Genomic DNA, 72089 nt, shown 5'->3' on the forward strand with positions numbered 1-72089 from the left:
TATTTCCTTGCCCTCCCGACACTGGCCCGGGACACCCCCCGCCACCAGCCCCGCCAGAGATCCGCGGAGGGAGTGGGAACGGAGGCCGGTCCACAGGCTCCGGAAAGCCCGGCGCCAGGCCAAGCAAGTGGGAGGGCTCAGTGATGGCCGATCAGGGCGGAGCTGCCCGCACCTGGGAAAATGGAGGCAGCACCGAGTGGTGAGTGGCCTGGTAGTGCAGGCGGGAGCCGCGTGGGCATCCACCCCCCGAACAGAGCTGTGCCAGGGATCACTCACAGTGCTGTGCCAGGTCGGGTGCTCGCTCTGTCTCTGGTTTGCTGCGTTTCCCAGTTCTCCGCCGCTGCCGCCTCGGGCTGTTCAGTCGCGGCGCGGCTCGGGCGCTCCCAGGAATCTTCTTTAATGCCGGCCTGAAACCTCGAATCCTGAATAGGGCAGCTGGCCGCCTTCAGTGCGGCCCCAGCCTCCGGGATCCTGGCTGCATCCACAGCAGCCCTGGCGCCGTGTTCGCTGTTTCAAGACTCGCTTTTGCAGCTAAGAATCAGTTCTTTTCCTGCTCCACACTTCAAAGCTGTTGCCTGTAAGTGAGGCAGCCTCTCCTGCCGGGGGCAAAGTGGCGGTCACCCCCCACGACCGGTCAGCAGCAGCGGTCCTCCCTTAGGAGATGGCGAGAGGAAGGTCCACAGGTTTTCCGGCTGCCTGAGGCCCAGTGGCCACCTTTTCCACCTCAGCTACTCCGCGCCAGCCACCGCAGCCGCCGCCATCTTTAAACTCCCTCATCTCATTCTCTACTGGCCTGTAGGGTTTCTCCTGGGAAGTCTGCTGTTAGACTACTCAGAATTCCCTTATAAGTTACTTGACGTTTTTCTCGATATTTTTTTAGAAGTCTGTCTTGTTCTTTAACTTTGGATAGTTTGATTACAATTTATCTTGGGGAGGACATACTTGAGTTGAATCTATTTGGGGACCTTTGAGCTTCCTGGATTTGGATTTTTGTGTCTTTCCCAAGACTAGGGAATTTTTCAGCTATTATTTTATTGAATAGTTTTTTGGTATGTTTTTTGTTTTCTTCTCCTTCTGGAATGCTCATTCTTTTTTGTCTTCCTGTGTTATTTGAAAACTGCTATCGTCAAGATCAGAAATTATTTCTTCTGCCTGATCTAGTCTGTTGTTGAGACTCTCAGGTATATTTTTCATTTCATTCAATAAATTTTTTAATTCCAATATTTCTGTTTGATTTTTTATTAATATCTCTGTTGAATTTCTCATTCAGATTGTGAATTGTTATTCTGATTTCATTGAATTGTTTGTCTATATACACTTGTTTCTCAGTGAATTTCCTTAAGATAGTTATTTGAATTTATTTTTCAGTAAGTTGGCAATTTCAGGTTCTTTGTGATCAGTTACAAGGCCATTATTATTATTATTATTTTGAGGGTGTCATGTTACCTTGATTTTTCATGTATCTTCTTTCACTGCATTGATATATATGCATCTGGTGGAACAGTCATCTCTTTGAGTTTTGTAGAGTAGCATGCATGGGAAAAGACTTTCACTTGCAAATATGTCCTTGGGTGTCGATTGGTTAGGATGGCTGCAGTAGTGTAGACTCTGTGTAGTTTCTACAGCTTTAATCCACTTTCCCTATTTCTGCAAGTGACTCAGCGACATTTTGCTTGGTAGTTTTGTGTCAGCTTTAGCACAGCTTTTCTGGGTGAGGGATCACTGGGTTGGTTCGTAGGCCAAGGGTGTGCATATGCACTCTGTGGGTCAGTCATCTTGGGAGTTGGCACACTGGGGATATGGTTGCTGGATTGATTCTCAGGCTAGGGGTATGTGATGTGACAGGGTCTCTGAGACTGGTTTGACAGTGGCAGCATCACCATGCTGCTTCTCTGATCAGGGGTGGGCCCAACATGGACTTGTCAGCCAAGCTGTTTCTAACTTGGATGCATGGGCATTTAATGGCTCAAATACTAAGAGGCAGGTCTTCCAGGGGCATGACAGCTGAGCTGTTCCTGTGAGCCAGGGGCTTGGATGCAATTTGGCTTGGCTCATTGAGTGTAGGTCTGCCCATGGCCCTTCCACTGTACCATTTCTTGGAGCCAGATGTGAAGTCATGCTTCCCTTGGCAGTTCAGGAGCTTGTTGGCCAAGGGCAGAGTTGCTGAGCTGCTTCTCAGGAAGACGGCAAAGCTCCTAGACAGGCTTGCAGTGAGGGGGTCTGTCCAGCTGTTTGTTGGGTGGTGGGTGGGGTCGCAAGGCAGGCCTGTAGCAAGGGGGTTTGGCCACTTCTCAGACTGTTGGCAAGTCCACCAGGCAGGGCTACAGGGAGGGGACCTGTCTAGTTGCTTCCTGGACAGTGGGCAGGGCCACTAGGAAGGCTTGCACTGAGGGGATTTGTCCAGCTGCTTCTGGGTGGTGGGTGGGTCTGTTAGGCAGGCCTCCCAGGGAGGGAGCCTGTCCAGGAACTTCTGGGACTGTTGGCAAGTCCACTGGGTGAGATGGTTCCATATAGACTGCCTGGCCACTTTTCTGAGAGGGCGAGGATGCACTTTATTTCCACTGGCCCAAGGGTATACATGTTAGGGTAGAGACTTGTGAGCTACTTTTTCTGAGTTTGAGGGCTCAGGCACACACAACTCAATCAGCTGGCAGGGTTGGGAGATGGGGGTGGAATGGGGTGACAGTCCCCAAGGTGGGTCTGCCTGTCTGAATCTGTTTGGGGATATGGTTTTTTTTTTCTCTCAATTCAGCAGTTCTAGGGCTGGCTTCCCAGAATGCATAACTGGAGTAAGAGCTACTGTGAGCCCAGGCTTCAGGCTGCCAGAATCAGGGAACTGTAGCCTCTCATGTGAGTGTGCTGGGACAAGGGCAGAGCCTTAAGGTTGGGGAAGTGCATTGGCAGTGTGTGTTCCCAATTAAGGCTCTGGTTTCAAGATAGTGCTGTCCGGCATCAGCTTGGGTAATGAGGGTGGGGGATGGGGTGTGGAGAGTGCACAGTTTGTGCTCCTGTTCTAGAGTGATGCATTGTGTATATTCTAGGCATCTCCCCATACTTGGCTCCAGGTTTGTCTTCAAAAGGATCTGCAGGCCTCTGTGGTAAGGACGGGTGTTGGTGTGAGTCCTCTGCCTACCTTTTCACCTCAAGGAGAAGTTCCTCCTGTGCCTATACTGGTGTCATAGATGTTGTGGCTGAGGCCATGTGCCTCTCTCTCTGTATCCTGCCATCCTGGGCTTTTATGCTCCACAGGGATCTCAATAGTTTCCTGCTGCACTCCTATGCTCTCCTGTAGATACTTCTGTCAATATTCAGCTGTCTGCTATTTGGGTCCTTTTCTGTGGGTGGAACCTGGGCATCTCTATTCTGTCATTTTGCCTCATTTTATAGTAATATTTTTAATGGACTGTCATAAACTGAATCCAACAATCATTTGGAAGAGATGAGCAAAGAAAGTTTTGGTAAAGAACAATGGGATACTTCCCCTAAGAGATTTCAAAAACACACTATTGAGCTGTAATAATAAAGATAGTCATTGCATACACACAAACATTGAGTTTATGATAAATGTTCATTTCAAACAGTAAGTAAAAATGAAAGGTCTTTTTAAAAATGTTGTCATAAGTTATGGCTGTCCATTGGAAAGCATAAAGTTAGGTTGCTGACTTTACAGCACTCCCAGCAAAATTCTGGAAGGGCAGATTCCCAGTACTATACCTACTAGAGAGAAGTCTTGGTGATAACTGAGACTTGTCTCTGGTAACTTACCTTTACAGGAAGGTGGCCGGGAGGTGACACTAGAACTGTCTGGTAAATTGAAGGAATCAACATTTCTAGATCACAGCAGGAAAAACTCTCACTCCACCTTCAAATGTGTTCTTCACACTGATGTGTTTTTGCTCCTTATATCCAAGGAAACTGGAACTCAGAATGCATGTACCTCACAGAACATTTGGGAACACTCTTGATAAGGGCAGTATGTAGTTTTCTGTGGGCTGCTGTGTTTGTGACTAAACACTATGAATACAATTCCCAAAAGGAGACAGTCTGATGTATATACAACTTCAAGTAACACAAATTGATTCCTGAATTTTTAATTAACAGCATTACTGGCACTTTAAATAAGGTGTTTTCAGAGGGAAGAAAAAGGCTTTAATCAAATCTCAATAATTTTAAAGGAAAGATATTGTATTAGTCTGTTTCTGTTGCTTATAACAGAACACCTATAACTGGGCAATTTATAAAGTGATTATTTCTTACAGTTTCAGAGGCTGGGAAGTCCAATGTCCAGGGAACACATTTGGTGAGGGCCTTCTTTTGGGTGGTGACTCTCTCCAGCAATGCAGGATATCATATGGTGAATAGCCTGAGTAAGAGTTAACCTTCTCACTGGCTTTCCTTATGAAGCCGTCAGAACCACACCCTTTACTGCATGAATGGATCAGTTCACAAGGACACAGTCCTCACAATCTAATCACCTCTTAAAGTCCCACCTTTCAAATACCATAATAGGATTTGCCACCCTCTTAACACTGTTATAATAGAGGTCAAGCCCAATACATGAGCTTTTTGGGGACACATTTGACCCCTAGCAGATATGAACACTCAAATTGAATTATGAGCAGAAAAAAGTGAAAACATGCCTTAGTAAGTTAAATAGGCATAAGTGGCTTAAAATGAATGTTAAATTAAAAAAGTGAAAATAACTTAGAAAGCACAGTTTTGAAAATAGGTAAAACAGATGTAAGGTTTTCTTGGGCTGGGGTGTCTGTAAAATTAATCAATTAAATAAACTCAGTTGAATGTAGTATTTTTTAAAAATTTGCTCTAAGTATTGCTTTCTTTGAGGAACAAAAATCCAGATATCCTGAAAATTTCACTTCAAAAAAGAACAAGAGCAGGAGTCCTGGCAATGACAGATTTTTTTTTCTTTTGGCAGCTGGCCAGAATAGGGATCCAAAGCCATGATCCTGGTGTTACAAGGCTGCACTCTAACCACCTGAGCTAACCAGCCAGCCTCAGAGTCTTGAGAATGAGGCTCAAGATGAAGCAACAGAAGATTTGAATATTTTGTAAATAGCTAAATGTACAAGAAGTTGCTAATTGTCTCAGACTTCCAGAAAGTGATAAAGGGGGGGAAATAGCAGAATCTTAATTCAGAAAAGGAAAAAATAAGAAGAGGGAAGGAGGGAGAAAAGAAGGAAGGAAGGAAGGGAAAAACAGAGAGAGAAAACTGCATGTTGAAGGTGGGTACAATAAAACCTGCTGTACTGTTGTCCTGGGCTGCTGATCTTGAGGGTGCGAGGGGAGGCTCAGCCTGGCCATCAGCTCTGCTTCTCACTGGGTTTCCAACTCTGGAGAGGTCACACAATTCATAGAGGGGACAGTTAATTGCTGAGTTTGGGAAGACAGGCCACAAGTCTAGGATTTAGAGGGTTCTGGAAAGAGAGACCTTGGGAAAGGGAAGGGTCTGATTACCTGCTGTGATTTAGAGATCCAGGTGGGACATAGGTGAGGAAGGTGAGGATTAGGGACCTCCCTCTGTTCCACAAGGGCAGGAAGGGAGGCCACCTTTGGCAGGGGTAAGGGGTGAGACTACTGAGTCTAGGCTGCAGCCCTATCCCCTGCCTCACCCACACAACCTGGGAGACCAGCCCTCAGCCCCTCACACTCCACAGAGAAAGGCTTAGAGAGGCCTGCTGGAAAGTCATCAACTTCTAAGCTCCAGGGTCCAGGAGAATTTACAGGCACTCTCAAGCTAACACCTGCTCCCCAAGCAGAAACCCAAGATTCTGAACTCCCAACAGACCTCCCCAAGACCCCTAACATCCTGTCCAAGGACTCACAGGTCCCTCTGAGTTAGACAGTTCTCTACGATGTCACACTAGTCCCAGAGGAGGCTCACCTGGCAGGTGAGGTTGGCACTGTGCTCTGCAGGCTCTGGGGTGAGGATGAGCATTGAGCTCCAGGGAGTCATGGGGCCCAGGAGAAGATAGGGGCTGAGTCCCCCTCACAGGCCCTGTAAACTTGAAGATAACCATCCCTGGGTGTCCAGATCCTGGGGTCTCTGGAGTATGGAAATTCAGCTGCTGGCTCCGAGCTGGGAGGAGAGAGCGAGAGGACCTGGAATCCAGAGAGGACCCCAAGGTATTTGTAACTTGGATGAGACATCCTGTTCTTAAAAAAAGACTTACAATCAATCAAAAATTTTACAAAGACTAGATGCTTTGGAAACAGTAATGTCCTGGACAGGTGAACCTTAACAAACTCTCTGGACTCAAAATCAGCTGTTATACAGAACAGTATCCCATTCCAGAGTTTCAGCAACTGGCAACTACACTCCAACTCACAGCACCTGGGATGACGCCCACGCAACCGCCCTGAGAGGATGACCTCATCAGTCCACACCTGAAGTCAATTAAAAGGACTTGCCATGCTAAATGATGCTAACTTTGCCTTAAATGCTTTTCTCTTAACTGTAAAAACCTGATCTATGGCTTTTTCTTTTTCTTTTAATTAAATAAATAAAATGGGGGAGATGTGCAATAGACCAATAGTTATAGAACAAACGTATTTCACAGGGCCTGGTTTTCCAAAGCCCTGCAGTTTCAGGTTTAGCCTAACTTCTTAAAATTATATATAAAAATGTTAACCTTAGAAAAGACAGGAAATTTCCCCCAGGCTAAAATCTCTGCTGTAAGATAAAGAATTGTAATACAGCAAGGTTGCTGGCTCAAGGACAGACAAGTTACTGATTGATGTGTAAAGATACTGGGAGGCTGCTGTAGGGAGAGAGGATATTTGCAAAGATCAAGCTTTTTTTGGTGGATCAACTTAACCTTTTGCAAATTGCATTATGGAATGTCACCTTGCTTGTTTCACTGAATGTTACCAGCCTCTATTGTTAAACTATTACCCCACCTACATTCTTTCTCTGTAACTTTCTGGTCTGGAGAATAAATGTGGGGCAAGATCCCCAATTCATGGTTAATTTCCCAAAAAGAAGGAATGCCTCTCTCTTGAGGATTCTGGGAGATTAACCCCATTGGGACCTCTCACTGCTCAAAAGAAATGGGCTTTGAGTAATCCTTTGTGGCTCTTTCACCCAGGGGAAGAGAGGTGATAAATCCGTGAGAGGCAAAGCAACAGGTATTTCTTTGAGTCTGCCCACTTTTCAGGCCTGAGCCAGCTGCTGTCTACTCACTGGTAAAGGTGAGGGGGTTCCATCCCAGCCTGGCTCATGGAGTAAGGGGCCCACACTCCATCCCTTGTGCCCTCCCCCAAACAAATTCCATACCTGGGATATGTGCTGAGAGCCCGTAACACTGGTAATGTTATTTGATAGTAGGTCTTCTCTCTACTGATGTCCCCATGTCCCCCATCTGTGCATCTCTGATATTCAGGGAGCATTTGTAGGTCCAGGGACGTCCCAAGGAGAAAAATTGTCTTTGGGTCTCCTGCACTTTTGGGGTTGGATCATTTGTGGTCACTGGATTGTTCAAGTAGAAGTGAGTCCTGTCATAAAACTCCAGTACCCATGAGCTGGGAATACATTAGATAAGACAACCTGGGAGAGGGGTGGAGGTGTGGGACACTAGGACACACAAACCTTTATGCATCTTCACCAAGCTCCTACCCTTCTGTTTGGAATCCTGGATTCTGAGCCAGGCACTCTGGAGGAAAAGGGCTCAGCCTGCAGCCCAAGCAACCCCTCCCACGTACCTTTCCCTTGGGACCACTTACCACTGCCACCCCAAACACACACATAAAGCAGACATGGTCACAGCCGCTCAGTATTGGATGAGGTAGACCCTGCCCTGGTACCATCCAGTTCCTCTTTTGGGGAAGAAAGAGGAAAAGCTCCAGCTGGAAGCCACTGGATAAAGGGATGGTGAGTATACCCAGAAGAGGAACTTCTGACCTACAGGTCCTCAGAAATCAAAGAAGACCTAGATAAATGGAGAGATATTTCATGTTCTGGGTAGGACGACTCAGTGTTGTTAAGATGTCAGTTCTTCCCAACTAATCTCTAGGTTGAATACAATCCCAATCAAAATCCCAGAAAGTTATTTTGTGGATATTGAGAAAGTGATTATAAAATTTACATGAAAAGGCAAAAACAAAAACCTCAGAATAATCAACAAATACTAAAGAAGAACAAAATTGGAGATATGATACTACTTGCCTTCAAAACAGAGCTACAGTAATTAAGACAGTGTAATATTGCCCAAAGAATAGACAGATCAATGGAACAGGATAGAGATCACAGAAATAGACCCACATGAATGTTGTCAACTGAACTTTGACCAAAGAGCAGAGGCAATTCAACTGAGAAAGGGTAGTTTTTTCCAACAAATGTTGCTAAGATGATGGGACATCCACATGCAAAAAAAGAAAAAAGAAAAAAGTGAACTTAGACACAGACCATACTTTTTCACAAAAATTAACTTAAAAAGGATCATAGACCTAAACGTAAAATGCAAAACTATAAAGCTTCTAGAAAACATAGGACAAAACCTAAGTGACCTTTGGTTTGGCAATGAGTTTTTAGATAAAACACCAAAATACATGGTCCATGAAAGAAAAAACTAAGTTGTACTCTATTAAAAGGAAATGCTTCTGCTCTGTGAAAAACAGTTAAGAGAATTAAAAGACAAACCACAACTGGAAGAAAATATTTTCAAAACACAGCCACTAAAGGACTTATATACAAAATATACAAATAACTCATACACTCAACAATAAGAAAACAACCCCTTTGAAAAGTGGGAAAAAGATCCGAACAGATAACTCACCAAAGAAGATATACCAATGGCAAATAAGCATAGGAAAAGATGCTTACCATCTCATGTCATTAGGGAATTGCAAATTAAAACAAGGAGGTACCACTGCACGACTATCAGAATGGCTAAAATCTAAAAAGAACTCCCAATACCAAATGCTGGTGATGTTGTGTGCAAAAGGAGCTCTGATTCATTGCTGATGAGAATGCACTTTGGAAGACAGTTGGGCAGTTTCTTACAAAGCTAAACATACTCTTACCATATTATCCATCAATCACACTCCTGGGTATATACCTAAATGAGATAAAAACTTATCCACGCACAAAAAAGTGCACATAGATGTTTATAGCAGCTTTATTCATAATTGCCAAAAAAGAGAAGCAAGCAAATGTCCTACATGTTTTTTATTTTATAGGTGAATAAACAAACTGTGGTACATACAATGGATTATTAGTCAGCAATAATAAGAAATGAGCTATAAAGCCACAAAAAGACACGGTGGAATCTTAAATGCATATAACTAAGTGAAAGAAGCCAATCTAAAAAGATTATATAAAGAAGCCAATCTGATTCCAACTATATGACATTCTGGAAAAGGCCAAACTATGCAGACTGTGAAAAGATCATTGGTTGCCAGGGGTTCATGGGCATTGAGGAGGATGAATGGTTGGAGCACAGGGGATTTTTCGGGCAGTGAACTATTGCGTATGACACTGTAATGGTGGCTACATATTATTATGTATTTGCCAAAACCCTCAGAACTGTAAAACACAGAGTAACCTTAATGTAAACTATGGAGGTTAACAATAATGTATCAATATTGGTTCATTAATTTTAACAAATGTGCCATGCTGATGCAGTGTTTAATAATGGAGGACATTGCGTTTGGGGGAGGTGGGTATAAGGAAAATCTCTGTAAACCTAAAAATGTTCTAAACAATAAAGCTTGTTACAAAACACATACGAAATATAGGCTGGCCGGTTAGAGTCAGACTGTGGTGGTGTTGATAACATCAAGGGCAAGTGTTTCCATACAGGCCAGCTACCAAAAATCAAAACAAAACACACACACACACACACACGTAATGATATATCACTACACACTTACCAGTATGGTTAAAATTTAAAAAAAATAATGACAAATTGTTACCGGACAGGTCCGGCTGCACGCCCACTTGAAAAGGAAAGATAAAAACTCAGAGGTCAAATGGCTGGTGTTAGGAAAGCAGATGCATTCATCTGAAGGAGATGGTAGGCTATCCCATCTCAAAGATTTACATTTACTGAGGGGTTTTTAAAGGAAGGGTTGAGGGAATGGAACGGGGGAGGAGAAAGCAGGACAGCAGGAGATGTGAGCTATGAGGGGTCCGTGTCTGTGAGTCAGGTACAAGGTCTTGCCAAGGCCTCATCTGGTTTCTGTTCTCATCTTCGCTGTTCCCTCAGGACCCTGCAAGGTTTTGATTGGCGCCGGTGTACACGGCTGGTGCCCAAGTCAGCTTCAGTCATTTGGCCTTGATCATTTCTCAAAACTCTACAAGTCTCAAAGAAAGAACTGTTAGCTTTGCAAAGAAGTAATTAGCTTCTCAGCCTTGTTTTCCTACTTACTGATCGAGATAAGAAAGTCAGGGGATAGGAAGCAAGAGTGGAGAGAAAAAAACTCCTTTTTAAAATCCTCCCTCCCTCCTTAGCCCAGGCAGCTTTAGGTCCCAACATGGCTTCAGTCCTGCTCACTCCAACAAAATAACTGGCGAGGATTTGGGGAAACTAGTTATCTCATAAATTGCCACTAGGAATATAAAATGGTATAGTCATTCTGGACAACAGTTTGAAATTCTTCAGGAAAAAACATACCACTCGACTTAGCAATTGCACATTGCTCTGGACATTAATCCCATTTATGTGTCTGCTGAGCAGAGCAGGTTGGCTTTATAGGCAGAAAAGATCTGAAAAAGCAGAAACAGAGAACAAGAAGTGGACTGTTCATTTCAAAGTTACTTTTCGTGTAATGGTTACAGCAGAGGGGATTTCTACCACGCTGGCCAAAATTGCCCTGTTTGAGGATTTGGCTAGTTTCTCTGTCTCCTGATTTCTCAGGAGGTCAGATAAACAACTTCAGTTTCTGCTTGGTGGTGTAGAACTTCAGCCCAAGTAATTCCATCTTGGTTTGGTCTGTTGGGCCTAGTGCAGAGCTCAGCCCAGACCAGTGACCTCCTATCAGTCTGATCTAACATGTTATGCTCATTTGCCGCTCTGTCTGCTTCACAAATGTTCTACAGATAAACATGACTATCAGGCTGGGAATGGCCCAGGCTCTCCCCTCAGTCCAGCCTGCAGAAGATGGGATATGCTTTTATCCCTCTCATTTCTCTGCCTCCACTCGTCCTTCCTCCTTTCCTATTATTTTCCCTCCTCCCTCCCCAACTCCTTCCCTTTCTTTCCTCCTCTTCCTTACACTTCCTACCTCCTGCTCATCCACCTTTTCACCCTTTCCTCTTGCCCCGCTTCCCTCCCCTACTCTTTTCCCTCTCTTCCCCCCCCTTCTCCCTCCTCTCGTCCCCCCGCCCCCTCCCTTTTCTCACCTCTCTTCTCTTCCCACCGTCCTCCCCTTCCTATTTTCCCCCTTCCCATCACACCTCCCTCTCCATCCTCTTCCCCACTCCCCCTCCTCCCCTCCCTCTAGTTCTCTCCCTCCGCCTCATCCCTCCCATTCTCCGCCCCCTTGGCCAAGAGGCCACGGAGCCGCGGAGGCCTCTGGGAGATGGAGCAATGCGGTCTGGTCCCGGATTCGGCTCCGTTCGGTTCCGTCGGGCTCGACTCGGTGGGAGGTGCCCGAGGGGACGCAGGGGCGCGGAGGCTTCTGGGAAATGTAGTCCGGCGCCATCCGCGCAGGCGCACTGCGGCCGGGCGGGCCTAGCGGGCGCGGTCATTGTCTTGGAGGAACGGTGCGCGGGTGAGTCCCTGGCGGAGGCGGGGTCCCGCCCACGTTTTACCCTAGTGAGGACCCGACCTTCGCCCGGGGGAGGCGGCGGGGTGGGGTAGAGAGCGTGCGGGCGGGGAGAGGGTGTGCAGGCTCGGAGAAGAGGGTGTTCGGGCCAGGGACCGGTGTGCATGCCCAGAGAGAGGAGGGGCGCGGGCCGAGGGAGGGGATTGCGGACCTAAAATAAAGGTGGTGCAGGCTGAGGGAGGGGGGCCGTGGGGGCTGGGCATAGGAGTGGAGACCGGAAAGCCTTTATTGACCGTAAGAGTCTCATCCTGGGGAGAAGGCGAGTGTGTGTGTGTATGTGTCAGACAGGGAGAGAGAGAGGCACTGCCTGTGCGTGTTGTCCTGAGACTATGGCTGTCTGTGAATGTGTCTATGTATGTTAGTGTAGGTCTACGTGTGGGTGTATGTGGGTGGCCTTCTCTTTGCTTGTGCGTGTGTGTGCACGTCCTTCACACACACACACACACACACACACACACACACACTCACACTCTTATTCAGAGAGCCTTGGTCTCTCTGTGTCTCTGGGGGGGGTGTATCTTTCTGTGTCTCTGGTTGTGTCTAGTCTTTACCTGTCTCTGTGGGGGGGGGTATATCTGGGTGACCAACTGGGTCCTTCTGTTTGGTGTTGTGTGCCTGTTTGCCTTGATCTCAGTCCATGGGTGTCTCTGTGTGACGGTGCCTTTCTGGTGTCCACCTGTGTCTAGTCTTTTCCTCTGACTCTGGGTGCATGAGTGTGGGGGCGTCTCTCCAGATGTCTGCCTCTGTGGGTGTCTTTCCCTCTGTGTGTGTGTGTCTGCCTGTGTGTCTGAGTGTTTCTTGGTGTTTGTGTGTGACTCTGTTGGGGTGGGTGTATGTGTGTGGGTGCATCTGGTGTGTGCCTTCCAAAAGTGTGTGTGAAAGACTGTGTGTAACCTGGACGAGTGAGTCTAGCCGAGCCACTGCCTTCTCACCCACATATCTCCTAGCCTTGCCATCCCCACCGCCACCGGATTCCCTGGCTCCTTCCTGCCTTCAGAGCCATATCTGGTCTACAGAAGGCTCTGGGGGGTGGAGGCTTAGGAGGGCAGGAAGTGTGTGTTAAGTGACAGGATGTAGGGCCAAGGGGGTGCTGTTTCTTCTTCTACCTCACATAAGGCCTTCTTAAAGGGAGGTCAGAACCCCTGAAGATCTCCATCTTCTACTCTGTTCTGACCAAGGAGGTATTGATTTGTTCAGGGAACATGTATCAAGTCAGTGCTGTTCTGGGCACTTTGCTGGAACTAGCTCATTTACAGGCCTCCCAATAACTCTGAGGTAGGGACCATTCAACAGATGGGGAGACTAAGGCTCGGAGACTTTAAGTGAATCACCCAAGGCTACCTCCTAGGCTTCTGGGTTCCAGAGCTCCCACAGTTAATCTCCAGATAAGTGAGAAATCCTATTTTTCTTTTCAGCTCAGTTGAGACAAGGTTGCAGGGGATTTTCCCCAAGAGAATCTCCTCTTAGAAACAATGAAAATGAAAGAAAGGAAGGAAATGCCAGAAAGCTCAGAGGACGAAGAGGAATGAGGAAGGCACTGGCTTTGTAGCCACAGACTGAAGGCCAAACAGTTTGGTGGTCCCCAGCACTCTGCTCCTGGGCAAGTCACTTTATGGTTTTTGGGGTGCAGTTTGCCTTCATGGGCTTCTTGCTCCATTAAAAAAAAAAACACAAAGTATTTTGTGATTTCATTGCTACAAAGACAAATATAATCCAGGCTAGATTAGATTCACCTTTTTTCTTATGATTTTAAAAGAAATTAAGACATTCTCATGGGCCCCTGAAGGTATCGTGGGCCCCAGGCTCTGTGCATGCTGGTTAACTTGGCCCTGGTCATGGTTGCAGTCCAGGAAAAGGAGCCAGTGTTGACCTCATAGCTCAGGGGAGAGACTCAGAGGCCACTAACCCATAAGGAATATAGTTTTAAAAATTAAATTCTTTTTCAGTAATTATGATAGTAATATGAGGTTGCTGCACCCAGGGAAACAGTTCAAAGGAATAAAATGAAAAAAAAAAAATAGTAACCCTTTCCTTCTCTTCTCATTCCCACTCCACATTCTGGAGGCTCCAGCCTGGCCTCATTCCACAACCTTCCCCAGGCTCAAAAACGCTTGTTGGTTTGTTTTTCCACAAAGGGGCTGAAGTTATGCATAAAACCATGTAACTTGCTTTTCTCACTTAATGAACCACACACATTTCAATAGATGCAGAACTAACTCCAGCTTTCTGGAGCTGACTCGATATTTCATAGTATGAAGGCCCCACCATTTATTTGACCCATTTCTTTATTGATGGGTATTTATTTTGTTTCCAGGTTTATTGTTGTTGTTTATTTTATTTTATTTTTTTGTCTCTAGCAACAGTGCTAAAATAAATATTTTTTCTGTGTATAACATTTTACATGGAGCTTTTATTGCTATGGGCAGATTCCCAGGAATAGGGTTGCTGGGTTATGGAGATTGTATATTGCCAGCTCACTTTCTAGAAAAAGGTTGAGAAACTCAGTTCCTTCACCAGTGTGTGAGAGGGCCTGTTTCCTTGCATCTTTACTGGTGTTAGAAGTTAACGCATTTATTCATTGAACTCAATGTTTAGGCATCTCCCATGTCCTAGATGCTGGAGATAAAACCCCAAAATGATCACCCCTGCTCCCTGAGGGGCTTATGTTCTGGTGGAGGGAAGACAGATGACAAACTAGAAAACAAATATTAAAAAAAGACAGTTGTCCATAATAATGTGTGCTATGAGAAGATAGAGGAAGAGGGAGTTGTTGCTTAAGCTCAGGGCTTGGGGGCAGGGACTTCTCCAAGGAGGTGACATTTGAACTGACCTTGAGGTGGGGCCAGCCATGGGAAGAGCATTCCTGGCAGAGGGAACAGCCGATGCAAAGGCCAGTGTGCCTGGGCCGAGTGTAGGAGGGTGGAGGGGGCAAGGCCATCAGGGACAGACCGTAATGGCTGTGTGGGTAGCAGTGGTGGGTGTGTTTGATGGTGGGGGAAGCCACTGGAGAGTTTTAAGCCAGAGGATGTTTTACTGAGTGCTTATGGCAGGCCTGGCATGGTGCCTCAGAGCTTATAGACTCTAAGTGGTAACCCACAAGCCCACAGCTTTGTGATCCTTTCATTCTCTTTAAAAAAATAAATTTCATTTTATTTTTCAACCTCGGCACCACTGACGTTTGGGACCTATCATTCTTTGTTGGGGGAGCTGGGGCAGCTGTCCTGTGCGTTGCAGAATGCTGAGCAGCCTCCAGGTCGCTACCTACTGAATGCCCATATCATACCCCCCTCTCCCAAATTGTGACAACCATGAATGTCTCCAGACATTGCCAAATGTCTCTGGGGGTAGGGGGCAGGGGATGTAAGATCACCCTTCTCTGAGAACCACTGGTATAAAGGTTTCTGCCAACTTGGCCTTATATATCCCCCCCTACAATTTGAATCACTTAGCTTTTTGCATGTGAAAGTTGGGGCCATTTGGCCTCAAAAAGATCCTTCTTTTTGTGAGTGATTTCTTACACTTTAAGAAGCGTCAGAATCATCTACAAAACTTGTTTGGAAATATTGAGTCTGCGGCCCCACACAGATCGTTTAATTCAGAGGTTCTGGGCTGGGGTCCAGGAGTCTACATTTTGAGTAATAATATATGAATAAGCATTCTCAATGATGCTGAAACTGCACAGTGGCTGAAGGGCTATTGTATAGGAGAGGGCTAGGGATTTTTAGTGATCCCAAGAGGTTGGAGATTTAGGGAGGCACAGTTCAGGCTATAGCAGAAGGAATACTTGTTTCCATTTAGAGGCATTTGTGGCACAGGTAGTGAGTTCCCCGTCAGGAGAGGCATGCATGTCCTAGGTCATCATGGAGCCAGGACATGAGCCAGCATGTCTCAAACTCCAAGAATTTGCCCTAACCTGTGCCAGCTATCCTATTTTTTTCACTTTATTTTTTATTAAAATGGGTTACTGATTTTTTTTTTTTTTTACTTAAATCAAGTTAGTTTAAAAGGACACTCTGTGTGTCTACCAAAAATAGAAGCTGAGCATTGCTTTAGAAAGGGAAACAAAGATTAGAGCTAATGAAGGTAAAGCCAGTTATTTCTAATGAGATAGTATGGTCTGCCTAAGTTTGGGGCCTGAACCCTGCTTTTCTGTTGTTCAAAGGGGAGAGTAGGAGGGGCTGGGGGATATTAAGACACACTAGCAGCCACTGAGACTTTCTCCTGAGCATGGAAGCTAATCGAACCAGGATGCGTTCTCCTGGGGTGAATTCACCTCTGAGAGTCCCTGGGCAGCTGTTTTCCACTCTTTGGAACATAATCAACAGTAATAATAACAGTGGGTGTTTATTGAGCTCTTACTGTGTGCAGGGCACAGCTCCAAGTTCCTTACATGTATACTTAGTCAAACCTCACATTAACCCCAGAAGTCTGGGAGAAGTGCCCAAAGGGTCTGGGAGCGATGCTGGGGCATCTGGTGGTCCAGCATTCAGACCCAAGGAGGGGATCTGGGAAGAGCAACTGGGAGAAGGCAGGGGGTTGTGTTGCCCCCAGCAGCCTGTAGGAATGTGTGTGTGTGCATGCATTTGGGAGGCAGCAAAGCCTAGTGGTTAAGCATGTGGACCCAGACATACTGTGCCTGACTCCAATCCCAGCTTTGTAATCTTGGGTGAGTGGCTTCTCTCTTTGGGCCTCAGTTTCCTCATCTGTGAAATGATGTCAATAGAGGTAGTGCTCACCTTCTAGAGTGGTTGGAGGATTACATGAGACATTTATCAAGTGTCTTGCATGCAGTATTCGCTGTGGATGTGTGTGTGTGTCTGTCTGTCTGTCTCTCTCTCTCTCTCTGTCCCTGTCTCTCAGTGGATGTGTGTCTGTCCTGTCTGTCTGTGAGGCCAGCCTAGTCCTGGTCTCTCACCGTGCCTCCCTCTTTTGACCCCTCAGGCCCGTTCCCCGGTTGCCCTGGGCAGTGGAGGCATGGCCGCTCAGCTGCTGACCGATGAGGCCCTGGTGAGTCATGCCTGTCTCTCACCATCCTTTCCAAAGACTAGAGCCCAAAGGGCTGGGCTTCTGCCCTCAGATGAGCCTCTGCCCACCTGAGCCCCTTCCAGGCCACGTCTCCTGGGGGCTGTATGCCCTGATGAGGAGGACAGTACCTATGGATGATACTGATTTTCTGTCCTACACAATCCAGGCCCAACAGCCCCTCATTCATCCCTGACACTAGCTGTAGGGTCAGTGTGGGGGACAGGGTAGCTTGAGTGGCCAGGCCTGCCCTCAGGCTCTCAAGAGACACAGGTGGGTCCCTAGGAAGTGATGGTTAAACCTGTGATGTTGAGTGAAAAGGACCTGGGCAGGATGATGGGAGGACTTGTGGCCTTTAGAAAGGGGCAGACAGCACTAAATGTCTCTTACGAACACCCATGTGTTCGGTGAAAGTGCAAAAACGTGGGAACAAGGTGCATGTTTAAGACAGTGGCTACCTCCTGAGAGAGGAAGGAGGATACTTTTGGGTGGGGTCCCCGGGTGTCTTCAGTTCTGGCCCTGATGTTTTATATCTGGCTGGGTGATGTGTAAGTATATGGATGTTTGTTGTATTTTTCTCTAAACTTTCTTTTATGCCAGAAGTATTTCATGATAAAAAATGTGTATATAAATATTTGTTATAGAAAGTTGGCAAAATCCAGTAAACCATAGGTAAGAAAATATAATTCACCCATAGACCCTCTACCCAAAGATAACCATGTGGATATTTGAGTATTCATTTATTTCTTCCTCCTCAGATGATTATTTTTTAGTTGACCAATTATTGGCTCTGCGATTTTAATCTCATTTTTTTTCCCATCCAACTTTATGCAATAAATATTTCCCCTTGCCTTTGAAAACTTTACAAACATCACTGTTTTGGCTGCATAATCAGTGTATCTAAATGTCCATTCAGATTCAGTATTGGTGAATTTGACTTTTTTTAAAAATCCTTTTTTATGCTGTAAATAATATATCACAAAGGAAAAGAAAATTCCTGGTAGGTAAGGAAATGCATTATCATTATAAAATTTTTAAAAATCCAGAAAAATATAGCTAAGAGAATCAAAGTCACCCATGATCTTACCCCAAAAGACAACTATAGAATATTTGAGTGTCTTTCCTTCCTTGGATTTACATATTGTTTTGCACAGTAAGAATCACTCTGGCTAAACAATTTTTATATACTGCTTTCTCAGTGAAGATTTCATCCTGAACATTTCTCCACATCATTAAAAAGTCCTGTGTAACATTGTTTTAATGATTACATAAAAATTTTATCTGTGGCTGTACCCTGCTTTACTTAATGTTTCCCTTGTTGGATATTTATGGGTTTCCAGTTATGCATGGTTATAAACAATGTCACAAGGGATGTGACTGGGCATAAATCTTGCCCTGTGTTTTGTATGATTTCTTTAGGAGTGATTCCTGGAAGAGGAATACTGGGTTGGATATTTTTGAGACCTTTCATAAGTCGTCATATTACTTTCCAAATCAGTTGTGGCCATATGTGTTCCCACAAGGGTGTCTGAGAGGTCCTCCGCTCCTTTACACTGGCTGTTGTCAGGTATTTATTCTAAACATTGGATGTAAATGATAAATGGGTATATAGATAAATGGATATAAATGACAAATGGTATACCCCTTGAGCTTAATAGGTGACAGATGGTGTCACGTGATATCTTTCTGAGTAGCATTGTTTGTATTAGTGAGGTTCAGTTCTTAGAAAATGTTTAGTAGACATTTCTCTGGGCAGGTAAATGATCCATCTTGTGCTTTACCCGTCTACAGGAATCTTAGCATTCTTAAAAATTTTAAAGAAGTGTGTGTGTATAAACATTTGTAGCAAATATTCTTCCCAGGTTTGCTTTTTGTTTCTTAGTTTATGTATTTAACTGTATTTTTTCAGTACAAAAGCATTTCATGTTTTTTAGGGGCTGTCCGGTTAGCTCGGTTGGTTAGAGCATAGTGCTGGTGGAGTGTGGTGCTGATAACACCAAGGTCCAGGGCTTGATCCCTATGTCAGCTGGCCGCCAAAAAAAAACAAAAAAAGTAAAAGCATTCATATTTCTAAAATTGAATCTGTTGGTCTCTTGGAGCACTGTAGTGTCTTTCTTCATCTTTAAGCTGTGCAAGGATTTCTTTGTCCACAGGTCAGATAGCATCTGTATTTTCTTCCTGTTTACCATTTATCATTTGAATGTTAACAATGAACTTTTGAATCCACCTGGAATTTATTTTGCTGTATAAATGTATCAGTTGACTTATCCATGAGTTTTGGTTTTTCATGTCTTCATTTATTTCATATGTTTGTTGAGATACACTTCACATACCATGAAATATACAATTTATTGGTTTTTGGTATATTCACAGAGTTGTGCAACTATCTGTACAATCAATTTCAGAACATTTTCATCATCCCCAAAAGGAATCATGTACCCCATTAGCACTCACTGCCGTTTTTATATATATATATATATATGAAGATATTTCAAAAACTTCATGGAAAGATTCATATTATGTTTTAATTCTATTTTTCCCAAAACTTTTTGAAGTAGTCTCATATATCACCCCACTTAACCCATATGACAACCATGGAGGGGGACATTTGTTATTATGAAGCCCATTTCACAAATAAGGCTCAGAAAGGGAAAGACTGTTGTCCAAGGAAACGCAGTCAGGGAGGGGCAGAGCCAGGATTCTGTTGCCTGCTGCCTGGCTCTGGAGCCCACCCTCTTAGCCACTGCCACATACTGCCTCCCCTGCCTCCATCAAGTGGTGGCCCCTCAGGCACAGGGGGCTGGCATGAGCCCAGGCCCTGCTGGGCGGTCGCTCTGGGGACCATGAATGGACTTGTCAACTGGGAGGGTGAACTATGGTTAGTATCAGGGAGAGGAAGGGGCTCAGAGGGCTGGAGAGACCCAAGTACTCATGGGCGTCAGGTACAGTAGCTGATATTGAGCACCTACTGTATGGTATGCACTACTATTCTGAGTGTCTTATGTGGATTAACTCATTTAATCTTCCATACCAACTCTACTTGTTTATTCATTCATTTATTCAAGAGCCATTTACCAAACCTCTGCTCTATACCAGTCATTGTTCTAAACGCTGGGGATACAGTAGTGAGCAAGATGGATGTATTAGTCAGCTGCCATAACAAAGTACCTCAGACTGGACTGCTTAAACAACAGAAACCTATTTCCTCACAGTTCTACAGGCTAGAGTTTGATATCAAGGTATCAGCAAGGGTTGGTTCTTCTGAGGCCTCTTTCCTTGGCTTGTAGATGGCTGTCTTCTCCCTCTGTCTTCACATTGTCGTCCCTCTGTGCATGTCTGTGTCCTAATCTCCTCTTATATAGATACCAGTCAGATTGGATTAGGGTTCACACATATGATCTTATTTTACCTTAATTACCTCTTTAAAGATTGTCTTCAAATACAGTCACATTTTGCGATACTGGGAGTTAGGGCTTCAACATATGAATTTTGGGGGACACAATTCAGCTCATAACAATGGACAAGATCTCTGTCCTCTTGGAGTTGACATTTCAGAAGGGGGACAGATGATAAATCTGAAGCAGTACATTGTGGGATAAGAACCACAGAGGGAATGTGGACTGGGGTTGGGTAATAAGGGAAGGCCTTTCTGAGAGAGGGTTGCATTTGAGTAAAGCCCTGGAGGTGAGGGAGCCCTCCAAAATGTCTGGTGAAGGGCATCCCAGGCAGCGGGAACAGCCCGTGCAAAGACCCTGAGGCAGGGTTGTGCCTGGCATGTTTAGAGCACAGCAGGCAGGGGTGTGCAGCAGAGTTAAATGAGCAAAGGGGAGCATGGTGTGAGGTTAGGGCAGAGAGGCAGTGAGGGGCCAGAGGGCAACGGCCTTGTTGGCCAAGGCCAGACTTCAGCCTTCTCTGTGAAGGGGGTGGGCACTGTGGGTGGGTTTTGAACAGAGGAGGGATGCCATCTGATGTGGGTGTTGTGATGGGAGAGCGTACTGCCACCATCACCATTTCACAGCTGGGCTAACTGAGGCACTTGAGGAAGGTCCCATGGCTGCTAAGTGGCAAAGTCAGGATTCAAACTCAGGACTTTGGCTCCAGCATGTACCTGCCTAACCCTCTGGCAATCCTGCCTCTTTCCCAAGCTATGAATGGCTTTCAGTCCCATGAAACGGCTCTGACGATCACATTTTATCACATCTGTCAGCCTCACTGCTTGGGAAGAGTGTGGAACCCTGCCCCAGGGTCAGTTGTCAGCTCACAGGGGACTCCCCGGTGCCTGTCCCCAAGGCCATATGGACAGCTTCCTGGTCCTAGCAGTCCAGGCTGGTAGCTCAAGGGACCTGCGGTGGGAGGTGGAGGTGTTTTCATCTTTCCCTAGAAAATATAGCAGGTGGTTAAGAGGTACAAAGTTCCAGTCGTGCAGGATGAATCAGTTCTGGAGAGCGTGGTTAACAATACTGTTTTGTATACTTGAAATTTGCTAAGAGGGTAGATCTTAAGTGTCCTCACGACACACACAAAAAGATAACCATGTGATGTGATAGATGTGTTAATAAGCTTGATAGTGGTGATTATTTCACAGTGTATACCTGTATCAAAACATCACATTGTATACCTTAAATATGTACAGTTTTTATTTGTCAATTATACCTCAATAAAATTAGAAGGAAAAGAAAGAAAATATACCACATGGGAATTTCTCCAAGTGACAACAGACACAATGATCATGACAATAATAATAACAATATATTGGACTGGTTCAGTCTCTTCACAAAGCTCTGAGTTAAAAACTTTCAGATAATAATAGTCATATACTGCATAATGATGTTTTGGTCAACGATGGACCACGTATATGAGGGTACTTCAAAAAGTTCATGGAAAAATGTAATTAAAAGATAATACTAATCTCTCCAGGAACTTTTTGAAGACTCCTTGTATGATGGTCCCATAAGATTATAATGGCTGTAGCATACAGCCTAGGTGTGCATTAGGCTATACCATCTGGGTGTGTGTAAGTACACTCTGAGATGTTTGCACAAAGAAATTGCCTGACACATTTCTCAGGATGTATCTTCATCATTAAATGATGCATGACTATAATTATAATAATAACTAAGCTTTATTGAGCATTTGGTATATACCAGGGGCTCATTTTTTTCACGGGAGTTTTCTCCTTTAATCTTTACCACAACTCTTTGAGGTAGCAACTCTCATCATGTCCGTTTAACAGATGAGGAATGGAGGCTCAGAGAGGGGAAGCTGGAAAATAGGGAAGCTGAATTCGTGCCCAGGCCCAGTGACACCTTAGTCCACAATCTCACCCAGTACTTTACACCCAGGGTTCTCAAACTCACCTGTCTGAGGGCTGCCAGGTAGCTTGAAGGAGGAAGTGGGCAGCTGGAACCTGTGGCAAACTGGAGCTCTCTTTCCCTGTCAAAGGGGCAGCCACCACTCATCTTCAGCCCAGGGTGGCCAGATGTTCTGGTGATTAGAGAGAAACTAGAAATACGTTTTTCTCAGTGTAATACATAGATTTTTTTTCATGTGGGTAACAAAAACAATTTTGAAACCCTCGTAGGGGTGAAATAGAAAACGTGCAGCTAGTTTCAGGTTGAGGAATGTCTTCCACGCAGGGCACACATACAGCTTCCAGTCTTTTCTTGTACAGTGGGAGTTGTCCCATTGGGTCACTTCGGGACATCAGGCACCTTCACAGAGCCCTGGCTCACACACACAAATGATATGAACAACCAGCACTGGGTGAGATTTGCAAGTGTTCACTAAATTAAGAACAAGGGTAGATTATCAAGCATCGTCTCTGGAAATATTTTCGGGGTCACTCGCAATCCAGAAGAGAAATGCCAGCTGGGACACCTTGCAATATTTAACCAGCTGTTTTGTTTACAGGCAGAGGATATGCCATCTTTCTCAGGGTCTAATTCAAACGAAGCACCCTTTGGTTGTAATGTCAACCAGATCAGTATTATATGTGGATGAGGCCATCTAATGTTGGGGCTGAGAGCTGGACTGACTGGTTTTTTTTTTTTTTTTTTAATTTTATTTTGTCGATATACATTGTAGCTGATTATTGCTCCCCATCACCAAAACCTCCCTCCCTTCTCCCTCCCCCTCCCCCCCAACAATGTCCTTTCTGTTTGCTTGTTGTATCAACTTCAAATAATTGTGGTTGTTATATCTTCTTCCCCCCCCCCCGGTTTGTGTGTGTGTGTGTGTGAATTTATATATTAATTTTTAGCTCCCTCCAATAAGTGAGAACATGTGGTATTTCTCTTTCTGTGCCTGACTTGTTTCACTTAATATAATTCTCTCAAGGTCCATCCATGTTGTTGCAAATGGCAGTATTTCATTCGTTTTTATAGCTGAGTAGTATTCCATTGTGTAGATGTACCACATTTTCCGTATCCACTCATCTGATGATGGGCATTTGGGCTGGTTCCAACTCTTGGCTATTGTAAAGAGTGCTGCGATGAACATTGGGGAACAGGTATACCTTCGACTTGATGATTTCCATTCCTCTGGGTATATTCCCAACAGTGGGATGGCTGGGTCGTATGGTAGATCTATTTGCAATTGTTTAAGGAACCTCCATACCATTTTCCATAGAGGCTGCACCATTTTGCAGTCCCACCAACAATGTATGAGAGTTCCTTTTTCTCCGCAGCCTCGCCAGCATTTATCGTTCATAGTCTTTTGGATTTTAGCCATCCTAACTGGGGTTAGATGGTATCTCAATGTGGTTTTGATTTGCATTTCCCGGATGCTGAGTGATGTTGAGCATTTTTTCATATGTCTGTTGGCCATTTGGATATCTTCCTTAGAGAAATGCCTACTTAGCTCTTTTGCCCATTCTTTAATTGGGTTGCTTGTTTTCTTCTTGTAAAGTTGTTTGAGTTCCTTATATATTCTGGATATTAATCCTTTGTCAGATGTATATTTTGCAAATATTTTCTCCCACTCTGTTGGTTGTCTTTTAACTCTTTTAATTGTTTCTTTTGCTGTGCAGAAGCTTTTTAGTTTGATATAATCCCATTTGTTTATTTTTCCTTTGGTTGCCCGTGCTTTTGGGGTCGTATTCATGAAGTCTGTGCCCAGTCCTATTTCCTGAAGTGTTTCTCCTATGTTTTCTTTAAGAAGTTTTATTGTCTCAGGGTGTATATTTAAATCCTTAATCCATTTTGAGTTGATTTTAGTATACGGTGAGAGGTATGGATCTAGTTTCATTCTCCTGCATATGGATATCCAGTTATCCCAGCACCACTTGCTGAAGAGGCAGTCCCTTCCCCAGTGAATAGGCTTGGTGCCTTTGTCAAAGATCAGATGGAAGTAAGTGTGTGGGTTGATTTCTGGATTCTCTATTCTATTCCATTGGTCAGTGTGTCTGTTTTTATGCCAGTACCATACTGTTTTGGTTATTATAGCTTTGTAGTATAGCTTAAAGTCAGGTAGTGTTATGCCTCCAGCTTTATTTTTTTTGCTGAGCATTGCTTTGGCTATTCGTGGTCTTTTATTGTTCCATATAAATGTCTGAATAGTTTTTTCCATTTCTGAGAAAAATGTCTTTGGAATTTTGATGGGGATTGCATTGAATTTGTATATCACTTTGGGTAGTATGGACATTTTCACTATGTTGATTCTTCCAATCCAAGAGCATGGGATATCTTTCCATCTTCTTGTATCCTCTCTAATTTCTCTCAGCAGTGGTTTGTAGTTCTCATTATAGAGATTTTTCACCTCCTTGGTTAACTCAATTCCTAAGTATTTTATTTTTTTGGTGGCTATTGTAAATGGGCAAGCTTTCTTGATTTCTCCTTCTGCATGTTCACTATTGGAGAAAAGAAATGCTACTGATTTTTGTGTGTTGATTTTGTATCCTGCTACTGTGCTGAAATCATTTATCAATTCCAACAGTTTTTTTGTAGAGGTTTTAGGCTGTTCGATATATAGGATCATGTCATCTGCAAACAGGGACAGTTTGACTTCATCTTTTCCAATCTGGATGCCCTTTATTTCCTTCTCTTCTCTGATTGCTCTGGCTAGTACTTCCAACACTATGTTGAATAGGAGTGGTGAGAGTGGGCATCCTTGTCTAGTGCCTGTTCTTAAAGGAAAAGCTTTCAGCTTTTCCCCATTCAGGATGATATTGGCAGTGGGTTTGTCATATATGGCTTTAATTATGTTGAGATACTTTCCCTCTATACCTAACTTATAGAGGGTCTTTGTCATGAATGAGTGCTGAACTTTATCAAATGCTTTTTCAGCATCTATAGAGATGATCATATGGTCCTTGTGTTTGAGTTTATTAATATGGTGTATCACATTTATTGATTTGCGTATGTTGAACCAACCTTGCATCCCTGGGATGAATCCCACTTGATCGTGATGAATAATTTTTCGTATGTGTTGCTGTATTCTGTTTGCTAGTATTTTAGTGAGGATTTTTGCATCTATATTCATCAAGGATATCGGCCTGTAGTTTTCTTTTTTGGTTATATCTTTACCTGGTTTTGGTATCAGGATGATGTTTGCTTCATAGAATGAGTTTGGGAGATTTGCGTCCATTTCAATCTTTTGGAATAGTTTGTAAAGAATCGGTGTCAATTCCTCTTTGAATGTTTGGTAAAATTCTGCTGTGAATCCATCTGGTCCTGGGCTTTTCTTTGTTGGGAGCCTTCTGATAACAGCTTCAATCTCCTTTATTGTTATTGGTCTGTTCAAATTTTCTACATCTTCACGGTTCAGTTTTGGGAGCTTGTGTGTGTCCAGAAATTTATCCATTTCCTCCAGATTTTCAAATTTATTGGCGTATAGTTGTTTATAGTAGTCTCGAATGATTCCTTGTATTTCAGATGAATCAGTTGTAATATCGCCTTTTTCATTTCTAATTTTTGTTATTTGAGTCTTCTCTCTTCTTTTTTTTGTTAGCCATGCTAATGGTTTGTCAATTTTATTTATCTTTTCAAAAAACCAACTTTTTGATTCGTTGATCTTTTGAATTGTCTTTTGGTTTTTAATTTCATTCAGTTCTGCTCTGATCTTAATGATTTCTTTCCGTCTGCTAACTTTAGGATTGGACTGTTCTTGTTTTTCTAGTTCTTTAAGGTGAAGTGTTAGGTTGTTCACTTGCCATCTTTCCATTCTTCTGAAGTGAGCATTTAATGCAATAAATTTTCCCCTCAATACTGCTTTTGCAGTATCCCACAGGTTTTGGTATGATGTATCATTGTTTTCATTAGTTTCAATAAATTTTTTGATTTCCTGCTTGATTTCTTCTTGGACCCATATGTCATTAAGTAGAATGCTGTTTAATTTCCATGTGTTTGTATAGTTTCCAGAGTTTTGTTTGTTATTAATTTCTAGTTTTAATCCATTGTGGTCTGAGAAGATACATGGGATAATTCCAATTTTTTTGAATTTATTGAGACTTGATTTGTGACCTAATATGTGATCTATCCTGGAAAATGATCCATGTGCTGCTGAGAAGAATGAATATTCTGAGGTTGTTGGGTGGAATGTTCTGTAGATATCTGCCAATTCCAATTGGTCTAGAGTCTTGTTTAGATCTTGTATTTCTCTACTGATTCTTTGCCTAGATGATCTGTCTAATATTGACAGTGGAGTGTTCAGGTCCCCTGCTATTATGGTATTAGTGTCTATTTCCTTCTTTAGGTCTAATAGAGTTTGTTTTATAAATCTGGCTGCTCCAACATTGGGTGCGTACATATTTATGATTGTTATGTCTTCTTGATGGATCAGTCCTTTTATCATTAAGTAGTGTCCCTCATTGTCTCTTTTTATGGTTTTTAGTTTAAAGTCTATTTTGTCAGATATAAGAATAGCCACTCCAGCTCGTTTTTCTTTTCTGTTTGCATGGTAAATCTTTTTCCATCCTTTCACTCTTAGTCTGTGTGAATCTTTATGGGTGAGGTGGGTCTCTTGTAGGCAGCATATAGTTGGGTCCTGCTTTTTGATCCAGTTAGCCAGTCTGTGTCTTTTAATTGGGGAATTTAAGCCTTTTACATTAAGAGTTGTTATTGAAAGGTGTTGATTTATTCCTAGCATTTTATTGGTTGTTTGGTTGTCTTAGGTGTCTTTTGTTCCTTGCTTTCTGATTTACTGTTTGGTTTCTTTGTTTGTTGGTTCCTTAGGTTGTAGATAGTGTTTTTGTTAGCTTGTTTTCTCTTCATGAATGCCATTTTTATTGTACTAGCGGGTTTAGATTTTTCTTAGGTTTTTATGGCAGTGGTAGTTATTTTTCAGGAACCAAACCCAGTACTCCCTTGAGGATTTCTTGTAAGGGTGGTCTTGTGGTAGTGAACTCCCGCAGTTTTTGTTTGTCTGAGAAATATACTATTTGCCCCTCATTTCGGAACGATAGCCTTGCAGGGTAGAGTATTCTTGGCTGGCAATCTTTGTCTTTTAGTATTTTGAAAATATCATCCCATTCCTTTCTAGCTTTTAGGGTTTGTGATGAAAAGTCTGATGTTAACCTGATTGGGGCTCCCTTATAGGTGATTTGACGCTTCTCTCTTGCAGCTTTTAAGATTCTCTCTTTGTCTCTGAGTTTTGCCAATTTTACTATGACATGTCTTGGAGAAGGCCTTTTTGGGTTGAATACGTTTGGAGATCGTTGAGCTTCCTGGATCTGAAGATCTGTGATTTTTCCTATACCTGGGAAGTTTTCTGCCACTATTTTGTTGAATATGTTTTCAATGGAATCTCCATTTTCCTCCCCTTCTGGAATACCCATGACTCGGATATTTGAGCGCTTGAGGTTGTCTGATATCTCTCTCAGATTTTCTTCCATGTCCTTGATTCTTTTTTCTTTCTTTTTGTCTGCTTGTGTTATTTCAAACAGCCCATCTTCAAGTTCAGAGGTTCTCTCTTCAACTTCGACAAGCCTGCTGGTTAAACTCTCCGTTGTGTTTTTTATTTCGCTGAATAACTTCTTCAGCTCAGCAAGTTCTGCTACATTTTTTTTCAGGACATTGATTTCCTTGTATATTTCCTCTTTCAGATCCTGTATACTTTTCCTCATTTCATCATGATGTCTAGCTGAGTTTTCTTGTATCTCATTCAGTTTCCTTAGAATTATCACTCGAAATTCCTTGTCAGTTATTTCAAGGGCTTCTTGTTCTATAGGATCTAGAGTATGAGATTTATTAACTTTTGGTGGTGTACTTTCTTGATTTTTTGTATTTCTGGTGTCTTTTTTTTGGTGTTTATTCATTGTGGCAGGGGGTTTCACAGTCCACCGGTTTGAGACTAATGACTAACTAGGATGTTGCTGTGGTTGCCAATTTGGTATGGCTCCCGCCGTGACTGCTCAGTTGGCCTCTAGTGTCTTGTGTGTGTGGTTGCCTCGGGTCTTGGGCTTCTCCGGGGATCCACCTTTCTGGTCAGCTTGTACTCTGCTAGGCTGGTGGATCACGTACCACAGGGTGTGTGATCTCTGTTGAGCTTTCACTTTCTGTACAGGACTTCTCCCCGTTCCATGTGCTCTGGCCCAGGCTGTTAGATCGTGCAGTGGCGACCCCACCAGGTGTGTGGTTTCTGTCGAGTCTCCGCCTCCGTGGCCGCACGTCTCCCCCCTCTGTGCACACTGTGCTGGGCTGGGGTGTGTCTTCTGCACCCCTCGTCTATCAGCTGGGCTTTCAAGACCCTGCTCAGCACCGCCTCGCCCAGGAAGTCTACCAGGTTTCTGCTAGGCACAGACGACCGGTCTCTCTGGGTGCCTTTGTAGCACTGTGTAGATCTTTCTCGGGTCTTGTTCACCTTTGTATCCCCCCGGTATAAACCGAGTCTAGTGCCCGCCTGCAGCCTGCTCTCCGGCAGGTTCAAGCGGACCTGGGAACTCTCCTACCACACTATTCCCAACCAGAAATTCGTTAGGCTTTTTTCCAAACTGGTGGTCGCAGAGATGGTATCTGCCTCCCAGTAACAGGGAGTTTACCGGGGCCGGAGTCCAGGGTGTGGTGGAGTGACAGTCGGCCCGCCCGTACTTCCTAGCCCTCCCAACACTGGTCGGGATGCCCCACACCCCCAGCCGCACCAGAGAACCGCGGAGGGAGTGGGGGAGGGAGTGGGAGAGGAGGCCGGCCCGCAGGGTCCGGAAAGCCCCGCGCCAGGCCAAGCAAATGGGCTCAGTGATGGCCGAGCAGGGCGGAGCTGCCCGCACCTGGGAAAATGGAGGCAGCACCAGGGCAGTGAGTGGCCTGGTGGTGCAGGCGGAAGCCGCGTGGGCATCCACCCCCCGAACAGAGCTGTGCCAGGGATCACTCACAGTGCTGTGCCAGGTCGGGCGCTCGCTCTGTCTCTGGTTTGTTGCCTTCCGTGTTCTCGGCGCTGCCGCCTCGGGCTCTTCAGTCGCGGCGCCGCTCGGGCGCTCCCAGGAATCTTCTTTAATGCCGGCCTGAAACCTCGAATCCTGAATAGGGCAGCTGGCCGCCTTCAGTGCGGCCCCAGCCTCCGGGATCCTGGCTGCATCCACAGCAGCCCTGGCGCCGTGTTCCCTGTTTCAAGACTCGCTTTTGCAGCTAAGAATCAGTTCTTTTCCTGCTCCACACTTCAAAGCTGTTGCCTGTAAATGAGGCAGCCTCTCCTGCCAGGGGCAAAGTGGCGTTGAGCCCCCACGACCGGCCAGCAGCAGCAGTCCTCCCTTAAGAGATGGCCAGAGGAAGGTCCACAAGTTTCCCGGCTGCCTGAGGCCCAGTGGCCACCTTTTCCACCTCAGCTACTCCGCGCCAGCCGCCGCAATCTTGCCCCAACTCCTGACTGGGTTTAAAATGCCACTACTCCGTCGGTGTAACCTCTCCTGCCTCAGTTTCCCCTCTCTGTGAGAGGGAGAGGCTCATAAAAATGCCTACCTGGTAGGGTTATTTTGAAGATGAAATGAGATGATGCTTGTAAAACATGCTTAATGAACGTTCATTGTTAATTTTTACTAAATCTGAGTTGGGGTGGAAGAAACCCTGTACCAATACCTTGTCTATCTTACTCGGAGCTGTATTCCCAGTGTCTGGCATATAGTAGGCACTTAAGAAATATTGGTCGAATGAGTAGGTGAAATACCTGTGTGTTTCCAGGAACCATCAATGAAATGTATTTAGAATACATCACAAAATGTATTAGATATCATTGATCTAGAATTCTTGTTTGGGGGAAAAATTCAACCATGCTTTTCTGGTAGCCCAGTGTAGATTAAAACACCAGCTAAATTTCTGATCCAGTTATGTTTTGCAGGGTAACAAACCATCTCAGAACTTAGTGGCTTAAATACAATTTATTACTGTTCATCATGGTTCTGGGGATTTGTGAGCTCAGCTGGGTGGTTCTTGTTTGGTGTCACTTGTGTGGTGGTGGTTGGATGGCAGCTGGGGTGGAGTAATCTGTTGGCTTCTTCACTCACATATCTGTCTCTTGAGCTGGCATGGATGGAACAGCTGAGGGCTTGGTGGCATCTTTTTTTCTCCACATGGCTTTCTCATGTGGCTGCTTGGGCTTCCTCACAGTATGGCACCTGAGTAATCAGTTGTTTTTTGTGATGACCGGCTTCTCCCAGAACAAGTGCTCCAAGAGGCCCAGGCAGAAGCTAGAGGGCTTCCATGATCTAGGCCAGGAGTCTCTGAGTATCACTTCTGCCAAATTCTATTGGTCAAGCAAGTTCCCAAGGCCAGCCCATATTCAAGGGTAGGGGAATTGGACTCCATTAGCAAAGCATTTGCAGCGATCTCTAATCTACCCCATTATCCATTTTCTATTAAAAGTGACTTATACTGAAAGAAACTGCGAAAATAGGTAACACCTGCATTTCCCATGCTTCGGAGGCAGACTTGGCATTTCTAATTCACAACCCCAAGAATGAATTGAGAGTTGAGAGTATGAGAATCCTGTGTGTATATTCAGTTTGGGCAGATGGCCAAAGCAGGTGGTGTTTCTGTATCTTCTCATCCTACACAATTGTTTTCTCAGGCACGCTCAGGCCACCGTGCAAGAAATTTAAAGATTCAGACATTTGTTCTACAAATATTTGTTGAGGACCTGCTATGTGCCGGGCACTATTCTAGGACCTGAGGATTCAGCGGTGGACCAGGAGACAGTCTCACAACGTCCTTGTGAATTAGACACTTGTAATCCCCATTTAACAGAGGAGGAAACTGAAGAACGGAAAAGTCAGGTGATAGAAAATGTTAATGTTACACATATAGCTAGTAAATGGCCAAGCCAAAGTTTGAAAGCAGGTCTTTATACCTCTCAACCACATGCCCTTAATCAAGAACTGTTCTGCCTTTCATTACTAAAAAAAAAGAAGTACACACTCTCCCCGTATTAATTACCTATTACTGCATAACAGATTACCTGTAATCTCAGCAGCTTAAAGCAACAGATATTTATTATCTTATACAGTTTCTGAGTGTTGGGAATTGAGAAACATCTTGGCTAAGTGGTTGTAGCTCAGGGTCTTCACAAGGTTGTAGCCTTCAGGAGCTGGAGAATCACTTCTCATGCACCTGGATGTTGGTAGGAGGCCTCAGTTCCTCACTGGCTGTCAGCTGGCGGCTTCAGTTGCTGGTCAGGTGAGCCTCTCCAGAGAACTTCTCATAACATGGTAGGCCTTCTCCCAGACTGAGTGATCCAAGAGAGAGAATGAGAATATGTGTAAGACGGAAGTTGCAGTCTGGATAACTTTTTCATCTTTTTCTCTTTTTCCAAAATTTTTAAGTTGTGGTGAAATACACACCCACACATGATAAAAAATGTGCCAACTGAACCATTATTAAGTGTACAGATCATGAGTATTAAATAATTCATGTTGTGCAACCATCACCACTATCCATCTCCGAAACTCTTTTTATTTTGCAAAACTGAAACTCTGTACCTATGAAACAATAATTCCCTATTTCCCCTCCCCACCACCCCTGGCAACCACCATTCTACTTTCTGTCTCTTTGATTTTGACTGCTCTAGGTACCTCATTGCTATGGTTTGAATGTTTGTGCCCTCCCAAACTCATGTGGGAGCTTGATCACCATGTGTCAGTGTTGAAAGGTGGGGCCTTTAGGATGCCATTGGATCATGAGAGCCATGCCCTCATAAATGGATTAATCTGGTAATAGGTTAATGGGTTATCATGGGTGTGGACTGGACTTTGTTAGGAGAGCACATGGACTTGCTGTGGCTTAGCCTCTTGACATGTACTACACTGGCTGCCTTGGAGTCCCCAGCCAAGAAGAATGCCCTCACCAGATGTGCCCCTCGACCTTGGGCTTCCCAGCCTCCAAAACTGTAAGACATAAATTTGATTTTCTTATGAATTACCCAGTTTTGGGTATTCTGTTATGTGCAACAGAAAACTGACCAATACACTCATATAAGTGGAATCATAAAGTATTTGTCTTTCTGTGACTGGCTTATTTCACTTATAATGTCCTCAGGTTTTATCTGTGTTGTAGCATGTGTCAGAATTTCCTTCCTTTTGAAGGCTGAATAGTACTTCATCGTATGGATATGTGACATTTTGCCCATTCATTCATCTGTCAATGGACAGTAGGGTTGCTTCTACCTTTGACTATCGTGAATAATGTTGCTGTGAACATGGGTGTACATATAACAACCTTTTCTTAGTAGTGACACTACACTGCTTCTGCTGTATGTGTTGCTCACACAGAACAAACTATTGCATAGTGTGGGAAAGGGCTACATAAGGCTGTGAATACCAGGAGTTGGGGATCATTTAGTGCCATTTCAGGGGCTGCTAATGCACACATTCACACATATACGGAAAACAGAAACATATACATGACATCACTACTCTGGGACAGCTGCTGTTAACATTGTGGTACATTTCCTTCAGATTTTTTTTTTTTTTTTGTCTGTGCATTGTGTTTATGTGGTTGAGATAAAATGGTTTGTGTGATTTTGGAAACCTACGAGCAGCTCCACGTTGGAAATCTCTGCATAATCTTTTTTGAAAATGGCTGCATAGTCATACATGGAGATGGCCCCTATTTAATCAATCCCATGCCATGGATATTTTTTCCAAAGACTAGCCATTATAAATAAAATGGGATAGACATCTTTGTGCATGAAGCCTTACCCAATTTTTTGGACTATCTTGTTGGGGTAGTTTCAAAAATAAAAGGTCTGAACATTTTTAAATCATAAAATGTATGTCATTAACCTTTTAGTTGAAGAAATAATAGATGCATTTGGTAAAAACTTAAACCACTGAAAATTAGTAAACTGGGAAAAGGAATTCTCCTTTTCTGCCTCCTCATCCTGAAGCCGCCGGCATCAACTGCCCTTGCCAGTGTCTTTTTTTGTTAAGAGCTTATTGAGGTATAATTCACATACCTTAAAATCCACCCATATAAAGTGAGATGGTAAAGTTCAGTAATTTTTAGTTTATTCATAGAGTGTGCAACCATCACCACAATCAATTTTAGAAAATTTTTTATCACCCCTGAAAGAAACTCCATACCCATTAGCAGTCACTCCCCATGTCTCCCCCAAACCTGTATCCCCTAGGCAACCATTAATCTACTTTTGATCTATAGATTTACCTATTCTGGATATTTCATATAAGGGGATCATACAATATGTGGTCTTTTGCATCTGGCATCTTTCACTTAGTATAATGTTTTCAAGATCCAGCCATGTTGTAGCATGTGTCAGAATTTCATTCCTTTTCCATTTGCAACAACATGGATGGACCTTGAGAGAATTATATTAAGTGAAACAAGTCAGGCACAGAAAGAGAAATACCACATGTTCTCACTTATTGGTGGGAGATAAAAATAAATAAATAAATTCACACACACACGCACACGCACACGCACACGCGCGCACACACACACAAAGAACCAGGGAGGAGAAAAAGACATAACAATTACAATTCCTTGAAGTTGGCATGACAAGCATACAGAAAGGACATTGTTGTGTGGGAGAGGGGAGAGGGAGGAGGGAGGGAGGTTTTGGTAATGGGCCCCAATAATCAACCACATTGTATATCGACAAAATAAAAAAAAAAAAAAAGAATTTCATTCCTTTTTATGGCCAAATCATTTTCAGATATATGGACAAATCACATTTTATTTATCCATTCATCAGTTGATGGGCATTTATATTGTTTCCACTTTTGGACTAGTAATGGATGATGCTGTGAGCATGTGTGTACAATTTTTATATGGACACGTTTTTCACTTTTCTTGGATATACAAGAAGTGCTAGGTCGTATGGTAACTCTGTATTTAACCATGTGAGGAACTAGCAGACTGTTTTCCAAAGCAGCTGCATCATTTTACATCCTCACCTGCTGTGTATTCTTACCAGTTTCTTGCATACACTTCCAAAGAGTTTGTGCCTATGTGGGCACGTATTTATAGATATTCTTTATTATCTTCTTTTATGGAAATTTTAACAAACTAGACACAATGTTCTGGGCATTGATTTTTTTTTTAAAACAGTATATTCCAGAAATCATTCCATATCAGCAGCTAACAAGCTGCCTTGTTCTTTTGTTATGGTTGTGTGTACTCCGTTGTGATGGATGTACTGACTTAACTTATCTGTCCCCTACTGATGGACATTTGGGATGTTGTCAACCTTTTTGCTTCTTCATCTGATACCACAATAAATATCCTTATATGTGTATGCATGTTAATATGTCTGATTTATGTATGAACTGTTTGTACAAAAGATTTGTGAATTTTAGTTTGGATAGATTTTGCTAAATGACTCTCCATAGATATTGTACATTCTATGCTCCTATCAGGAATGTTTGTGAGTGGCTGTTTCCTCCATACTTTTGACCACACAATGTAATTATCAAACCTTTGATCTTTCCCAATCTAATAATCTAATGCTTCTTTCTGTAGTTTTGGTTTGCAGTCGTTTTTGTTTTGCACTGTTTTAAGGAATGCAATAGTATTTCTTTTTCCGTGAAAAGCCATTTGTATTTCTTGTTCTGTGAACTGTCTGTTTATGACATTTACCATTTTCTTTTGGTTTTGGTCTTTATCTCATTGATTTATAGAAGTTACTTTTATATTTAGGCTGTTTGTTCTTTGTCATATGTATTACGAACGTTTTTCTCTAGGTTGTCATTTCCCTATGTTTATGATCATTTTTGCCATTCAGAAATTTTTATTTTAGTTTTTTAGCTTATCAGCTTATTTTTTTTATGGCTTCCAGGGTTCATTTGACTTAGAAAAGCCTTTCACAGGCTCTAATCATTTTTGGTTTTTTAATGTTATGTTTTCTTCTATTATTGTGAAGGTTTAATTTTTTCCTGAAAGTGTTTAGCTTATCTGGGCTTTTTCAAAAGTTAATGTAAGCAGTAAGATCCAAATTTATTTTCCAAATGCCTAGCCAGTCCCCCTCTGCCCAGGAATTTGTTCAACCCATCTTATTCCCTCTGTTTTGAAACCATATTCATTTGAGGTGGCAGAAACTTGCCTGTCAGGCACCCGAGCCTGGCCCTTGCTTACAAACAGAAATAACTTTCTCTGTTTGTATAGGCCCCAGAGAGTTGTTTCGTAAATACATTTTGAATGGAACACACTATAAGCTTCAAGGCATCTCTGGGTCCTCTTTTCACTGCCACAAGCTTCTCTGTTTCACGGACTTGGGCCCAGTTTGGCAGGTTCCCTGGGATCTGGATGGTGTCAAAGTCTTTTCCCCATAGCTTCCAGGATAAAGGCCAGACTCCTTTACTAGGCAGATATATCATCCCTAAGCATCCTGGCTTCTGCATTCGTTCATTCAACACATGTTTATTGAGCATCTATTGTATGTCAGATGTGGTTCTGGGTGCTGGGGATTTGGCAATAAAAAGACCTGCTTCAGTCCCACAGGGGAGATAGACAAGGCACCAATTGTATCAGTGACAGTCTAGGTTTGGCTGCTGTAACAAGAGATTCTAAAATACTCCAAGCAAGATGGGAGTCTTCTCCTGTCTCATGCAGCAATCTGGGGACAGCTCCAGAGTGCAAGGTTTCACTCTTGCCTAAATGGTCCAAGTCACTGCCCCAGCTCCACCAGCTAGGCCACAGGAAGTGGGGAAAAAGCAGGTGAAGTCCATGTGCTTTCCATTTAAGGGAAAGACCTGGAAGTCTCATGCTCACTCTTCCTTCTTCCCATTGGCCAGCTCCTGTCACATGGCCCCAGGTAGCTGCAAGTGGGGCTGAGAAATGTAGTTTTTGTCATGCCCAGCCACCACATGCTCAGCTATTACCTTCATGACTGTAGGAGAGCAGAGCAGGATATTGGGGGAACTGCCTAAAGTTTGTTACACAAATTCGCAATATAATTTCAAATAGCGTTAGGTGCTATGATGAAGTTATAACAAGATGGGGTGATAGAGAATGATGTAGGATTATTTTATCTTGGGGAATCCAGGGAGGTGCCTCTGTGGAATCATTTTAGTGAAGTCCCCTCCATCCCCCAGTCCAAGTCCCACCTTCCCTGCCAAGGGCTTCCTCACCTTGTTGTCCACTCCAGCCCTTTCTCTGCCTGGTAGCCAGAGTGCACTTTTGTTTTTATTATAATTTTTTTTTATTATGGTGAAATATATACACCATAAAATTTACCATCTTAACCTTTTTAAAGTGTATAGTGTGCTATACAAAGTTTATGGGAGGCCATTATTTTGGACTAGTCTCCTGCCCTAGGCTCCAGCAGACCAGACCGAACCAGAATGGAGTCACTTGTGCTAAGTGCCATGTAGTCAAACTGCACTTTGAAATGGGCCAGTTTTCCAAAAAATAGGAGATACCAGTCAACTTGAGTTGGCATGAAAAGGAAGTCCCCTCTGCTTTAACCCTATAAAGAAAGTAACTTTGAAATGACCAGTCCGCTTTTTGTTCTTTCTGTTTTCTTCAGCCATTTTCTGCCTATAAAGCCAACCTCTCCTGCTCAGCTCATTGGAACACTCTATCTTACAGAATGAGGTGTTGCCAGACTCTAGAACTACAAATAAAAGCTAATCAGATCTTTAAACTAAATATGTTGTACTTTTGTCTTTTGACGAGTGGCATTAAGTACATTCCCATGGTTGTGCAACCATCTCCCCCGTTCATCTCCAGAACTATTTCATCTTGTAAAACTGAAACTCTGTACCCATTCAACGAAAACTCTCCATTTCTCCCTCCCCAGTCCCTGGCACCCACCATTCTACTTTCTATCTCTATGAATTTGACTCCTATAGGTACCTCATATAATTGGAATCATGCAGTTTTTGTCTTTTTGTGACTGGCTTATCTCAGCATGACATCCATGTTGTAGCACGTGTCAGAATTTCCTTACTTTTTAAGGCTGAATAATATTCCATTGTATGGAGAGACCACGTTTTGTTTATCGATTCATCTGTCAATGGAAACTTGGTTTGTGCCCACCTTTTGGATATTGTGAATAATGGTGCTATAAACATGGGTGTGCAGATACTGAGTACACTTTTTAAATCATAAATTAGATCATGTCACTGTCCTGCTCAAACCTACCAAAGAATGAATAAGAAAGAGCCAGCTTAGCAGAGACCTGAAGGAAGAGCATTCTAGGCAGGGGGAACAGCAAGTACAAAGGCCCTGGGGTATATTCAAGGAGCAGAAGGCAAGCCATTGGGGCTGGAACAGAGCACATGAGAGGAGCAGGTGTGGGGAAAGGGTTGGGGGATTCGGGGGTCAGAATCAAGACTTCACATTTGGATACTGCAAGTTTTCAATACCCATCTCTCTGGCTGGTTTATGAGAGGCAGTAACATATACATGTGTGAGGAGCCAGGCTCTAGAGTCAGCTCTCTTTGCTCAAAGCCAGGTTGTCCCACTTACTAGCTGTATGATCTGGTCCAGAGACCTATGCTTTCTGTACCTTGGTTCCCTTGGTTACCTTCTAGCCTTACTGCAGTGCCTCCTATTGTCAGAGCCTAGTGGGGAGTCAGCTGATAAGGCAGAAATACCTGATTGCAGAGGTAAAGCCCCTGCATCACAGTTCAGAGTATAGGAGGGTGGCTTTGGGGATGAAAGACGATAGCTCATACACAGGCATAATATGATTATAATAATGTTAGTGCCTATGTTATAGGTCTGTTTTGAATTTATAAATGAATCAATATGTGTGAAACATTGTATTAGTCTCCTGGGGCTGCTGTAACAAAGTACCACAGACTATATGGCTTAAACAACAGAAATTTATTCTCTCATAGTTATGGAGGCTGGAAATCTGAGATCAAAGTGTGAGCAGGGCCAGGCTCCCTCTGGAGGTGCTAGGGAAGGATCTGTTCCAGGCCTATTCTCTACCTGCTGGTGGTTCACTGGCTTATCGTAGCAGCACTCCATTCTTTTTTTTAAAAATTAACTTATTTTTTTTTTACATTCTAAGAGGTTGTCAGGGAGCAGTTGGGGGAGGGGGAGGGGAAAGTGAGGGGGATAGGGTGGGAGGAGGAGGAAGGGGGGCATGGTCAAGGCCCATAGCACCCCCTCATTCTGGGGGAGGAGTGCAGGGGCTTCCAGCAGCAGCTTAGCTGTGGCTGGGCTGGATGCGGACTTTGGGGTGTATGACTGAGGCCCTCGAAGCACCCTTACTCCCCGCCGCCACTTGGGAGCTTGGGGCACTTCCAGCAGTGGCTTGGTGGTCATGCTGGGCTGGATGCAGATGTCGTAGGGGGAGGTGTGGCTGAGGCCTTCGAAGCATCCCCTCCCCTTGGGAGTGTCGGGGACTTCCAGTCCTTGTAGGTTTTATAGGTGTTTTTTGGTGGTGTCAGACCTTTAATGGTTAATATCAGAACTTTGTCTCTGGTCTGTGGGTATTTTGTTGTTTTTTTTCAGTTCCGTGTTGGATCATTTGCTATTCTTACCACTTAAACTCTGCACTGGAACTAATTTGTTGTCCTTTGGTTACTTCTAAAATGGGGGAACTTCCTGTGGGAACCAGCACTTGAGCCCTGTAGTTGGGCTAAATTGCTTTGCTGCTGATTCTCTGGTGAAGGCTTTTTGTGCAGCTCAGGTTTTAATTGTTGACCCTGTAAGCACTTCTGGGTCTTGAGAGGTCTGGTACACCTGGGTTATGTGGAAATTCTAGTCTGGACCCGAGTCTTTTCAGCAAACTGCACCCCATACAGTTCTATATTCCTGACCAGTCTCCACTGGGTGGTCCTGTGCTGATTGGAGGGCAGATCAGCCGTCCATGTTGTGCCCCAGTGTTCCCCCAGAGGGCCTGTCTCCCCTACTGCCCACACTCCAAACACTTACTATGGGATGGGCCATGCACGAGTTCCTTGCGATGGCTCACCAGCCTCTGAGTGGCTCCTTTTTTCAGTTGTCTGTGGCCCCTCACTCCTATGTGGGTCCATGGGAACCCTGTTACTGGTCTTGCTGGCCTGGGGACCACCAAGGCCTTCTTCTCCCCTGCAGCCTCCAAGCAACTTCATATGAAGGGCACAGCTGTGGCTTTTGTCAAGCTCTTGCTCCATGTGCTCACCAGGGCCAGCCCTGAAGTGGTCAGGGCTTGAAATGGTTGGAGTGGTCCTTTCTTCTCTCATTGTGGCTTCTCTTGCCTTCAAGAACTCCGTAGGTCTCTCCTCCTCTTCCCCTGAGATCTAGTGGTCCCATCTTGGCACTTTTTGCTTTTTAACAGTTGTAAATTGGTTGATTGTAAGAGAGGGTGATGCTGGGTACCATCTATTCCACCATCTTGATTGGAAGTCAACTCACAGAATTTTAGACATGATTGTGGTGGCTGAGAAGTCCTATGATCTACATCACTCCACTCTTCACACAGCTTTCTCCCTGTGTGCACATCTGTTTCTGTTCAAATTTCTCCTTTTTATGTCACCAGTCATAATGAATTAGGGGCCCACCCTACTCCAAGATGATCTCATCTTAAGTAATTATATCTGCAATGACCGTATTTCCAAATATGGTGACATTCTTAGGATTATGAATTTTTTGTGTGTGTTGGGGGGGATATAATTCAACCCATAACGACCACTTAGAATAGTCCCTGGCACATAGCAACTGCATAAGAAATGAGAGGTATTGTGACTAGGGGCATTGATGTTATCATCTACCATACTCTGCCATATTTATTTAGTCCACAAGTTTTATGGCATCGACCAGGAAGGTACAGCTTCTACAACAGGGACTTTTCGCCATTCCCCAACAGTCTAATCTGCCTTTTAAGCCTTGGGTCTTGATCCAAACTTGAATCTTCCCCCAAGGACCCAACCACCAATCTCCCCATAGACTGTACTCATTGTCACTTTTTTGAAGTCTTCCCAAACACCTCCTAAGGCTGCCATTACTCAGGTGCCTTTAGAACTTTCTCCATACCTTTATGATTGCATTTACCAAATTACAGGTGTTTTAGTCTGCCTCTCCCAGGAAGAACTAGTTCTTGAACCTTCCATGTCTGTATCCCAGAACCTGGCTCAGTGCCTGGCACTTAGTAGGGCCTCAGAAAAGTTAATTACAGTACTGGATTCCGTCTAGGGTTCTGCCTTTGCTGTGCTTCTAATACATGTGTAGATTCACAGAGTTATGATCATTTTGCCTTTGGTTCTTTCCATCTAGTTCTCAGATCTGTGACTTTCTTCCCAGACTGTCTCATATTTGTGAGAGTACCACCCCAATATAATTAGACAATGAGAAAACTGTGAGTGGTCCCTTTAGAATGCTGTACCTTGTTGAAATCACTTTAAGTACACCCTGTCCACCTTCCCTAAATCCTCTCAGCTTTTCTAATCATTTCTCCAGACCTCTGTAAGGCAGGCCCTGCGGTGAGCGGATGTGGGTTTCCTCTTACAGGAATCAGTGACATTCAGGGACGTGACTGTGGACTTCACCCAGGAGGAGTGGCAGCAGCTGGAGCCTGCCCAGAAGGATCTATACAGGGATGTCATGCTGGAGAACTACAGGAACCTGGTATCACTGGGTAAGGGGGCAGCTTTGTTGAGTTATCCACTGTTGGCTCATAACTTGAGAGCCACAAAAAGATAAGAAAAGAGATTGACAGGTTTGACTACATAGAGACTTTTAAAAAATGACTCTACTTGAAGCCAAAAAATAAAGTTGATAGATGATGACATGGGGCATAATACTTCTCATATATATAATGCTCAAAGGGTCATAATTATATAAAGAGCTCCTAGGAATAAATGAGTAAAAGACTAAATGAATGATAGAAGAATGGACCAAACTTATAAGCTTACAATTCATAGATGTAGAAATAAACAAGGTTACACTCTATGAAAGTGTTTTTTAACCTTACTAATAGAGAATACAAATTGAGATCAGTTTTTGCCCATGAGATACAAGAAGATTAAAATGAGTGAAAATAGCCGGTAATAAGATATAGGGAAAGAGACTCGTTTTAGGAGTAAAAGTTAGAACAACTCTTTTGGAGGGCAATTTGGCATTATCAGTCAAATTTTGAACAATTTTAGCTTATGGGATCTATCTTTTAGAAATACTCTCATAAGTGTGCAAAGTTTTACATGGGAAGAAAAAGAAAATTTCCTAAATGCCCAGCCATACACAACTGACTAAACATTTAAGGTGTATCAATATAATGGAAACTGTGTAGCTTGTCAAAGCTGAGGACTCTTTGTATGGAAAGATGTCCCATGACATACTGTTAGGTAAAAACACTCACTTCCAGAACTAGAGTGTGGTCTCAATTCTTGAACAGCATTTTTTGAGGTACAATTGACCTACAGTTAACTGCACACATTTAAAGTGAACAGCTTGATGCATTTTTACATATGGTATACCCAGGAAACCATCACTGTGATCAGGATAATGAACATATTCATCACCCCAAAAAGTTTCCTACTGTCATTCTCAGGCAACCACTGGTCTGCTTTATGTCACTGGAGTTTGCATGTTCTCGAATTTTACATAGGTGGAACCATACAGTATGTTCTGTTTTTCTGGTCTGACTTCTGTGATTCAGCATTGTTATTCTGAGATTCACCCATGTACCAATAGTTCATTTCTTTTTATTGCTGTGTCTTATTCTGCTGTCTGGGCATACCATAATTTGTTTATGCACATTCACTTGTTGAGGAACATTGGGTTGTTTCCAGTTCTGGGCTATTACAAATAAAGGTGCTCTGAACCTCTGTGTACAGGTGTTTGTGTAGACATACTTTTCTTTCTCTTGAGTAAATACCTAGGAGTGGAAACTGGATCATATGGTATGTGTATATTTAACTTTCTAAGAAACTGTGGAACTGTTTTCCAAAGCAGTTGTACCGTTTTACATTTCCACTGGCAGTGCCCAACAATTCTAGTTCTCCATCTTTTTAGTTTTAGCTCTTCTTATAGGTGTGGTCTCATCACACTGTTGTTTTCATGTGATATTGACAATCTTTTCATGTGTTTATTTGACATATGTATATTCTCTTTGCTAAAGTATCCATTCAAGTCTTTTGCCTGATTTTTTTTTAGTTGAATTATTTCCTTATTATTGAGTTTTGAGAGTTCTTTGTATGTTCTTGATATGAGTCCTTTATCATATATGCTGTGCAAATATTTTCTCCCGTTTTGTGGGTTGTCTTTTCACTTTCTTGATGCTGTCATTTGAAACACAAAACTTTAATTCTGACATAGTACAATTTATCTATTTTGTTGTTGTTGCTTGTATTTTTGGTGTCATAACCTAACCTAAAGTCACGAAGATTTACTCCTGTGTTTTCTTCTAAGAGTTTTATTGTTTTAGCTCTTTATTTAGGTCTTTGATCCATGTTGAGTTTGTTTTTGTGAATGATGTAAGAAAGGGATCCAACATTGATTTTTTTGCATGTGGATATCCAGGTGCCCTACACTGCTGAAGAGCAGAAGTTTTTAATTTGATGAAGTCCAATTTGTCAGTTTTTTCTTTTATGTATCCCACTATTGCTGTCATATCTGAGAAATCTTTGCCTATCTCAAGGCCACAAAGGTTTTCTTCTGTAAGATGTATAGTTTTAGGTTTTATATTTTGTTCTCTTTGTATATATGATACAAAGTATTAACCCCAACTTTCTTTTCTTTTTTGGCAAATATATGTCCGGTTGTTCCAGCACTCTTTGTTGAAAAGACTGTTCTTTCTCCAATGAATTGCCTTTGTTCCATTGTCAAAAATCAGTTGTTTATACATGTGTAGGTTCAATTCTGAGCTGTATTCTGTTCCATCAATACCAAGTAGTCTGATCCTTTCAAATCATACATTTATGACTTGTGCTCAATGTAGAATGATTTATTCTCCACAAGACCATTCTGAGTGTTCTGCTGAAGGCTCCACTAATTACAAGGTTTTCCAGTTTGACTGGTAGAAAAAGGCACTATTCTCAGCCTAGTGTGAGCTCTGAGCACTGTTTTCAAATCCTTTAGGGTGTTCCCCCCCCCCCCCCCCCCAGTGCTGGGCAATTTTCTGATATGCATGTTCTGGTCAGTCATCTTCTGGATACTGGAGGGAGACCCTTGCAGATATCTGGAACATTCTATGCCGCTTTCTCTCCTCCAGTACTTTGTCCTGTGAACTCTGCTTGCTTTGGTCTCTCAGCTCCATCTTCTCAACTCAGGGAGTCTGCCAGGCTGTGCCTCAGTTTCCTCTCCCTGTATCCCAACCTGGACACTTTTCAGGCAGTATGCTAGGGCAATTGTAGGGTCCACCTTGTTTAATTCCCATCTCCCTGGGATTATTGCTTTTCATTGCCTGATGTCCAGTGTCTTAAATACCATTGTTTTATATAGTTTGTCCTTTTTTTTCTGGTTGTTTCAGGCTAGAGGGAGTCTTGTCCTTGTTACTCTATCTTGGACGGAAGCCTCATTTGGGCAAAATAAAGTGTGTTCAGGTGTGTTGTTTGTATTTTTTTAAAGGTATGCATTGGGGGAAAAATCCTAAAAAATATAAATCAAACTGTTAACTCAGATGAGTGAAATTACAGAAGACTAGTGTTTTCTGGGTTTTTTTTTTTTGATGCTTGATGTTTTAATGACAAGCTCAAATTACTTCGTACTCAGAAACAATCATAGAAAGACAAAATGGAAAAAGAAACTATGAAGTACAAGAGATTTAGCAACATGAAAAAAAATGCACTCACATTTGGATCAAAAGGAATGAATAGCGTTTTGCGTATTAATAGCTTTTTGTCAAAGTGCCCTCTGCAGAAACCATCCTTGTAACATTTCCCTTGACAGTACATTCATGCACCATTGCTAGCCAAACACATCACCAGACTTTTTGCTCCTTTGCTGACCTGCTTGGTGAAAAGTGATGTGACAGGTCATCGTATTGTCTGATGTTGAGCTGTGTTTTCACAGCTTTTTGTGGTTAAGAGCTGTGTGTCTGCTGTTTTGCAAGAGATCTCCACTGAAGGGTTTTTTAAAAAATTGATGCATAATAGTTGTAGAGATATATGTGGAAGCTAAAAAAAAAGTTAATCTCATAGAAATAGAGAGTAGAATAGTAGTTACTAGAGGCTGGGAAGAGTAGGGGGGATAGGGAGAGGTTGGTCAAAGGATACAAAAATACAGGTAGAAAGGAGGAATAAATTTTAGTGTTCTCTTGCACTATAGGGTGACTGCAGTTAACAACAATTTGTTGTATAACTTCAAATAATCTGAAGAGAGAAATTTGAATGTTCCAATACTGAAGGGTTTTAATCTACGAAAGAGAAGCTGCTTCCTTTCCCCCTTCCCCCTTGCTGGCATTCTGCCTCCAGCTCTCCTGGCTTCTCGAGTTAATATTCACTCCTCCTTTGTCCATGGGGGATACGTTCCAAGACCTCCAGTGGATTGCTGAAACTGCAGATAGTACTGAATCCTTGCATATTCTAATTTTTCATCTGATAGCCTAGACTGCTACCAACTGACTAATAGGCTGGTAACATTTATAGCGTGGATATGCCGGACAAAGGGATGATTCACATGTGGGACAGAGCTGGATAGCAAGAGATTTTATCACATTACTCAGAACAGCATGCAATTTAAAACTTATGAATTATTTCTACAATTTTCCATTTAATATTTTTGGTCCTTGGTTGACCATGGGTAACTGAAACTATGGAAAGTGAAATTGCAGATAAGGGGGAACTATTGTATTAACAACCAAGACTCTTTATCCCCTCCAGTCTCTGCAGCCATGTGCCAGTTTATATCCCCTGGTGTCTCAGACCCTGTTGGGCCCAGAGCAAACTCACCATCACCCTTCCTTTCTTCTGTCCACTCAGAAGTTACCCATGCTTACTCCACAGCCTTTAGGCCCACTCCACCATCTGTCCTAGCATCTGGGCATTGTGCCACATCCCAAGGTCACTAAACCATGATCGTTCTCCTACCTTAAGTATTTCTCAACTCTTCCCCCAGGATGAGAAAATGATGCATCACAACATAGTGAATCACCAGAACCCATGGCTTGGGGGTCAGGCTGTCAGGGCTGACTCAAATATGCTGTGCCCTTGAGTATCTGACTTCATTCTTGGAATCTCCATATCTTCATCTGTAAAATGGAGATTGTATTAACAGTCCACGACTGTACTCAACTCACGTATGGTTCTGAGGATCTCAAGAGAAGATCTGTGTAAATTGTTCAACACTGTGCTGGGGGCATTGAAAATGCCCTATAAAAGTTTATCTGGTGCCTTCTGGGTGCCGGACACTGCAGGAGGGGCTGGGGATGGGCAAGGTCCTTGTCCTCATGAAGCTCACTTCTCCTGGAGGAGACAGTAAACAGAGCAAGGGACAAGTATAGTTGCCACAGACCTGAGTTCTCATGACAAAACCGGCAAGAGAAAAGCAGGAGGACTCTTCCTTTCTTACATAGGATGGGCGGGGAAGTCCTCCCATGGAGGATTAATGGAAACAGGTCTGAAGGATAGGATAAGAAGGTACAGTCCTGGGAAGGTCTGGGGGGACAGAAGGTGCAAAGGCCCTGAGGCAGGAAGAACATGGTGTGGACAAGTCTATAAGAAAGGAACAAGAGGGTGAGTATGGCCAACACGGAGTGAGGGAGGTGTGGTGGGAGATGCCTTAGAGGCAGGCCTGGATGCTGGCTTTATTCTCAGTGCACTGGGGAAGCCACCAGAGGGTTTATCTGACTCTTCAGAAGATCCCTCTCAGTGGAGAATGCGTTGTGAGGAGGTAAGACTGAGATGGGGAGGTCAGACAGGCGCATGTTGCCTTGTTTCAGGCAAGAAATCCGTGTTGGCTGACGAGCTTGTTGGCAGTGGTGATGGAGAGATTTGGTCTGCTTTCGGCTGTTTTGTGGTCCACAGCAATCCGGTGGTGGGAGGGAAGGGGTGAATCAAGGATGACTGCTAAGTCTCTTCTTTTTTTCAAATTTTATTTTAAAAACTGTGCTAAAATACATGGGACATAAAATTTATCATTTTAACCATGTTTAGGAGTACAGTTCAGTGGCATTAAGAACACTCAGTTTGTTGTGCAACCATCAGCACCATCCATCTCCAGAACTTTTTCGTCTTCCCCAGCTGAAACTCTGCCGTTTTTACACTAATTCCTCATTCCCCGCTCCCTGCGCCCCTCGCACCCACCATTCTACTTTCTGTCTCTGTGAATTTGACTCCTCTAGTTACCTCATGTAAGTGGGATCATACAATGTTTGTCCTATTGTGTTTGACTTATTTTACTAAGTCTTTTTGACATGTCTTTTCTTCTTAAATTTTTTTTTTTTTTTTTGATGGGGAGGTTCTGAAATCACAGGTTTCATATCAAAAGTGTCAGGTTTGGGATATCTAAGAAAGATGCCAAGTGCAGTTTTGAATATTTCTGGGCAGAGCGCTGAGAGGCAGTGTGGGCTGGAGATATATGTTTGGACATCATCAGCATATGGGTAATATTTAAATCCAGACTCCCTTAATGTGGCATTGAAGGCCCAGCATGGTTCAGGGGAGGGGTACCAAATTCAAGAGGCCGTGGGGGCCACCAGGTAGGGCATTTAGTTGGGGGTGAGGGGACTAGCTGCTGCCCCACTCCAGCTTTTTGCCGCCTAATAGGAATGAGGGCTACATATGGCCATACCTTCACATTTTTTGTGAGAAAGCAGCCATGTAGATAACAATGTTTAAATGTTGAGAATGAATCCCATGATGTAGAGTCGGGAACTCAGGAGAGACACCTAGGCTGGAAACTGAAATTTAGAAATTAATAGGATACACATAGAAGGTGACTGAAGATGTGGGCATGGATGTGATTACCCAGGGAGGGATAGACAGGCAAAGAGAAGATGGTCTAGACTCAAGCTCCACGGAACACCTGCTGCCCAAGAACCAGGCAGTGAAGAGTGGAGTAATGGGGGTGACAAAAGCAACCATAATCCCCAAGTCACGTGATTATTGTGGTGCTCAAATGAGACAGACGGTATGTGTTTCATCCTGCCGAACCTGCAGCTGGAATCACCCCACAAGCAGCAGCAGGGCAGTTCCCATGAGGGAGTGTCCCAGATGGAGCCAGTTGGGATTCCAAAGAAAGAAGTACTAAATGCTAAGTTGATCAGTCCAAAGCACTTATTAGGTAAACTTATGTACATAGGGCTGCAGCATATCCTCGCAATGGACAGCAAGAGAAAGGGATGTTCTACCTAGGTATGTCTGCAACGAGGGGTCAGGGTGTGGTATTTGTATGAGGGCTTAAGGAATTTGGTTCAGGGCCAGGGCCAGTTTCTTTCAGTGTTTTGGGTAACAACCTAGATACCTCTGTAAATGCCTGGGAATGTTCAAGGCCAGTTTTGTTTCAAGCCTGCTGGGAAAAAAAAAAAACCCTGCAGCCGGCTGGATCCCAGAGATAGCAAGGCACTCTGTGATTTTTGATCAGGTCACAGAAAGAAAGCGGTGAAACTGAAGAACCTTACACTGATCACTGTTAATGCTGTGGGAGACCTCAGGAGACTTACAGGGGTGTGGGAGGGTTGGAGGAACAACTGGGGCACAGTGAGGCACCAGAGACTAGCGAGAGTGGGAAGCTTGAGGACAGGGGAGGGAATCTGGTATCCAGCACCCAGTGATAACTGTAGTCTCAGGGTGCAGCCACAGCCAGAGAAGTGGGAAAAAGAATACCCAACTTCTCTCTCATGCCACCCTCCAGTCTCCTGTAGGAAACTACCTTTGGCCAAATGCACAGGAAGCCAGTGGACAAAGTCAGCCTCCTGGTGAACAGGACAGAACAGAGAAGGGTGGAGGTTGGACAGTGGTTCAGGGGAAGTGGAGAATAACCAGACAATCGGTATAAATGATGGCTATTATTTTATTTTTATTTCTAATAAAAATCAGTGCTTGAGAAGCATAATTGGTTGGGTATATTCAGGATCGATTGAAGAGGAAACCACCTGACAAATTAGGAGCCTGTCGCATTCATTCGTATTTCAGTTTGTGGGAGCCTTTGCTCCCTCCAGACCCACTCACTTCTGTTGTTTCTTTTTAGGTGTGTCTCTTTTGAGCTCCCAGCTGCCCTTTTCATCCCTCTTCCAAAGGGACATTGCTTGTTGTCTCTGCTTACCTCACATGTCGATTCTACCTCATTAAATCACCATTGCTTCCCTCCTGCCGCCCTTTCCAGTCAACAGGTTATTTGCTAACTCCATTGGTGCCTTGTGTGCATCGTCGTCTTCAGTTTCATTTACCCATTCCTGCTTTGGAAATTCCTTACTCCCAGCATTCTTAAGTGCATGTATTTGCATCTTCTGTTTTAGTTTTAGTTTTTTTTTTTTTTTTTTTTCCAGACTGGGAGACTAGACCTGAAATGAAAGAGTCGGATCCAAAGGAGGACATTTCAGAACACAAACCATCCATTAGCGATGCCACGGAAGGACCCACAAGGAATTGTGCCTGGAGTCCCTCTTTAGGGACATGGAAACTGAGCGGCGGGCTGGAGAGACGGCGGGGAGCTGCAGGGGCTGGGCGCGAGCAGTTGGGAGTTCCCCACGGGAACAGACTCGGCGGGGAGTTAGTGTCCGCCTGGCATGAGCTGAAGGCGTCGACCAACCAGAGCTCTGCCCGGGTGCCACCAGGACTAGAAGAGCCCGCAGAGAAGGGGGCCTGTCTGTTTGTCATGCACGGGAAGAGCTTTTCCAGCACTTCAGGCTTCCGCAGTCCCCCCACGCCCTACTCAGAGAAGAAGTGCTATGATTGCCGCGAGTGCGGCAAGGCGTTCAGCCGGAGCTCGTCGCTGATAAAGCACCAGAGGATTCACACAGGGGAGAAGCCCTTTGAGTGCAACATCTGCGGGAAGCACTTCATCGAGCGCTCGTCCCTCACCATCCACCAGCGGGTCCACACCGGCGAGAAGCCCTACGCGTGCGGGGACTGCGGCAAGGCCTTCAGCCAGCGCATGAACCTCATCGTGCACCAGCGCACGCACACGGGCGAGAAGCCCTACGTGTGTGAGGTGTGCGGCAAGGCCTTCCGCAAGACCTCGTCCCTCACCCAGCACGAGCGCATCCACACCGGGGAGAAGCCCTACGCGTGCGGGGACTGCGGCAAGGCCTTCAGCCAGAACATGCACCTCATCGTGCACCAGCGCACGCACACCGGCGAGAAGCCGTACGTGTGCTCCGAGTGCGGCCGGGCCTTCAGCCAGAACATGCACCTGACCGAGCACCAGCGCACGCACACCGGGGAGAAGCCCTACGCGTGCAAGGAGTGCGGCAAGGCCTTCAACAAGAGCTCCTCCCTCACGCTGCACCAGCGGAACCACACCGGGGAGAAGCCGTACGTGTGCAACGAGTGCGGCAAGGCCTTCAGCCAGAGCTCCTACCTCATCCAGCACCAGAGGTTCCACATCGGGGTGAAGCCCTTCGAGTGCAACGAGTGCGGCAAAGCCTTCAGCAAGAACTCCTCGCTCACGCAGCACCAGCGGATCCACACCGGCGAGAAGCCCTACGAGTGCTACGTCTGCAAGAAGCACTTCACCGGGCGCTCGTCGCTCATCGTCCACCAGATCGTGCACACCGGGGAGAAGCCCTACAAGTGCGGCGAGTGCGGCAAGGCCTTCAGCCAGAGCGCGTACCTCATCGAGCACCAGAGGATCCACACCGGGGAGAAGCCCTACAGGTGCGGCCAGTGCGGGAAGTCCTTCATCAAGAACTCCTCGCTGACGGTCCACCAGAGGATCCACACCGGGGAGAAGCCCTACAGGTGCGGCGAGTGCGGAAAGACCTTCAGTCGGAACACGAACCTGACGCGGCACCTGAGGATTCACACCTGAGGGCGGCGGGGTCCTCCTCCTCGGCGCTTCAGGACCGAAGCCAGATGCGTGGGGTACCTCGTCCATGGGGTCAGTGTGAGAGGTTCCCCGGCTGGAGCACCTGGGAGACTCGGGGTCAGAGGAGGCTTAGGAATGTGGGGGTCATGGAATCCTACGGCTCCCTTTCTGCAGAGCAACAGAAAGCAAGCCCCTCATAGCCTAACATATTTGGAGATATTTTAAGGTTCACCGTAGCTGAACCACGGTTGCAGGTTATGGGAGCTCCAACACAGAGACGCAGGACATCAGGGTTCCAGACACAGCTCTCTGAGTAAATTGCCATGAGAGCTTGGACAGATCACACAATGCCCCTGGTTCCTCAATAGTAAAGTGGAGGTGGCAGAGGGGAGGAGGAGCAGTAACTTGGAGTTGTAATATTCAACTAGAAAGTATGAACAAATTAAGTAAGGACCTCCATGTGCCTGCTGTCGGGTGGGCATCAGGTTGGGTTTGATCCAGGCACTCATCATCAGAGCCACAGCTCTGATTCAACAGATGGACATTGGGACATTTCTCCCTTTGTAATATACATCCTAGAGTCCAGATGTCAGTTTGTCACCATCTGTGAGTTTCCTCAGTGGGTTAAGAGTAGGAGGGGCTTTCTGTCATTCGCCCATCCCAAGTCCCCTCCCCACTGGAGTCTCCCTGGAGTATGTGCTGGAAGCCACCAAGCTAGTAAGCAGTAGAAGTTTGCAAGTTGTTTGTGAAGGGGAAAAAGCTGTTTTTTTCAGAGTGAGCAAATCATAATAACTACTGCTTTGAATGCCAAAGTTTCTTAGAGTGGTCTGTTACATTTAAAAAAAGTAAATAAAGCTTTTAATTAAGGGAGACCATGTCCTTTTAAACAGTGTGTGAAAGATACAGATACCAGTTGTCTGGTCAAAATCAGCTTCAGTGATTGTAAGGGGGAGTGGGAGGGAAAATGGAACACCAGCAGCAGGTTTGATGTTCAGGTTTAAATACTTATGGGATTCCATAAGTATACGAAGGTACTTCAGAAAGTTCGTGGAATGATTCATACTATCTTTCAATTCTATTTTTCCATGAACTTTTTGAAGTACTCCTCACACACATCTGACTGTTTTTGTAGTTATTCTTACAATTAAATGTGAAGGTAACTGTCTCAGTCTGTTTCTGCTGCTATAACAAAATATCTTAGACCGAGTAATATATAAGCAATAGAAATTTATTGCTCACAGTTCTGGAGGCTAGGAAGTTCAAGATCAAGGTCAGGTTCAATGTCTTGTGAGGGCTTGTTCTTCATAGACAGTGCCTTCTATGTGTTCTTACATGGTAGAAAAGGGCAAGCAAGCTCCCTCAGGCCTTTTTTATTTTTTATTTAATTTTTTACTGTGGAAAATATTATAAGATTTGCCATTTTAATCACTTTAAAGCATACAGTTCTGAGGGCCAGCCTGTGGCTCACTCGGTTGAGTGCGGTGCTGATAAAGCATACAGTTCTGTGTAATCAATTCCATTCACAATGCTGTGTAACCATCACCTCTATCTAAACATAAACTCTGTACTCATTAAGTAATAACTTCCCATTATTCCTTCTCCCAGTTTCTGTTAATGTCTAATCTATGAAGGTACTTCAAAAAGTTCATGGAAAAAATATAATTGAGAGATAATATGAATCTTCTCATGAACTTTCTGAAGTACTCTCATACTTCTGTCTCTGAATTTTTTTCTTTTTTTAAATTTATTTTTTCTTAATTCACCCATGATAATTGTGTATATTTATGGGGTACAATGTGGTATTGGGTACATTTATACAGTATGCAGTGATCATATCAGAGCAGTTAGCATATCCAACACCTGCAGGCCTCTTTTATAAGAGCACTAATCCCAGTCACAAGAGCTCTGCTCTCCTGACTTAACCACTTCCCAAAGGCTCTACCTCTTGATACTATTACATTGGGGATTAAGTTTCCAACATATGAATGGGGCGGGGGGTAACATCAACATTCAGACCATATCTGTGCCTTCAAGTGAGTTTTCCAAGGCTGACTTAAAGCTTTGTGTACACATGGAGTTTCCCCCAAAGTCTACCTTCTCTGGGGCCTTTTAGGCCATCCTTTTAATTTTGACATATGATACTACTGGTTACTGATGTCCTGATGTTTCCAAATGTTCCACACTTCCTGACACTGGTGTCTGCAAAGAATAAATTCAATTTTAAAAATCATCTATGTCAGCAAGCACACTTTGGTTTCAAATAGGGAAAAAACCCACTCCACCATGCATAAGCAAGGCAGACGGTTTGTTGAATGCCTGGTAGTCGAGTGGACATCAGGTTGGGCTTGATCCAGGCACTCATCATCGAAGCTACAGCTCTGGTTCTCTGTGAGTCTCTGATTCTCCACCTTTTGGTGTCATCTTCCCCTGGGAGACCATGGTCTCCAGCAGCTTCTCTCAACTACACATTTTCATAGTCACATCCAGTTTGAGAGAGAAGACTTCTTCCATCATTGGGAAGGGGGAAAAAAAAAGTCTAAGCTTCATTCTGTTGGATTCACCCGTGAACTAATCAGGTGACCAGGGAGATGCTATGTGCTGACTGGCTTAGGTCTAGGTCCTGTCCTTATCCCTGAAATAACTGGCAAGGGAGATGGAATTGATTGCCTAGATTGGCCCAAAATCACTGTCCACCCTTGATGTGGGTATGGGGTCAATTCTGCCCAAATCACAGTAGGGGAGAAGTGGCACTATATAGAGAAAGTGACCCTGATGTCCATGTCATCATGCCCTGGGGGTATCGTTTAGAATCAGATGGTTGCTCATCACTCTGACTTAATGTGAGGTCTCACTGTACATAACATTTCCTTGGGGGAAATCCTCTTGTTGCCATATGAGATGAGACCCTCAGTCTCGGCTGTCCTCTGTGCTCCCTTAACTCTACCAAGAGGTTGGGCAGTGCAGCTTGGTCCTTGTTCCTAGGCCAGGTTGGGAGAGTGGTAGCTCTTACAGATAGGGCTGACAGGTACCCAGAGCTGCCAAGAAGTTCAGCCTTCCTGGCATGGCTAACATGCCTGTGTGCCCACATTTCTATTCGTGTTGCAAAACAAAATGTCATCAATGTTACCTGTGTGGGGGTTGGTTGGGAGAGACTAGGGATTATAAACTTTTGTCATGACTTTGCAGATGACTTTGTGACAAGTGAAGACAAGTGTGAAGCATGGTTGGATAGGAGATGAATGAAGAGGAAGAGGATTTTGAACCTAGCTGTGTAATCCCAAGCATGTTTTACTTGACCCCTCTATGCTGCAGTTTCCCCATCTTGAAAATGGGAAAATAGTGAGTCTTCCAAGAGTTTGATGAGTTAGTCAGTGAAGACAAAGCTGCTGTAACAAGTGGACCCAGCAACACAGACTTAGAAAACAAACTCACTCTCAATCTCACTCTCTCTCTGTCTCTCTGTCTCTGTCTCTCCCTCTCTCTCTCTCTACTCCCCTCTCTCTTCTCTCTCTCCTCTCTCTCTGTCTGTCTCAGTCTCTCTTATGTTCAAGCAAAACATCCCAATCCCAGTGTGAGCAATACAGGCTCTGCCCCACATGTTCATTTAGGACACCAGTCCCTTCCTGTTGCTTGACCGTCCCCCAGGTGCATTGTTGATAAAAGTTCTGGTCAGAGCTGAGTTCCAGCCAGCAGGAACAGGGAAGACTGCTTCAAGGAGTCCAGTATCTTAATATCCAGACCAGACAGACATAGTCCATGTCACTTCTGCTCACATTCATTCCATCGGCAGCCAAGTCACTGGCTCCCCTCAGATCTGAAATGTGGTCTTGCCATAAATCCAGGAAGAAGTGGAGACAGCCATTGGACTCCACCTGATAGACCTATTGAATTAGATCAAGTGTCAGAAAGGGGCACGGGACATGGGTCTTTCAATGAAATGAGCATATGGAACCTTGTAACCTTTTAGGCTCTTCTGAGCCATGTGCCACCAATCACTGTCCTCACTTTGTGTGCTTCTTTCTCTATCTCATTACATGTGTCATCCCTTTATCCACCCTCTGTTGCCATCTTTACCCCCCACTCATGAGATGAAACACTCTCTTCCTTCTAGTTCTCATTTCATTCAGTGCCCCTTGGTCCCAGGAAATTAAGACAGAGTGGGGTTAACTGCCGCCTTGGACAGAGAGAAGCCCCAGGGGTCATTTATTCAACAATTATTTATTGAGCACCTATACCATGAGTGACATGATTCCTGGAGTGGGGGATTGTTAGGTTTGAATTTTGAAGGTTTTAGTCTCGAACAGGAGCAAAGAAAACCAGGAGCCAGGCAGTAAATTTAGGGTAGGCCTTAATGGATGTGCTCCCAGGTGAGGTTCCACAGCCCTGCAAGGGAGTGAGGCCAGGAAAGTCGCACCCAGGGTGGATACAGATGGGTATTTATAGGGTAGGGCTGTTTGTGAGCTTTTTTGCCCATATATGGTAAGGAATTGAGCAGGGTTCAGTTTCCGGTTCCCGCCTTCTGGGGAGAGGGGTGAAAGGGTAGGGGGTGGAGTTAACAAGGTGGAGGCTCCGTGTACACTTTGTTGCCGCTTTCTGGTCCTCCTGATTCTGCCGGCCCAACGGGGATACAGCACTGAACAAAAATAGATAAGGTTCCTACTTGGTAGAGTTTATATTCTAGTGCCCAGAGTCCGACAATAAATGAGATAAATAAATATAAGATACAGTGTTGGATAAAGGTGAGTTGCTGTGAAGAAAAACAAGACAGGATAAGACAAACACGAGGGTACCTCAAAAAGTTCATGGAAAAATATTCAGATTTGTATTATCTATTTGGAAAGATTTGTATTATCTTTCCATTCTATTTTTTTTTCCACAAGCTTTTTGAAGTACTCTCATAGAGCATAACTAGGCAGGAGGCTCTTTCCGATAGGGCAGTGGTCAGGGAGACCTCTCCAAGGAGCAGATGTATGAACAGAGACTGAGAGAAGTGAGGAGGAGATTTCTATAAGGCAGGTGGGATTTATCTCAAAGGGGTCCAGAAGAAGTGATCAGAATTTAACACCATTTTTCCATAAGTGGTGTGGCTTTGCCCCCCACGGATTTGTCACCCTACTTCCCCTGGGTGACGGAGCCACAAAGGATTACTCAAAGCCCATCTCTTCTGAGCAGTGAGAGACCCCAAAGTGGTTAATCTCCTGCCAGGACCCTTAAGCGACAGGCATCCCTTCCTTGGGAAATTAACCCTGAATTGGGGTTCTCTTCCTGCATTTATTTTCCAGACCAGGATGTTACAGGAAGAGAACATAGGTGGGGTTATAGTTAAACAATATAGGCTGGTAACTTTCAGTGAAACAAGTCATATGACATTCCATTAGACAATTAAGTGATCTTACAGCAATTTCTCAGTGTCTTTATATAACAATCAGTAACTAGTCTGTCCTTGAGCCAGCAACCTTGCTGTGCCACAAATCTTTATCTTACACCAGAGACTTTATAGCCTGAGGAAAATTTCCAGTCCTCCACAAGGTCAATATTTGAAACTGCAAGGCTTTGGAAAACCAGGCCCTGTGAAGTACATTTGCTTTAAGAATACTCTACAAGTGGGGATAGGGTAGAGGGAACACGTTATGATAGTTAACATTCATTGAGCAAGACTTAAGCTATGCCAAGCACTTTGTACAAACTACAGTGTTTTCTTCTCACACCATCTCAATGGACAGATGGAGAAACTGAGGCTCAGGGAGGCTCAGAGACAACTCAGCTGGGAAGTAACAGAACTGGAGTTTGAACATGGGACTATATGGTATCAGAGCCCAAGCTCCTGGCCCCGGCACAAGCTGCTGTCTCTCAATTGCCAGCCCACTAACTTGGTCTTTTTCATGAGACTCCTTGGAATAAGATACATACTATTTTTATCATATTAAATAAATAAGTCATCAAAATAAATTAACATTTGTAAAATTTTAGAACAGAGCCTGGCATGAAGTAAGTACTCAATCTCAGTGACTATGTGCTATTATTGTTACTACTTGCATCAGCCTGTTTTCTGTTGCTTATAACAGAATACATGAAACTGGGTAATTTATAAGAAAACGAAATTTATTTCTTTAGCTTTGGAGGCTGGAAAGTCCAAGGTCCAGAGGGCACATCTAGTGAGGGCCTTCTTGGTGGGCATTCTACAGAGTCCCATGGCAATGCAGGGTATCATATGGTGAGGAGGTGGGAAGAGTGCTTGTCATGTGCTCTCTTTATAAGGCCACAAATTCACACCCGTGATAACCCATTAGTCCATTATAGAACAATCCATTCATGAGGGCAGGATTATTGAGATGCAATCACCTTTCAACACTACCACATTGGGGATCAGTCTTCCACACAAGCTTTGGAGGGGACAAACATTCAACCTGAAGCACTACCACAATGGGAAAGAATACCCTCATTTTATAAATAAAAAATGGCAGGATATCGTAGTCAATAAGAATAGACGCTCTGAAGCCTAGGTTCAAATCCAAACCATGACGTTACTTGCTGCATGACTTTGGGCAAGTTTCTTAACCTCTCTGAACTTCCCCCCTCATTTCTAAAATGATTGTAATACTAGTCCTCACCTTATACCTTGGTTGTGGGGAAACAATGAGATAATGTATGTAGACTGCAGAGAACAGGGCGTTACGTAGGAAACAACAAATATTAGCTAGTAAGTGCATAAGGTTTCACAATTCCTTAGTGGCAAAATGGAGGGGGAAAAGCCTTATTTTTCAGGCCCTTTGGAGACATGATGTTTATCAAGTGTTTGCTGTGTGGGCCGGCCCGTGGCTCACTCGGGAGAGTGTGGTGCTGATAACACCAAGGCCATGGGTTCGGATCCTATGTAGGGATGGCCGGTTCGCTCACTGGCTGAGCGTGGTGCAGACAACACCAAGTCAAGGGTTAAGATTCCCTTACTGGTCGTCTTTAAAAAAAAAAAAAAAAAGTGTTTGCTGTGTATCATGTACCTTCATACAAAATAGCTCATTTAACCGTCATGAGATCCTTGAGGCAGGGATTGATGTGCATGTCGTACATATGAAGAATCTGAGGCTCAGAGAGGGCTTGACTTCTGGACCAGGGCCTTGGTTTTCTGGAATCCCCAATGTGGGAAGCAGAAATAGGATCGAGGCAATATCACCACGATCCTCTGCTCCCATCCATGGAACTGTCAGGGTCACCTCTGAGGTCCCTTTGGTTTCTTTTCCATGCAACTCAAGCTGATGTGGAAGGCATTGGATTCCTCAGAGTTCAGTCTGGATGCTGTGGTGCCTGCTAGGTCTCTGCTCTGGGATCTTGCCTCCTGGACAAGCTTCCCTCCTCAGGACCCCATGTTTCCTCAAGAGGATTAACTCCATTGATTAATTCACTTGTCCGCCTCCGAAGTGGGTACTGTCATTGCTCCATTTTACAGATGAAAAAATCAAGGCTCAGAGAGGTTCAGCCACCTGCCCAAGGTCACAGAGATACTCCATGGCTCCTGATCAGGCAGCTTGAGGAAACTGCTTTGTAACAAGCCCTCCATCCCATGCATCCACCCACAGGGCTGTTTGAGGTTACATGCTGGCCTACAGCCTCTCTACATGGGGCCTGGGCCTGAGTGTCCCCATGTCCCCAGGTTGGCCCAAGCCTGGCTATGACGTGGCTGCCATGGGTGCTGGGTGGGGGGCTGAAAGGCCTCTTTCCTGGGGCACAACTATTTCATGCCACCCTGCTCAAAGGCAGTCCCTTGGTGGTTTGCCACGCCACTCAGAACAAATGCCAAATTCCTCATAAACTCCCATGTGATCCGGTCTCTCCCACCTCCCTGCCCTTCCTTCTATCTCCCCCTCACTAGCCTCATTGCTCTTCCTTCCAGTCTTAGCAAAGGCCCCACCAGCTCCAGCCTCAGGGCCTGCTCCCTTGCAGTCCTCTTGGTCCTGTTTCTCCTCCTGCATACACCTGCCTGGCACCCACACTGAGCTTCTTCAGGTCTGTGATGCTTACTTTTAAGTGTGAGGTAGGCTGGGCTCTAGTGCCCAGTGATTCAATCACACACGAATCCAGGTGTTGCTGAGAAGATGTGGCTAACATAGATGTGGCTAACATCTACAATCAGCTGACTTTAAGTAAAAGAGAAGATTCTCCTTAATGTAGAGGACCTCATCCAATCAGTTGAAGGCCTTAAGAACAAAAACTCAGGTTTCCTAGAGAAGAAAAATTCTGCTTCAGTATTACAGCATCAACTCTGCCTGAGCTTCCAGGCTGCCTTTTGGATTTTGGACTTACCAGCTCCCACAATTGCTTGAGCCCATTCTTTAAAATAAATCTATTTATATATATAAATATATGATATACATAAAAAATATATATAAGGCACATAATGGGTTGTGGATAAGGGTACTTCAAAAAATTTGTGGAAAAATAGAATTGAAAGATAATGCAAATCTTTCCACAAACTTTTTGATCTATCCTCATATAAGAGGATATACTACCTGTAATAAGATATATAATAGAATATATAAGATATATAATGCAATATGTATAAGGTACATGTTAAAATATATAATGAGATATATACAATAGGATATATAAGGTATATGTAATAAATATATAAGATATATGATAGGATATATAACATATATAGGATATGTAATAGGATATATATATTTATATATACTGGATATATAACATATATAATATATACTAAGATATAAGACAATAAAAGCACAATAGGATACATATGTATAATAGGAGATATATATGTAAATATATTAAGATATATTGCTTCTGCTTCTCTGGAGAACCCTGACTGATACAAGGTCCTTGCTTAATGATTTCCTTGCCTGAGCCAATCCTCTTTGGAATTGTGGCTCCCTCTCATGTTTCATGTTCCCCCATTTGCACGGACTTCATTCTGTCTCAACACCTATTCTATTTCTTAATTGTCTGTCTCCCTCACTAGCATGAGGGCAGATACTTGGATGATGTTGATTCTGTCCACTGTTGTTTCTCCAACACTAAGGACAGTGCCTGGTACACAGTAAGTGCTCAGTGAATGTTTGTTGAATGAATGAACAGGTGCTCAACAAATGCTTGCCAACTAAATTATAAATAAGCAAGTGAGTTTTCTGCGGTACCTGTCCCAAAGACCTGGATCCAGTTTGGATTCCTCAGTCCTTTATCCACAACTCTGTTTTAAAATTCAGGTAAGGTGAGGCCAACAGATCAGAAGATGACTGCCATTGAAAAGATATCTGTTACTCACAGTTCCCAAGAGGGGGCATACCACACCACATAGGGCCACATGGGAAGCACCAGGGCTGGTCAGGGGGCAGAGGGAGTGAGGGGGAAATGTGGGCAAGAGCCTTTACTTGTGATTTCTGAAGGAAGGAACAGCTGAGGCAGGGTAAGTGGGTTTAGGATCGGCTTGTTTGAATAATTTCAGCAAGCTCTGGGGCATAGGGGCTGTTCCTAGTTGTCTGATGCCTGGCCAAGACATGGTGATAAGGGCAGGTAGGTAGTGGCCCTGAGTATAAGTGCCCAGTAGAGGAGGGGTTGTGATGTGGGCTCTGGATTGGTTGGATTGCATAGGAAAGTGTCTCTTTCAAGTGAGTTGTTTACTGTGTCTCGGAATCAGCTAGCTGTAAGAGGGCTAGTCTCTCCCAGGTCAGCAAGTCCCCAAGATGTCAGAGCATGAGAAAATAAAAGGCATGGTTAATACACCTTTGCTCCAACCAGAGCTAATGTCCCCCTTTTGGCCTTAGAGTGGGTGGCTGGAGAAGGTTCCCTGGCCCAGCCTTTGGTAATGTGGCAGCCTCAGAGACCGAGGCTGGAGGGAGGTGGTCCTGCTGCTCCCACCTGCCTCGACACCATCCCACTGTTGGAATCCACGTCAGTGCTCCAGGAACCCAGTGTGCCTGCCCCAGAGTGTGATGAAGAGGTCTCCTGGGTGGGCCGACTGCCCCTTGCAGCCCCAGATTCCTGGCCTGGGAATGGTCAGACTGGGAGGCTGGGCCTCCACCCACAGCCTCAGAGATGTGGGGAGGGAAGGAGGCTCTTCCTGCAGAAACCCAGTGTTGTGGTGAAGTTTCAGAACCACATGAGATGAGCTAAGGGTCCTGTCTCAAATCACAGACTTATCTATGATCCCTGACATGCTGGATGCAGGGCTTTTGAACATAAAGCGATTTGAGTCCAGCAGGTACATTATCTAATGTGAGGGATTTTCAAAAAGTTCATGGAAAGATTTGTATTGTTCTTTAATTCTATTTTTCCATGAACTTTTTGAAGTACCCTCATATATGCATCACACACAGCTTTAACAATATTTTATTATTTTATTAATAAATAAATACTAGTATTAATATGAGTATATTTATAATAAGGTTTTTAATGTTTGTATAGAATATGGTTTAAATACTTAAAATATGCAAGGGTACTTCAAAAAGTTCATGGAAAGATTCGTATTATCTTTTAATTCCATTTTTCAATGAACTTTCCAAAGTAACCTCATATATATATATTAATTGTGTTTTATTTATTAATATTGGGTACTATTATTGTCCCTGTTTTTCATTTGAGAAAACCAAAGCTCAGAATGCTAATAATTTGTTTGAGATCATGGAACTGAAAAGTCAGATTTCGTGTGCAATGTTTCCAATTTCTAAATGGCAACTAATTCACATATTAAGAAATTCTATTTGGGTCAAAACTGGAAAGGTCACACAAAACACAGTTTCAATCCTTGGTTTGCAGCCTGTGTGGGGTCACAGAGTGAACAAGCAGGCTCTAGGGTCAGGAACCCTGGGTTCAGCTGCTGGTTCTTCCATTTGCCAGCTTGTGAACACTGAGCTCACCTTGGTGCCTCCTCACCTTACACGGGTATGATACCAGTACCTCCTGCACAGGGTTGTGGTGATGGGGTGAGGTTACAGACATTGTGCCAATCAGCATGGACTGACTATAGCAACAAACCCCAAAGATTAGGAGGTTTCACACACTGGAAGTTATCCCTCACTCACCAAGTCTGCCCCAGCTGCTCCCAAGCAGCAGGAGGATCTAGTCCATAGGGTGACTCAGGGATCCAAGCTCTCTCCACCATCTCCAACCCACAGCTCCTGGAGACGCTCTGGGAGTGGACGTGCAGGAGGCAGATGGAAGGAACAGCCATTTCCTCGTGCAATACCCCTGTCTGCCTCCTGGGAAGATGCTTCCTCACCTTCCCAGATGTGAGGGGTCATAGGAAGTGCGGTTTCTGGCAGGGTGGTCACGTCTCAGGATCAATTCCACACCATGGAAGAAAGTTTCAATGGACTAGATGTCTGTGTCCCTCTCAAATTCATAAGTTGAAATTCTTACTCTCAAAGTGATGGTATTAGAGGTGGGGTTTTGGGGAGGGGATCAGGGTAGAGCCTTCATGAATAGGATTAATGTCCTTATAAAAAAGACCCCAGAGAGCTCCCTCACCCCTTCCACCATGTGAGGACTCAGTGAGAGGCACCATCTATGAAACAGCAAGTAGCCCTCACCAGACAGTGACTTTGACTTGATCTTGATTTTCTGGCCTCCAGAACAGTGAGAAATACATTCCTGTTTATAAGCTACCCAGTCTATAGTGTTTTATTATAGCAGCTCAAACTGCCTAAGATGAAAGGAAAGCAAGGAGCTTATGGGGCAGCTGGCCTCCCTGCCACCCAAACAAAGCCCAGGGTGGGTGACATATAGGCATTAGCTACAGTTATAAAAGGTTAATTCCTTGGCTGTTTGGGAGCATTTCCGAGCCATGATGGTAACAGCCTTGTGTTAGGATAAATGGTATTTGCAGACATACAAACAGCACCTACTTGAGGTGGACACTATTCTAAGGGCTAGAGGAACAGCAGTGAAGAAGACCCCAAAACATCACTGCCCTTGTGAGGTTGATATTCTTCTGGGAGAAGACAGACCATTTAACAACAACAACAAAAGCAGCTACAGAGACAAAATGACACAGAAACAAAGAAGGGTAGGGGAACTATGCAAATGGCGGGGGAAGATTCCAGAATTAAGAAGGGGAAGAAGGATGCCTCCCTGAGGAGGGGACAGGGGAACAGAGACTCAAAAAAGTGGGAGCAGGCAGACAGATATGGATGTGTTTCAGGAGGAACAAAGTGTAGGTGCAAAGGCTCAGGGGTAGGACTGTGTCTAAAATGTTTAAAAAGAACAAAATGGCAAAGTGACATGAGGTCAGGGAGCAGAAGCTGGATTGGGAAGGGCACTGACAGATAGGGTGAAGACTAGCTTTACTTGGTGAGGTCGGAGCCATTGAAGGTTATGAGCAGAGGAGGGATGTGAACAGCCTTATTTTAGCATGATTCCCTGGTTGCTGCATGGAGAACAGGCTTGGGGGACAGGGAGGGTGGAGTGAGGGCAAAACAGAAGAGACTCCTGCAATTGTCCAGGCGAGGGCTGATGGTGGCTGGGAACAGGGAGGGAGCCACTCGGGTGGTGAGAAGATGACAGATTCTGGGTAGATTTTGAAAGTAAAGCCAGGAAAATTGTAGTGGATTGAATTATGTGTCCCCAAACCCCCAAACTCATTGAACCTTGAATTGTGTCCCCCAAGTTTTAGATATTAGAAACTTAGCCCCCACTGTGACTGTTAAAGAGTATGGGAAATCCTGTTATGGTAATTAAAAAGTGGAGCCTTGAAAAGGTGATTGGATTGTAGGACCGTGCGGTAGTGAATGGATTAAAAATGGTGGTCAGGGGTGTGGTTCTGAGGGCTTTAAAGCAGGAGAGTCTGTCTTTCTCTGTCTCTGCTTCCACCATCTTGCAATGTGAGACCCCACCGGATGGACTTTGGACTTCCCAGCCTCAGAAACTGTAAGCAATAAATGTTGTTTTTCTTTATTAATCACCCAGTTTCAGATATTTTGTTATAAGCAATATAAACGGACTAATACAAGGATTTATGAGCCAACACAACTTCTAAATCTACTTTATAAATCTAAGGTGACCAATAAGAAAATTCAAACTGTGAAGGGGTCTGGGTTGGTGAGTTATGGGCTGAACTGTGTCCTACCCTCCACCCCCAATTCATATGGTGAATTCCTAACCTCTGAGACTTCAGAATGTGACTGTATTTGGAGATATGTTTACAGAGGTAATTAAGATTAAATGAGGTCATTATGGTGGGCCCTAATCCAATATGGCTGGTATCCTTATAAGGGGAGATTAGGACATGGAGGGATGACCATGTGTGACACAGGGAGAAGACGGCCACCTACATGCCATGGAGAGACCTCAGAGGAACCAACCCTGCTGACACCTTGATCTCGACTTCCAGCTTCCAGATCTGTGAGAAAATCAATTTCCTGTTTCGTAAGCCACCCAGTCTGTGGTATTCTGTTATGGCAGCCCGAGCAGACTAACAAAGTGAGGGAACAGAGCACACTACACAAAGCTCCTGCAGGGCAAACTTTTCCTGTATGAGACACCAAGAATACTCAGCCAACGAGCAGCCATTTAGTGTAGAATCACATTTGTTCCATTCTCAGTAAAGTGTCAGACACACAGCTCACCCGTGGTCCTGAGAGGGACAAATTCAGGACCAAGGACAGTAGCTGGGCTGAGGGACAGTGAGTCCTAGAGTCAATCCAAAGAAGGGGGAACTGTGGAAGACTGGCCACAAGTCCCATCTCCTAATCCCTCCACTTAGAAATCAGAACTGACAAGCCTACCCTGAGGAAATCATGGAAAGAGATCATGAGACCAAACAAGGATTTTGCCAGAGCATGTGGAAGAGGAGTCTGGGATTCCCACGAATAAGTTGTCCTATTGCTAGGGGTCAGCAAACTCTTTCTGTATATGGCCAGATGGTAATATTGTTTGGCTTTGCGGGCCCCATAAGGTCTCTGTCCACATTCTTTTTATTTATTTTATAATCCTTTTAAGGTATAAAAGCCATTATTACCTGCAGGCCATACACAAGCAAGCCACGCCAGCTTTGGCCTCTGGGTGTGGTTTGCTGACCCCTGATCTAATCTCTCCCCCAGGAACACTAGTTAAGTTTTCGAGCCCAATGCAAAATGAAAATATGGGGCCCCCTGTTCAAAGATTATTAAGAATATCAAGAGGGTGGCCGCAGAGCATGAATCCAGGCTAGAGCCCTTCTGAGTGGGCCCCACAAGGTTGCACAGGTCGCACACCTGTGAAACAGGCCATGTTGTTGCTGGTCCCCACTGAGTTCTCAGGATTGTGGCCTAATTGGTGTCTCCGATGTCCTTAAGTTAACTTGGAAGAGGCAGGAGGCTGAAAGTTGGCCATAATCCTCAGAGTCTCATCTGATCTCAGCTCGCGATTATGCAGGCCTTCTCCTCCGGCTCTGCGCGCCCTAGGGCACCTCCCAGAGGCAGCGTGAGTCCTCTGGTGGCAGATCAGATTCCCGATGCGCCCGAAGGCCTTGCCACATGCCTTGCACTCCTAGGGCTTCTCGCTGGTACAGATCCTCCGGTGCGCTGTCAGCGTGGGCTGGTGCCAGAAGTCTTTTCTCCTGTGAGGATGCGGCCGTGCTGGACTAGGGTGGACTTCTGGATGGAAACCTTCCCATACACGCTGCACTGGAAGGGCCTCTTGTCGCTGTGGGTTGCCTGATGCTGGAACAGGAACGAGACCTTGCCCGTGTGGACCCTGCGGTGGATGGAGAGGTCTTCTGGCTGCGCCTTGTGGCTGAAGGTCTTCCCGCAGGCACCGCACTGCAAAGGCCTCTCGCCCATGTGCGTCCTCTGTGCTCCACCAGCGTCATGCTCTGTGCGAAGGCCTTGCTGCAGTCGCCGCAGCTGTAGGGCCGCTCCCCGGTGTGCATGCGCCAGTTACCCATGAGCTGCGTGTTCTGCACGAAGCGCTTGCCACACTGGGCACACGTGTAGGGCTGCTCGCCCGTGCGGATGCGCTGGTGCACCGTCAGGTTGGTGCGCTGGCTGAAGGCTTTGCTGCTGTCCCCACATGCGAATGGCTTCTCCCCAGTGTGAATGGGCCGATGTATGGTCAGCGTGGCGTTTCTGTGGAAGCGTTTTCCGCACTCCCCGCACTCGAAGCCCTTGTCCTGGGCATGGGCGCACTGGTGCTGTGCGAGCTCGGCCCGCCAGCCAAAGGGCTTCCCGCACTCCGTGCACACGCGCGGCTGCTCCCCTCTGGAGCTCTTCTGCTGTCTCTCCCTCTCTAGGATTGGTGTGCAATTATACTCGCGTGAGTCACGCTTCTGCCTGTGCGGTCCCCTCCCTTCCTGGGAAGAGCCGGCGGGTCTCCTGACCCCTTCTAACGTGGAGCGACTGGCAGGACCCGTTCCTAACTCTTCCAGGACCTGCCCAGGAAACGCTCCTACAGGGACGGCTCCCTATGGGCCATCCTTCTCAGGCCTGGATTCCAGCTCTGAAAGAAGCCCAAAACAGGAACGTCACTGGCAGAGGTGAGGGCTCCAGGCTGGGAAACCCAAGAGAAGCACCTTCAGGGAAGTCCCGAAGAGCTGCAGAATAAGGCCTGGTGGACTGAATGTTTGTGTTCCCACACCCAAGACTTCTATGTTGAAATGCGAATGCCAAAGGTGATGGTATAAGGAGCTGGGGCCTTTGGAAGGAGAGTAGGTCATAAGGGTGGAGGCTCCATGAAAGGGATCAAGTACCCTTAGAAGAGAAGACACCAGAGAGCTCCCTCTTCCTCTTTCTGCCATGTGAGGATACAAGGGGGAGGGAGTCCTCATCAGCAGCCGAGCGTGCCGGCACCCTGACCTCGCCTTCCAGCCTCCAGACCTGAGAAAGAAATACGTGTCAAGCCACTCGCTCTATGGTTCTATGTTACAGCGACCCAAGCAGACTAAGACAGTGGGGAAGCAGTAAGGAAAAAGAGGAGCTGTAAGCTGGGAGGCTGCTCAGAATGGATTTACAGGAAGGACATGAAAATCCATCAGAGGCCCAGACTGCGAACCTGGGGGACAGGCTGAAAGGCAAGTCAGTTTTCCTGGGAAGCTATAGGGGGCAGGTGATACCGTTAATTGTCGTCTGAACTCTTCCCTGAGGGCTAAAGGGTGGCAGTGATTGAGACCAGCTCTGCTGGGCCAGAGGCTGCCCCTTGAGAACAGAGAAATGGTAGTGGATATGCAAGATTAGAGGCAAAGAGGGTCAGACTCAAAGGAGCAGGAAGAAAGGGGCTATTGGGTGGGTGAACAGACGAAACAGGGTGACCAGGGAGAAAGGCCGGCTAGAGACTGTGTATGAATTTGCGGGGAAGCAGCATGAGCTGACCCAGGGGTATGTTCCAGCTCTGAAGAAAACGTGAGTCTTTTCAAGGAATCGGGTCAGATGAGCCTGAGCACCTGCTGAGTGATGCTCACCCTGTCATGGGTGAACTGTGCCCACATAAATGCATATGTTGAAGTCCTAACCCCGAGTACCTCAAAATGGGACCTGACTTGCAAGTAGGATCTTTGCAGATGTAACTAGTTATGTTAAGAGGAGGCCAAACTGGAGTAGGGTGGGTCCCTGATCCTGTACGGCTGGTGTCCTTATAAAAAGGGAAATTTGGACACAGATGTAGTCATGAGAGAGAATGCTATGTGAAGATGAAGGCAGAGCTTGGGGTGATGTGTCTAGAAGCCAAACCCTGCCAGTGAACTGCTAGAAGCCAGAAGGGAGGCCTGGAACAGATTCTCCCTCACAGTCCTCAAAAGGAACCCACCCTGCCAACACCTTAATCTCAGACTTCTGGCCTTCAGAATGGTGAGAAGATAAATCTGCTGTTGAAGCCACCCAGTCCACAGTACTTTGTTATGGCAGCCCTAGAAAACTAATGCCGACCCCTACAGGATCCGCGAATGGGCCTGGATCATGTGCAAACCCTTTCTCACACCCAGCAAAGAGGGTCCCAGATTCTGGGATGGGCCTTTGAAGCACAAGGGATAACGAAGCAAAGACGCTGGAGAGACAGAAACGACCACAGGAAAGTCAAGAGAAGCTGAGGCTGCAGCAAGGAGACACGAAGAGTGGCAGGCCCTCTGTCATCACTGAATTGTGTCTCCTCCCTGCCTCCCAAATTCATTTGTTCACAGTGCCTCAGAATGTGACTGTATTTGGACACAGGGTCTTTAAAGAGGTAATTGAGGTTAAATGAGGCCACTAGGGTGGGCTCTAATCTACTATGACTTATATTGCTGCTTATAAGAAGGACCTTATACTTATACACTTATAAGGTGTCTTTATAAGAAGAGGAAATTAGGACACAAACACGCACAGACAGACAACCACGCAAAGATACAGGGAGAAGATGGGCATCTACAAGTCAAGGAGAGAGGCCTCAGGAGAAACCAACCCTGCTGACACCTTGACCTCGGACTTCCAGCATCCAGAACTGTGAGAAAACATACTTGTGCTGTTGAAGCCACCCAGTCTGTGGTGCTTTGTCACGGCAGCCCCAGCAAACAAATATACCCTCCAAAGGCAACGGGGCTGCGGACTGGATTCAAAGATGAGGTGACATTGGTGCTTGTCAAGTCTGCATGTGATGTGACACAGGCCAGTTAGAGGGAGGCATCCAGCGGGGTGGGTGAATATAAGCAGTGTCTAGGCTGAGGCTGCAGGTCCAGGAGCCATTGCACAAAGTACTAAGGTTGTGGGAGGCCAGAAGGCAGGAGGGTGGTGGGAACAGGAAGGGAAGGGGAGTCGTCTGGGGTGCTGTGGGGCCACCCAGCCAAAGACAAGCTCGTGGAGAGTCTCAGACCAGAGCATCCTTTGTAGTGAGGACTTTGAGGCCTGACCACAATGAGGTCACAGGAAAGAAGAAAGAGGAAAAAAGACGCTGGGCTGCAGGGACTAGGGGGGAGGCAGAATTGTGGTGTGGGGTAGGTTCCACACTGGAAAATTCCATCAATGAAGGCAGTGATACAAGTGTGGGAAATACCCCGAGGCAAGAGCAGTGAAAGACTTGTTTGGTTTGCAAGGCGAGTAGGGGGTGGGAGGCCAATGAACACGTGGATCCATGGAAAAGAGGAGGAACTGTGAATGTCAGGTCCCTGGAGGAGGTGAACAGCAGGGAGGCCCAGACTTGAGGCTGGGTTGGGGGAGAGTGGCCCAAGCTGGGGATGCGGGGAAGAAGGCGAGGGAGTGAGCATAATCTGGCTCGGGATCTTCTCCCAGGCTGGAAGGGAAAGGCTGATCCAGGAGGCTCCGACTGCTTTAAAAGTTAACATTTATTATTACTCAGGTAAGGTGAGGCCCATAGATCAGGAGACGGCTGCCACTGAAAAGATAGTTTGCTACTCAGTTTCCAGAGGAGGGGGCATGCCACACCTTGCAGGGCCACATGGGGAGGGAGCCCCAGGGCTGGTCAGGAGGCCGAGGGAATGAGGAGGAAATGTGGGCAAGAGTCCTCACTGTGGTTTCCAGCACAGGGAACAAGTGAGGGAGCATGAGCAGGTTTGGGCTTGGTAGTCTGAGTTATTTCATGAACTTTGGGGCATAGAGGCTGTTCCTAGGTATCTGGTACCTGACCCCTGGTGATTAGGGCGGATGGATAGTGGCCCTGGATGTGAGAGACTAATAGAAGAGGTGTTAGGGGTGTGGCTCTGGACTGGCTGGTTTGCATATGAGCAGCACAATTTTTTTCTGTCCCTAGGAATTAGCTAGCTCTGGAAGAGGCAGTACCTCCAGGATTAGCAAGGCCCCAAGATGTCAGAGCATCAGGCATCCAGAAAATAAAAAATGTGTGATTAATATACCTGCCTCCCTGACTGGTGGCCATTTGGGGTAGAAGGCTCCTCACCTGGACTTGGGGACCTCAGCTTCTCCCATTCACAGTCACCAGATATCTGTGTGCCAAATGGGAGTCACATATAGTTTGGAAAACTGCCCATGGCAAAAGAGATGCAGGATTCAGGATTTGGAGTCGGGAAGGAAGGATGTCCCAGGATGCAGACATCACTGCATGGCAGAGGTGAACATTCACATTGTATAAAACATGGGCCCTTCCCCAGGGAAGAGAAGAGAGAAACCTGGATGTGGACCCGGGAACTTAAGCGCCTGAGCTCAGAACCTAAACTCACTAAAGGCCACCTGCTGGGCCAGATGTTTACAACCTGGGAAGCCTCCCCCTTAGCCAGTGAGTTCAGGTTCCTGTAGTTGTCCAGCCTCACATCCTTGTACAGGTGCCTCTGGGCTAGGTCCAGATGCAGCCACTCCTCCTGGGTGAAGTCTATGGCCACATCTTTGAACATCATGAACTCCTGCAATGACAACGACACAATATTCACTGGGAAGAGTGGGGAAGGTGGGAAGCAGGCCCTGGCTTCAGCAGATCATCACGGGCAAGACCCCCCTCCCCCAGCATGATGTCAGGCACATGGTAAATGCTTAAGTAACATCAGCTGTGGGTGCAATGATCACTATGGTCATAGGGCTGGGTCTGATTTGGTTCAGGATTTGAGGGCTTGTCCCCAAGACCACCCCCAAGTTGGATGATTCACTAGGAAGACTCACAGGACTCAGCCTATAATTGTAATCACGGCTGTGATTTATTAGTGATGTGATAAAAAAGCACAATAAGCAAAGAGAAGAAGCACATGGTGCAAAGTCCAGAGGAAACTGGGCAGAAGCTTCCAGAGTCCTCTCCCCGCTGACTCACAGAGGATGCACCTAATGCCCCCGAGTAATGGCAACATGTGTGAAATACTGTACACCAGGGACACTGGCTGAAGACTCAGCTCTCAAGGTTTTTTACTGCGAGTTGGTCACATAGGCACCTTCTGCCTGGCACATCCCCAAATTCCAGGCTCCCCAAAGGAAAGGAGTTGCTCCCCAAGGGGAACTGCACCCTGACATGTGACGGCAGAGATTGGCTTCTTTCCCTCGACATATAGCTTGGGAGACATGTTTGTGTTGCTGTGTGTGCTTGCAGTCTGTCCATTCCACGGTGCTGTGCAGTATTGCACTGCGAATAAACCATCACTTGCTGATGCATTCTGCTCTTGCAAGCAGCCGGGGCTGTGAGAGACAGCGCTTCAACAAGTGGGCCAGCGCCCACACCCGCCTTTTAATGTACTGCTGTTGGGTAGACATTCAGAGGTAGAATTTCTAGGTCATGGGTAATGTGCATGTATATGTCCCACTTCGGGAGAGGCTGACAGTCTTCATGGCTCTATTGAAAAAAATTTTAAGTCTTTGATCCACCTAGGATTTATTTTCAGGTAGGAAATGCAGTTGAGGAACTCACCTGGACGGGACCTTTATCCAGTGGTCCTGCCACTTCTCTGGCTCTTTTGGGGGCCGTGTCCTTAAACCTGTGGAGTCTCAGGCTAACTCCAGGTGGTTAGTGTCAAAACTAAATTGTGTTGCAATACACAGTGGTATCTGAATAAACTCCAAACAAAATTTGGCCATATCTATCAAAATTATAAATATATACAATGACATATCCTCTGGACCCCAATGCAAGTTTCACAGTCAGTCAACAAACTGCACACTTACTGCATGCCACATGTCCCCTCCCGTAGAAGATGCATGAGATGTGCTGCGAGGGACATCAAACCTATCAGCCTCTTCGAACCTCAGTTTCTCTATCCAGTGGAGCTAACAGCACCTGCTGCAATAGGCATGTTCCATAATTTGAAAAACACCACATCAATTGTAAGTGTTGAAGAGCATATGCATATACTGTCTATGTAATAGTACATGCACATTTTTTAAATTACATGCAATAATTGTACATATTTATTGGGTAGAGAGTGATATTTTGATACATGTACACAATGTGTAATGATCACATCAGGGTAATTAGCATATCCAGCACCTTGAATCTATCATTTGTTTTTATTAGGAATATTCGACATCCTCTCTTCTAGCTATTTGAACATAACAATAAATTATTGTTGATTACAGTCACCCAGCACTACTACAGAACACTAGAACCTGTTCTTCCTGTCCAGCTGGAATTTTTCATCTTGTACCTATCCAGCCTCTCGCTCTCTCTCTCCCTCCCCTTCCCAGCCTCTAGTAGCCACTATTCTACCCTCTACTTCTACAAGAACTTTTTTAACTCCCACAAATAAGTAAGAACATGCAGAATTTATCTTTCCATGCCTGACTTATTTCACTTAACATAATAAGAATTAGGCATAGAAGTGATTAGATTTGTAAGTAAAAAGTAATGGGCATAAATAAGAAAACAAACAGATCAATGAATCCAGCACTATGATTTTTATAGTGTGCTTTTTCCAGTAAAATGGAGAAGCTCTGTATTTGATAACTAAATGATCAAGGACTCGGAGACATCGCCCCTTACACTTGAGGTCCAGAGCTGCTACCAGATAAAAAGTCCACCCGGGACCAAGGTCCATGGACAGGAAAATGAGTCCCCGGCTGGAGATCCTTTGTTATACCCTAGCCTGCCCCAAGCCTCAGCCTCCTCCTCGTCTCAGCTGTGGGGCTGGAGGCCATCCCTGTCTCAGCTCGTGGGACTATGCGGAGAACCAAGCCTCCCTCCCCTGTGCTGACGCAGGCCTTGCCTAAGACACTCCTTTGACACTTGTGAACAAGGGTTGGTGAGCGGTGAGGCTGTGGGAACCAGTTGCCTGGGTTCAGATCCTGGCTTTGCCACTTACCCTCTGTGTGACTTTAGATGAGTGACTTAATCTCTTTGTGCCTCAGTTTCCTCATCTGGAAAATGGGGATGATAATAACGGTACCCACCACAAGGGGTCGTTATGAGGTTTCAACAAGTTAATATAAGTAAATCCCTTAAAAAAGAACTTGCCATATGGTAAGGGATATATAAACATTTCAATATTGTTGTTATTATCTTTTTTTTTATTATCATCACCTGTATAGATGACATTTCCCTCCACTAACCTGGGGTTCCATTTCTGAGCTTTTATCCCGGGACACTGCATAGAATTTGGCCCACACAGGCTCTCCTCCCTTTTTTATTATGGTCAAATACAGGTAACATAAAATTTACCTTTTTAACCATTTGAAGTGGCATTAAGCATATCCACAACATCACGCAAGCATCACCACTACCTAGTTCCAAACT

The 72089-nt window shown here is 44.8% G+C and overlaps 1 protein-coding gene across 2 annotated transcripts; it reads left to right on the forward strand.

Annotated features, from left to right (window-relative positions):
- Window positions 1–11682: 11682 nt before the first annotated feature.
- On the forward strand, window positions 11683–50102 carry ZNF71 (zinc finger protein 71). Of its 2 annotated transcripts, XM_063088619.1 has the most exons (4): window positions 11683–11730; window positions 16726–16791; window positions 40626–40752; window positions 48541–50102. In XM_063088619.1, the coding sequence occupies exons 2-4, from the start codon at window positions 16759–16761 to the stop codon at window positions 50022–50024; spliced, it is 1644 nt and encodes a 547-aa protein (XP_062944689.1). In that variant the 5' UTR covers window positions 11683–11730; window positions 16726–16758; the 3' UTR covers window positions 50025–50102. The 2 variants fall into 2 exon arrangements, with proteins under 2 accessions (XP_062944689.1, XP_062944690.1); XM_063088620.1 differs by lacking the exon at window positions 40626–40752 and having other exon boundaries at window positions 11711–11730.
- Window positions 50103–72089: the final 21987 nt, after the last annotated feature.

Source organism: Cynocephalus volans, chromosome 3 (assembly GCF_027409185.1).
Source record: "Cynocephalus volans isolate mCynVol1 chromosome 3, mCynVol1.pri, whole genome shotgun sequence".
Lineage (NCBI taxonomy): Eukaryota > Metazoa > Chordata > Mammalia > Dermoptera > Cynocephalidae > Cynocephalus > Cynocephalus volans.

Coding starts and splice junctions, on each gene's coding strand:
- ZNF71 (XM_063088619.1), top strand. CDS start 16,759: ATGGCCGCTCAGCTGCTGACCGATGAGGCCCTG. Junction 16,792..40,625: donor TGCTGACCGATGAGGCCCTG/GTGAGTCATGCC, acceptor TTCCTCTTACAG/GAATCAGTGACATTCAGGGA. Junction 40,753..48,540: donor CAGGAACCTGGTATCACTGG/GTAAGGGGGCAG, acceptor TTTTTTTTCCAG/ACTGGGAGACTAGACCTGAA.